This window comes from Nannobrachium achirus (assembly GCF_963921795.1).
Source record: "Nannobrachium achirus genome assembly, chromosome: 7".
In the NCBI taxonomy this organism is placed as follows: domain Eukaryota; kingdom Metazoa; phylum Chordata; class Actinopteri; order Myctophiformes; family Myctophidae; genus Nannobrachium; species Nannobrachium achirus.
The window spans coordinates 17,406,107-17,468,007 of record NC_137816.1 but is presented as its reverse complement, the minus strand read 5'-3'; the positions used below and the strand labels follow the sequence as shown (position 1 = coordinate 17,468,007).

Below are 61,901 nucleotides of genomic sequence, written 5' to 3'. Positions count from 1 at the left end.
TACATTTGGAAAATAATCATACTTCTCATGTTCACTGGCAATGACTTGAGAACTACATGTGAACGCTAGTCAAGAGTGGGCATTCTCACCAGTGTGAGTCGGAGTGTAGCTGTCTGTTATTAGCTAGTAGTAATTACCTAGGTATTCCGAGGGCGTAGGGCTAGGCTATCATTGACAAACATTAGAGAGATAAATGTAATAATATATCAGTCATTAGCATTTGGTTCTAACGTAAAACATAAATATTGAATTACATTGCCACAACATTTTTTATACATTTTTAATAAATAAAACCCTCATATAAATTACCATCATTTGACCATTATGGAAAATATACACTGAATGTAGTTCCGTTAGATCATTCTGTCCACCTGTATTTTGTTCAAAGTGTGCATTGTGAACTTGTGAGCAGATCAGCTATTATCACTATTTTGAGAGAGAGAGAGAGAGAGAGAGAGAGAGAGATCAGGTCTATTGTCTGGATTTACATTTGCTTTTGACTGGCCTTATAAAGCAATGGTTTATGGAGACATTGATGCTACTAAGCACAGGAATTACAGGTTGGTGGAATGATGAAGCATCTGTATTTGCATAAAGATGCTTCATAAATGTACTACAATCTTTGAGTCTGAGTTTTGACTCAGCCATCATGCAAGTGCATGCATGCATGAGAGAGAGAGAGACAGACAGACAGACAGAGAGAGGGGGTGGGGGTGGGAAGATAAAGCAGCATATCTTATTCTTTGTTCTTAATTGGCTAAATTTGGTATCCTGACCTGAACATATATTTTTCTAAGAGATGGCGAGACAGTGAGACCCACATTACTGAAAATGTAATTTAATAACATCTTGTCATGCTGCAAATGGTTGTTCCTGTCTTATGAATGAAAAGAGTGATTGGCGATAGGACTCATTCAAACTCTCACAAAAGGTCCTGAAGTCCTACCCGTCCAACAATAAGTTTGTACTTTTACTCAAGTAAATTTTGAATACCAGACTTTGTTATAACTGAGTATTTCTACATGATATTGATGCTTTCACTAAAGTAAAACATTTGAGTAGTTCTTCCATCACTCCGTAAGTGCAATGAATATTTGCCAAACAGGAGGATAAGTGATAAAGGAACTAGACTGCCAGGTCAGAGAACAAGGATATACTACAAAGTTAGGATAACAAGTAAGCAACTTAACATTCAGCACACATGCTCCCAGGAATGGGTTGTAAAATGAACTGGGACGGACAGCTTTTTGCTTGTGCCCCACATACCAGCAACAGTAGAATTTGCAGCATGATTTCACATATTTATCAGTCTTTTTGGTTCCATTTGTACACTGTTACAAATGGATACATTAAAATTGAGTATTTTCTGTGTATGTAACTCCAAAATAGATTCAGTTACCAAGGCTGCATCAGTAACAAGAACAACAACATATTATATCTAGACTGAGTTCATGTTAAGATATCTTTATTTGAGATCAGCATAACTGAACACTAAATCACGGTATGTTAAGATTAATAATTTAAAGCATAGTTTAACAGACACAGATTAAGATGTTCCTTGCGTCGATCTGAGCTGGGATTCTTTCACTTTGCCAGCACCCATCCCAAACAGAGTAAATTTAGATTCTCTTTTGCTGTGTCCAAGGCCTATTAAAACAGGCCATCACTCTTGTCCCGTTGTAGAGAACCAGCAGAGACAGACCCAGGACACTTTTTGGTTCACCAGCCCAGAACAAAAACATTGTCTCAGACTAAACGTTGTCATGTCTGTGAGGCCAACTCTTCATAACATGACATACAGCAAGAACACAGTATTCACTTTATCATATTACACAATATTCATTTGTTATTATATATCTATATACAGTCCAATAGGGATGGCATTTCAACTCCTCAGAAAGACACTTAAGTACAAGGCAACTTATAATGGATGAAGCTGGCATCATGCAGGATGATATGGATGTCTGAAAAGCTATAGGAATTTTTGGATGTATTTTCCCAGCCCACTGGCCACTGCAACCCATCTGCGGATATTTCTATTTCTCACTCTGTGGGTGTTCTAGACTAGAAGACGACACCGGAACATATTTTCCGCTACGTCTGATATCAACTGGAGGGACAGCAATGCGGTGTCCATAGTATCACTCGACCAAGCTCTGCCATCTATCCATTACTTTTACTGTCTACTGTAGTTACCATGGCAGATTATCTTAGTGACCTCATCAGAATCATTTGGCTGAAAGAGCAAACACTTAACTAGTTCAAAACATAGTCAAATCCTCAGTGTTACTTTAAAGTGTACACATGCAATACAATTGGTTACCTTAGTACGCTGTGTGAGTTACAAATGGATATTAACAGTGAGGATTCTACAGTGTACCTTCTGGGCATTTTAGTGTGGAACATTTTGGGGCATTTCAGAGCTCCCCTCTCCTTGTATTCCTTCTTGTCACCTTTGTTTTCTCAACAGATGCTAATTTCCTATGCAGATATACAGTATGTTGGTTATTTGCTCACCAGTTTTTGTCATTTAGATTAGTTTTCCCTTCCGTTAAGAATGCCATTTAGACAGAATGTTGTTTGGACAGGTGCTAGGCTCCCTCTTATCCTAGTTTATCTGAGACACTACATTATTCTCTTTGCACTCTACTTGTGTGACCATTTACCCTGTTTGTTGACTAGGGTTAATGCTTACTCTGCTTATTCCGATCTCGCACTTGTAAGTCACTCTGGATACGAGTTTAAATCTTAAATTGAACATAATAACCATGTTAGTCGGGAGGAGAGTGTGGTGGAAAGTATCAGGTCTGCGGTCAATTTATACACGATTTATAGTATTGCACTTTATCAGTTGGGCACACATCCACTTCCTGTATCTGTTGGTAACAGTCCTCATGGCTTTAATTAACTGGCTGTTTATGACAGCATTAAAAAAAAATCTACAATCTAATCCACAAAGTATATACACAGTATGTTAAGACAGTATGTTCACTGTACTCATCAGCCAGTCAACTACCTAGAAAACCTAACAGTCAATATTAATAATCCATTCAGTTCCTTTAGCCTTGGCAGCAACCATCTTAATTTTATACCAGTGCTTTTAGACCGTGAAAGGGTTCCAACCAAATGGACCCTTACAGATCTGCAACTCGTGAGTGTACAATTAGAAGGGTTCCATTAGGTACACTCTCAGAGTTATGGGGATCATTCAAACGTAAAGGTTTGAGAACCACTGATTTAGACTAACTGGTTGACTGACTGATGACAAACGTGAAATCTGTAATGAAACAAGGCCGACAGCCAGTAAACAGTACAGTACGTCCATCAACCAATGTTGTCTTTCAGTTGTCGCTTGCATTCAGCTTAGCTTTGAGACGGTTGATTTTGATGGGCAGCAGACTGACCATTTCCTGGCTCAGCTCCAGCTCCGTTTCCACGGCAGCAGCTGCCTCCGGGTGGAGCTCACAGTACTCCACCACGTTCCTGGACAAGAGGTCAAAGAATGCAAATGAAGCGACCTGTCAAAGTAGTGCCGTTGTACATACACACACAGTAGTTAAGCAACCTGTCAAAGTAGTTCAGTTGTACATATACACACAGTAGTTAAAGGAACACAAGGGATGACCCCCTTTTCTTTGACGTAAACTACTCATGAGCTCATTCTCACTCTACAGTACTTAAAGTCGGGTCCAGGGTACCCCCAGGGTCCAGGGGGTCCCCAGCAATATGAATTAACATATCATAGAAAGTTTAACCACTTTACCATCATAGACACGGGTTACTTGAAAATAGACGATTTATTCCCTATTTTGTTTGAATATATTTGTAATCAAAATCTTGTATGGGGCTGCCTGGCACAACATATTTTCAGATGGGGGCCAAATACATATTAATTAGGGGGTCCTTGACATGAAACCGTTTGAGAAGCACTGTTCTACAGAACCAGACCGCTGGGAGATTCCCGTCCCAGGGTTGATATCACAGTGAGTGGAATTTGGCAGCTTGCTTTGTCGTCATTTACTAAACATGGATATTTGTAGACCATTCATTCACAGTCTCAGGGGGCCGTAGTTGAATGGGTAGAGAGAGGCCGCCTGGGAACGGTAAGGTCACTGGTTTGCACCCCTGCCTGCTCAGACAATGTGTCAAAAGGCTCTCTGAGAGGGTTAAGACACTTAACCCCTGACAGTTCCCCCGGGAGCTGAATTAATAGCATCCATTGCTCCTAATAGTTAGGATGGGTAATGCAGAGGACATATTTTTATGTACAAACGTACAGTACCACTAACTCAACTATATTATAATTATCATAATAACACTACATGAGTCTCCTTTAGCTGTAGTCGCCGTCTTTGTGAGAACTACTGATTTAGAACACATTGGTAGAAATCAACCTCAGGTCCTCATGAGTTAAATGATTCATTTTACTCCAGCATACATGGTTCCCACACATTTTTACCAATTAATTTCCAAAACTTTTCCAGAATATTTAACCCAATTTCCAGGACTATATAACAAGAATTCAGCTCAATAACAAGTCGCTTACTCCTACGCGCAATGCCCAAAGACAGGTAGTCTTTGCCAGTGGTTCTCAACCTTTTCAGGCCGTGACCCCCGAAATAATCATATTTTAACTGGGGACCCGGCACCCTGACAAGCACTAAGAGTTGAGGAATTTTGTATAACACGGTTCTATTGTGAAAATAGCAGATCTATGCGTTGTGAGGCGTTGTGAGCATGTAGATCGGCTATTTTCAAAATTTCTGCCTCTAATATTTGACAATTTGGCCAATGTTTAATTTGTCATTTCAGAGGTATTAACAAAATCAATAACCAAAGACAATGCATAGCTATTGAGGGTATGCGCGTGACATCACTGTTGCTGGAAGTCATGTGGGAACGCCTACTGAGTGGCAAAAAACACATTTCTGCCATTGACAGCCCACACATCCAAACAGAAAAGTCCTATCTGATTGTATTAAACAAAGTTAAACTCACCAACATTGCTGCTACTGAAAGCTTAATTATCCTCTTTCTATCTGCAACATTTTTGTTTCATAAAAATCCACCATAGGCATGTTATGAGCTATGTTCTGTCATGTTCTGTGCAGGGTATTATTTTGGTCAGAGTTTGGAAGCGTTCATTTTCAACAACACAACATCCTACTGCCTCCTACATTTAGTGCATTATGTGCAATTTAGAAACAGGTATGCAGGGCCTTTGAGTGATTTGGCATTTCCAATTCCAAACTCCAATGCTCCATGCTGCTCAATGTTTTGCCTAGATTAGGGGGGCGGGTCCCAGTGGACGTGCATACCCTCTATTTCTTCCAGGACCTTCCAGGACCCTTGATCAATTCCAAAACTTTTCCAGTACTGGATTTCTTTTTCTTTTAATTTCAAAATATTTCCAGGAATTTCATGACCGTGGGAGCCCTGAGCATAATATGGTGTAAATGCATGTCCCTGCATACTTGTAGTTGTCCAGGGACAGATTGAGGTTGTCCAGCTGAGTGGTGAGAACAGGACTGATCAGCCTGCTGTAGAGTCTGGCCACCCTGAAGCGAGCCACCAGAGCCGGCCGGAGAACCTCCTCCTCCAGCTTCTCGGGGAACTTCCCCTCTGGGGAACGCAGAGAGTCCAGGAACATCTGGAAGAACCTGGAGGGGGAGAGGCATTTCATAACCCTACCCGCCACAAAATACATTGTACAGTATATTAACTCGTTCTATAATGCCAATCACTTCTTTCCACGTCTTTTTAAAAGGTGTGTAATAAAAAAGGCCATCGATTCTGAAATTTTGTTGGATCGACAGTTATTTTGTTTACGTCTGTAAGCTCAAGATTCAAGGTTGTGCTTTATTGTAACATTTTGTGTACAGTTACTTGTTTCAGTTTCGGCTTCCTTCAGACAATGCAGCAGCATAGGTAGTAATAATAACAATAATAATAATACCGGTAATAATAATAATTTAAAAAGAAAAAGAAAGAAAGAGAAGAGCTGATGGGCATGGACGCCTCCATTATCCATGCATGCTTCAGTCATTTTTGGGTAAGGTGACTCTTTTCCTTAAATAAATTATTTGCAGCAGCCATTACATTGCAATGTGGCAAACCATGATTGTGCCTCAAAACAAGGTGTTGGAAAAGTGTGACATCTAGTGGCTGAATGTTGTCTATTGCCTCCTTTAAAAATGTATAAACACACACACACACACACACACACACACACACACACACACACACACACAGGCACTAACTTGGTAGATGAAGAACAGAGGTGGTTGAATTTCTTAACGGTGTGGTTTTCCAGAGCCTGTGTGTCATCCTGTCTGTTGGCTAGTGTCAGCTTCAGATCCATCATCTCGTTGTAAGTCTCAGCCAACTCGAACATCAACTGTCTGCGGATCATCAGATAGTACTGGGAATTCAGGTCTAGAGATCCATAGACGAGATGGAAAAAAGAGTAGCATTGCTTAGGATTTAGCACATAAACGAATACAAAATAAAATGCTCTAAAGAAAATACACCCACATCTTACTTAATCTTAATACATTATATTGTGTTCTAACATGCTTCTTCCCATCTCTCCTACTTGATTCTAATCTATTCTTCAGTCTCCTGTAGACTAACCTATATATTCAGTGAGGGGGCCATGATCTTTCAATAATTTTATTCATTAACCTTTTTTTAAAAATTATATAAAAATAAAATACAATAAAAATATTAAATCAAATCATTATATATTTTTTTTAATCGAAAGAACACAGCCCCCTCACATATTAGGAGTCACCAGAATCAAGGACAGGCATTTTTGATGAATCTACGGTTTTAAGTTACTATATACACGGAAGTGGTTTACTGGTCCCACCAAAAAATCTCCCATTCATTTTCCCCATAGACTTTTACAAATATATTTATAACAATTATGTTAAGCCTAGAACCAAGCCATCCAGGATGGCAGTGAATCATGACCATAAAACCTTTGATCCTATATGAAAACATATTTTAATATTTAATTATTTGATATACTACATCTAATAAATACCTTTTGTTTAGTGATTTTCAAAACAAAGTTTTCATTTTCACCAGTAAACCACGCCCACTGCGATGCTCTATGGGTTTGTATAGGAAGGGGGCGTGTCTGATAAAATGAACATCAAATATCTAAATACTAAAAACTATCTGGGTTGTTCACTAAAGCCTGAGTAGACGATAAAATGACCAAATTCTTTTTTAAAGTGAAATATCCCTTTAAACCTAATGTGACTCTGTACCGTTGCAGATTGGTTCCATCATGTCGACTCGGCGTTTGTGCATCTTGCAGCGTCGTTCCAGATCTTCCTCAAAGAAAGCCAGGGCCCTGAACAGAGCACTGTGGTCCCGTAAGATCTCAACGTGGTCTGTAACATAGCCGTCCATCTCAAAGTACTCCTTAGCCTGGACGGGTCCAAAGAAACTCATTAAATACTGTACAAATCTTTCTCATTTAGTTTTTTCTCACAATTTAGACTTTGACAATTCCCTTCTGTGTACTGTGGTCCCTGTTGCTGCCAACCCTCACGGAGGGGTGTAGACCACCGTTTCCCAAACAGTGGGTAAGGCCCATTTGTGGGTCACGGACACATTCTGTATGGGTCACGAGCAAATAAATATCCCTTTATTTTTTGTTTCCCACATTTTATTTCTAGATAAAATAAAATACTGCATTGCAAACCAATGCTAAGATTTTAGGGCAATCCTAATATGATTTGTTTTCAAAGCAGTAGGCATAGGTTTGTTGTTAGTGTTAGTGTTGTTAGGGTTTCAACAACTGGGGATAATGCCCAAAGACGAGGCAGAAAGGCTGGCAAAGTATTGCGCTGTCTCTGCTGTCATATATGGCGGAGCATATACAGTATGTCCCATGGAGTGCTGAGTGACACACGTGTTGTATCATGAGGACATAATCTACTGTATGACTTTGTGAATGTAACAAATGTAAACTGTGCTAAAATATATGTGTCCCTGTATGCTTTCACTGTGTGTGGACATAAATAAATTGTTAAACTGTGTGCGTGTGTGTGTGTTATTATACCTGTGTGACATAGTTTTGTCCCACTAGAAACACAGCTCTGGCCTCAGTGAAGTCCAACGGGAACAGGTATTGCACCTGGAACATAGAAACTACTTTTAGGGCTATGTAAACCAGGAACTGTAGTTTGGCGCCCCCTGAAGGCACTGATTTCACTGATTGTTAGCTACAGTACTTCACTCAGAGCTGAACTCTGAACAATATTATGATAGATTTGGGATTTCAGTAATACAACTGTAAATATTTTCAAAACTAAAATGAATTAAAGTACTTGTTGTAAAAATAGAAATACTAATGTACTAGTTGCAACCGTTAGGTCACATTTACTATGAAAACCTCTAGCTTAGGGCCATATTTAGAAGCTGTTTGTGACCTGACAGTCGCTTCTCGCCGTTACGGCGTGTTACTTGTAATAGTAATAATAGTGTATAGACCTTCTCTTCCAGGCTGGCAATGGAGTCAAAGGTGTCTTCAGAGCCAAACACCAGAGAGCTCTTCTTCCCTTTCTCCTCCTCCTCCTCCTGTCTCCTCACTCTCTTCAACTCCTCCTGGCGATCTACATCCAGGTCCCCGATGTTGTCCTGACAGCGCACATGCACACAATTTGTTTAGAGTTGTAGGCCAAACATGCACTCCCCATAACCACTTTTAAACACACACGCACAGACCCATACACATGATTCCATTCATTACCTCTAGTAGCTTCTTGGTGTCTTGCAGCAGGTTGAGACAATATTTGATCCAACAGCGAGCTATCTCTGCCCTCTTCTGTCTAAGCTGGTCTCTGCGTTCACTCTTTGCCTCACCTATGGGACAGTGTAAAGAAAAGGAAAGAGCACAGATACGTTCTAAACAGGTGCAAAGTTGTACATACAGTACCCTTCAATCTGCAGCATTTGATACTGTCAACCTAGCTTCTCCTGGACACATTTTTTGCCCTTGATATCACTGGAATGGCAATCAACGTGGTAACTCCTCCTACCTGACTGGTCAGACATACCCGTTTATTTTGGGAGGTTTCATAATCCTGTCCAAACTTGAGTCCCCTTGAGGTCAGCATTTGATGACCTCCTTTTTTCACTTCACACCAGACCCCATGACCATGTAATATCTGCTGCTCAAGTGTTCTCCTATCACTGTATTTCTCCTTCTCTCTCTCTGCCACACAGGTTGAAGGGTGCAGTGCTGCATGACTGGCTGACATCTCACAGTCTTCCCATCACCTCAAGATCAACATAGACAGAGCTTCTCTTCCTAGGAAGTCTTTCCCTTGCACGATCTTTCCGCCCGGTACCATTGACAACAGCCTGGTGACTCTGCTTAAACTGCCAATAACCTGGGATTGGTCCTGGACAGTCAGCTGTCCTTCAAAGCACACATTGCAGCGATTACTCGCTCCAGTAAGTTTGCACATCTAGAAGATCAGACTCTTCAGCTCCCAAGCTTCATTCATCCCCAGGCTCAACAACTGCAACCCCCACCTTGCTGTAATTCTTCTTATTGCTCACTCAATGTCTTTACTCATGGGAGAACGCTCCATGATGTGTCTCCCATAACGAGACATTAAGAGCCCCCACACACTAAATGCGATATTGCATAAGATCAGAACTCGTGGCCGGGGGTTGATTGGTGATCATTTCAAACGACAGCGATCCTCTGTCTTGAATTCGGGCCCGGTATATCCCGCTGTGCCAAGTGAAATATCTGAGACCATTACAAACGAGCCCGACGTCTGGCGACACTGGCCTCTTGGCGATCTCGGGGGGAATCTTTTTATTCCTCAAGAGGAATATAATCAAGAGTTGTTGTTTTTTTATCTTTCTCCTCTCACTTGTTCAAACTTCGAGTGAGTAAAACTCGAGTAACCAGGGTTCTGCCTCCATGTTCTATTATCAAACCTCTAGAATTGATTCAGAATGTTCATGTCTCTCCACTTCTGCGCTCACTCTACTGGCTCACAGTTGGTGCTTGCATGCAAATTCAGAACACTGGTTATTATGACCTACAATTTGACAAGGGACATGGAAACCCCCAACCCTACAGAAGCTGATCCAAGCATACACTCCGGTTTTCCATCAGCAAACACAGGATGTCTGTCCCTCCCTTCCTTACAACACCCTGGCCTGTGCTCTCAAGCGACCTGAGTCTTTTCCCTCCAGGCTCCCAAGCTGTGAAATGAACTCCTCTCTCCTTCAGTAAAGGACTGCAGACTCACCATGTTCCACAGCTGTTCAACAAATGCAGCTCTGTGAAGCAAGCTAGTTGAACTAATCTATAACCACAGCACATATTTGATTTAAACAAATATAGGAATATACTTACTCTCCTCTGCTGCAGCCTCAGAGGGAACCTCCCCTTCCAAACCTGCTATGACAGTGGCTGCTGCAAGGCAATGTCTACCTTCCATGTAGCGGCCCTGAGAAACGCGCACGCACACACACACAAAAGCACAAAGTGACATTCTGTCACACCACTGAAAGCTACGACAGCCCAGTTCCTGTATGATTATTCTCATTGCAGCTAGAAACATTGAACCTCTCTGGAAAACTACACCTCAAAGTTGAATTGCGAGAATTTGTGGAAATTGATCTTTTGGTTAAGTTCTCACTCTGATATATATTTGAGTTACTTATATTTACAATATTGACATAAAAGGCGTGATCAAAATGCAAACACATGTGTCACCAATAATAAATATTTATTTATATTTGACATTTTCCTGGGCCCTTAGGGACTGTCAGACAGACACATTTGGGGTTACAGAAAGTTTACAGGAAAAAGACCACTGAACTCAATGGACTTTTGGTATTACAGAAAAGTTAAATGAAAACAAGTTGACTTTAGGTGACATAAAGGTTCTCTGACCTAAAACAATAGTCTGGTTGCCTATAGCAACCACGACAATAATCTCAGTGATGTTAGTTATTTAAAGCTTCCCTTTGAGATATTCATTTCACTGTAATAGACCAAGCTAGAATGGGTAAATTGTAGTGAAAACGAAGTCAAGGAGATAATGGGGGAACATCCATTTATGCTCAGTGCTCATTCCAAACACATAATTGTGTCACCAAAATTGCCTTACCTTGGTAATGTAGTACTGTGATAATGTAGCAGCATTAAGAGCCCATTCCATTGGGTTGTACTGGTTTAGTTTTAACTGCCTCTGTAGTGTACTGTGACAGTAAGATGCAGCACGCTCAATCTCGCCTGAGAAGCAAAATAAGCTGTATTTAATGTATTATCATCATCATAATCATTATTGAAAATATTAGTGGAATAATAGCATACTTTTGCAACCAGACATTTCAGAGGGTTAGGGTTAGGATTTTCTGTTCATTTCCATGCAAGCTTTTGTTCTTAAAAGTTTGCACTTGGTGGGCAAAGTAGCACTGTGTGGGTCATAAATAAACCAGAGCGTCTCACTGATAAACCTATGCATTTGGGTGTGAAAATGTCCTACAAGTACCATACTGTTGGTTAAATGGTCATAGTAAATAAGAAAAAGAGTCTGCACACCAAATTTTCTGCTCCCCGTTTCAAGTTTCTTTGGTCACCAAAGTAAACATGAAACTGGGAGCAGAAGATTTGGTGTGCAGACTCTTTTTCTTATTTATTGTATACTACTTTTAGTCCAGCACCCAGCCTACATGGCCTTTCAGCCTCTGTTTACATGTAAATGAACATAGTACACATATTTTACTCAGGTTTTAAAGGCCAGGTCATGTGAATATGTCTATATATGATTTTCAACACTTTAGAATGTTGCAGGTGGTTGAAGAGAAAATGCTGGCAGGTGCAGCTACCATCAAGAGCTGACCTGCACATTACATCAGAGCACTAAGACCTCCAGACAGACTAGTGTAGTATAATTTGCCAACAAAGGCAGCTCTACTCACCAAGATTCTTATAGACCTGAGCCAGGTAGTACAGGGTATGGGTGTAAGCCAACTCAAACCTAGGGAGGGAGACACAGAAAGAGGGGGGGCATGCAGATTACAGAGAATGGGGGAATAAATTGCTGGGGTGATGCTGGAGTGACCAGGATTGTTGAGGATTTTCTGGACATTCATCATGCTACTGCTCTAGGTGTAGAGGTCCTGGAGTTCAACTCTGTCTTGGTGATATGCTGCGACTGTTTTAAACACGCTGATGCAGCTTCTGTACCAGGCAGTGACGCAGCCAGCCTCTCTCAATATGTAATGATGTGTGTGTGTGTGTGTGTGTGTGTGTGTGTGTGTGTGTGTGTGTGTTACCTCTTACTCCTCTCCTGATGTGTCAGAAGATTCTCTTCTGTTGAGAAATACTCTGTCATGTCAGTAGGGGGACTCCCTTCCTGAAATAAATAGTAAAACAGTGTTGTTGTGAGTACAACTCATTCATTCATGTAGCATAGATGCATCTTATAATGTGAGCTCATCATTCTTGTCATTAGTTTTAAGTGAGCCAATCACAGATGATAAGAAAACAGACAGTAAACCAGCCTCACATCCTTCATGTATCGCAGATACATGGACTCTGCTGTTTCCAGAAAGCCTTGAGCTGTGTCTGTCTCATCTCGCCCGGCCCATAGGATGCCTAGTTGGTTCTGATGGAGAACACAGACAGACACTCAGTAAACTGTCTGTAGCATTAGAATGGTCTAAGACTTACAACTTAAAGGGATAATTCACAGAAAAATGCTTACTCACCCCATGGAGACTTGAATTCATGGATTTCTCCATTTCTTTTGGTCACATTCCTAAGCCAATAGTTTGATGACCAGCACCCAAATTATTGGCTTAGGAATGCGACAAAAAACATGAATTCAAGTCTCCATGGGGACCCCATTTTTGAAGCGGTTAAAGCCGCTTCCAAGGAGTGGCTTTGTGTGTCCCCCACGTCCATATATGGTAATTTCAGTCCAGAATGAACATGTTTGATCAGTCCCGTACGTCCAGAATATGTGTGTAGTGTCCGTCCCGGTCTGATGATTGGATAATTAAAAATGTCCAATACTTTGAGGATTGGTCAGAATTCTGAAGCTCTAGAACACATACCGCTTCACTTTGAACCGAATGTATACAGAGTTCATAGCTCTAGAACACATAGAATAAAAGTCCACCGCTTCACTTCGAACCGAGGTTTGATTTTTACACCCATGATGGGTTGGGTAATCAATAGAAAAAAGTCATTTTGGGGGTGAACTATCCCTTTAAGCTAGATGGCTCGTGAACAATAACAGAAAGTCATGTTTGCATAATTACCCTGACGTTAATGAATAAGGACACGTTCTCAGGCGACACAGAGCATTTATCTAGGAGTTTCAAGCAGTTCATCAGATGCTCCTGGCCTGCAGACAGCTCCTCTGTCTCGACGTGGTTGACACCCAGATAATACTCCACGGCTCCCAGCCTGGCGTCCCGCAGTCCAGCCTGCGAGTCACCGGAGCAGCCTCGGGCGAAACCATCCTCCTTCTCCCCGTCGACTGTCTGCTCGGTGGGCGGCCGGGCAGCCGCATCATCTCCGCGGCTTTCATTTTCACCCTCCTCGCTAGCTTGGAAGTCCTTCAGTGAACAGTATATTTCCCTGAGCAGCTCTCTGGCCTTGTACTTGGAGCGGAACGGGTCGTTGGCGGGGTCTTTGAGAGATTCTACCTCGGACAGGTTTTGGGCGGTGGTGAATTTATCACAGAGAGCTCTCCACTCCGAGCTATTGATGGAAGCCATGTTTAGAACAGCGACGGAACGTCAGATTATTGAGAAAGTCGGTACCAGAGTGTTCCACCCGGTTCCACCCGGTCGATTTATGGAACCTCACAGATTCCGTTTCCGGTTTGCGCTACAGTGTTATTTTGTTCCGACCAACAACATCTTATGAATCAGATATACAGGTTTTTTCATGTACTTCTTGAAATACAGCGTTTGGTCTGTTTTATTCCAACTCGTAGGGTTCCCAAACACTGGGTCGAGACCCATTTGTGGGTCGCGGAAGGAATTTCATGAATAAATGAAAGAAAAATCTAAGAAAATCCATTAAAAAAAAGAAAAGCTAGGTCCCGGGCAAAGGTCTGGTTTCTCTTTTGGGTCTCGAGCTAAAAGTTTGGGAACCACTAATGGGGATCCTTTTCAAATAAACATGCTTTCCAGTTTCCACAGTTCTTGCATTGTATTTAATTCTATGAAACTGTGGGTTCGGCAACTTGTGGTCCCCCAGTGACAACAAACTCCTCAAGGCTATGGGAATTTAGAATTGTTTCAATGGTTTTCACCGAGTATCCGAGACCCCACAATTCACAAATCATGTATCAGCTTGTGTTCCTGCTTAATCCTTACAGACATCAGTTCCAATTTTTCGGCTAATTTATTTATTTAAATTTCACCTGTTTATTTACAGTCTATGGTTGGTTTTAGCCTGAATGAGTTCTCTCTCCTGATAAAGGATGAAAATGGTATCAACATGAAAATGTGTTTTCTGAGATGGATAGATGGCGACCCCTGTTGAACAAACACGATATTGCTATGTGAGTATAGACCCATTGAACCATCTCCCTCCCAGTTAGACCGATCTTGAGATGGTGTAAGTTACAATATTAATACTGGCCATTTTTATATTAGCATGGATTGGTTACTTTAATTGGCATTGAAATGTATAATCATGTATGGCATTCTTTTCAGAAACAGATGAGGGAAAAAAATGAATTATTTTGGTGGATCATGTGTTATACCAAAACTGGGAAAAATGAGATGAAAAATGTCACTAGCTCAAGCCGGTCATACACTCATACAAGTCCCTTCAATATCGAGACCACAATTCAAAACTGAACGGAATAGAACATGGCGACCGTGTCCATGTTATATTCGGTTCCATAAAGATGTTGGTACCAGATTACTGACCAGATTTTTGGACATGTGTATGTTTTGTGGATTAAAAGTATATACAAGTGTGCGTGTGTATGTACATTAAATATCTACACATATGCTAAATGCCTAAACTGTAATTTGTAATACTGTAGGTGTGTGTGATCCGCATGAAGAGACTTTGCTGCTCGTTCTCTAGATGGAGGTTTCATGTGAATAGAATAGAAATAAATGTACAAACACAAAAAACTGACATTAAAGTCCTTTAATACCAGTTTAGGACACTAAAGCAGGAGAGGACTATCAATCCATAAATCAGGGAATAAATTAATGAGTATGACACCTTAATAAAGTGAAAAGTATATTAATGACAATCAAAAACAAACCATAGTAAATGTTTTTTTATCAGCAGCAGCCTGCTTAACCCAGGTTACAGTAGCCTTTCGGGAGGAATTCTTCAATACATTTTTATATTTCAAAGACCTGACTAAAAAAAGGAACAGAAAGCCTAGCGATAACTAGTTGTGAATTCAATTGTTTTGTAGTTCCCTTCTTGCTCCAGAGCACACAATCGGAACTCCCAACCTTTGTTTACTACCTGTAAATATACAATAAGTGTTTTATTAATTGTTAAGGATGTCCTCTTTCAATTATCTGTCATGGGTCTACTATACAAGGTATTTGATGGATTGGCTGGCTTAATGTCTAAAATCCAAGTAACGAAATATAATTACGATACATATTGAAATTGGGTTAAAAACAATCCTAAGTGCTACTGAAGATGATTCGTATGGTTAGGCTCGCTTGTTTTGATGTCCAGGTTGAGGTGGATGTTGTTGTAGCCACAGGGTACATCCCACAACAGTACATCAGCTTCCCTGTGATACTAGGATTTCAGCTTCTTCTCCATGCTGAAACAACACAACAGATAAGATTTTACACCATTACATTTCCTCATTTGAATGGCTTTTCTGCTTGCTGCATTGAACAGTATACATAAATACATAGATGGAAAGATAAGAATGTAGAGAGTGAGTGAAAAATCAAACCTTGGTTCGAAGTGAAGCGGTGAACTTTTATTCTATGTGTTCTAGAGTTATGAACTCTGTGATCTACACATTCTTTATATTCTGAATGAATGAATGATTTTATCTGGAGGGCCGAATTGTCATGTGAAGCTTGACCAATCCTCAAAGTATCCAATCATCAGACCGGGACAGACACTACACACATATTCTGGACGTACGTGACAGATAAAACCTGTTCATTCTGGACTGAAATGACCATATATGGACATGGGACACACATTTTGTTTTTGATAAAACCTGTTCATTCTGGACTGAAATGACCATATATGGACATGGGACACACAAAGCCACTCCTTGGAAGCGGCTTTCACCGCTTCACAAACTAGAGAAGATGCAATTGGAAATTGCAAGTGTGGTTACTGACATGACTATATTCTGCAGTAAGCTAACTGTCATGTGAAGCTCGACCAATTGATTCCCTATTGATTATTGATTCCCACTCCCATTGATTCCCATTCCCATTGTTTACATCAATTTCCAATCTCACGATGATGAAAGTTACGTCATTTTTGAGGAGTTACCCTGACATTTCCAATGGCAGCGGAAAAAAAGTCTATAAACAGTTACAGGTTAGTGAGGTTACCCTAGAAGTCTATAAAGTTTCCCTAGAACTATAATGTGTTGCCCTGTCAGTCAACCACACTAATAAGGGTGAAAAACGTATCACACACACTATGGTTGATGGGATATCTGATTCTCTTTGACTTAGAAATTGTGATATACTGCACAAGGGGGGGGGGGGGGGCATGCTCCTTTTTAGGAATGCAGTTGAGCAACTTTGCTTACAGTAAATACAAACAGCAATTTGCACTTTCCGCCATTAGGACTTACTTATATTTGATGAGCCGACTCCCCTGGACGAGCTGTGCTCCCTCATTCGTGAAATGGCAAGCAAATAGCAGCCAGTTGCGGGGCTGCACCTTGTAGGCGAACCGCATGAAGAGCAGCGAATAACAGGTCAGAGCTGTGATGTAGAAGAACAGAATCATGAGGAACTGTCCCTTGGTTATTACTAGGGCTGTCACAATTATTACATAATCGTCTAATCGTGATTATTTGACATAATCGTGATTATTTTTCATAATCGTCATAATCGTTTCCAGTCAAAAATAGTGGAAATAGCAGATCTACAAGCTCAACGCGTCGCATCGCGACGCGTTGTGAGCTTGTAGATCGGCTATTTCCACTATCAATGTTATTTTTTAAGTAGTAAGTTGTCAAATATGTCAGTAATGTATTTGTGTATTTAGGTTATGTGTCATATCTACCATATGCAACTTCAAAGCCTAAAAGCCAAACAGAAATGTAATTATCAACGACAAAAACACAATTAAATCGTTAATCGCCAATTATTTGAGTGACAATTAATCGTCATGTAAAATGTCATATCGTGACAGCCCTACTGCTGTGATGACTGAATTTCCCTCTGGACTATTTGGTCTATCGTGTCCTAGATTCCAAAAACAGAATCTGGTGGTAGAATCTTTCATCGGCTGCCTGCAATTGTGTGTATACAGTACAAGTCAACTTCATCAGGCTCCTACGAAATAGCAAGAGAGTGTGCTCTCCAACAATAACAGACAAGCATACTGGTAGGTCACTATGGATATTGTGTTGAGTCTACCACATAATCGCAACTCCCCGGGTTCAATGTCCTTTCTCGTTTCTCTCTCTGCCCGGAGTTTCCTGCTGACTCTCAAGCAAAAACTGACTTGTGTTTCTTACCATATCTCATATCTTTGTGTACACTGTACCCATGCCATGCCATACCATGCCATTAAATCGTTTGGATACTCCAATCTAGAGCGACTTACAAATGCCATACATCAACAACATTAACGGAACTCAGGGTGGCAAATAGCCTTGAGTTAAAGTATACATTTCTACAATATAATACTAGAAAGTTGAAAAGAGGTGCACTGTATGTGTATTGTGTACCATGTTGCATGTCATGTGAGTGAATGTATGCATCTGTCTTCTCTATTCTGTGTTCATATATGTGGCTCACCAAAGGTCATCCTGCCGCTGATAATTTCAGGGCTCTTCTTCATATCACTGATGGCTGCTATTGGAAGACCCCAGTTAGCTACTGGACCCCAGAAATGCTGTATGCGTGCACAAACACAAACACAAATTATTTATATTGCCTGCATATAGTACAAGTACCATGGTAATTCATTTTGTGAAGTAAATGCATTCAAAGGGGAAAAGAATTCGCCAATCAGGATGGAATATAAAAAAATCAGACGGATCCTTCTAGATCACTTGACTATAGAGATAATGTGTACCAATTTGCGTGATGTTTGGAGAAAAAAGAATTGTAGGAGTAATATGAAAAGTGTTTTTCAAAAATCTGCCTCCCGGTGGCGCTATAATAGGGCAAAGTTAAAAGGGTGGTATTTGTTCCTCAAAGTTTCACCACAATCAGACGCTGCATTCTTGATTTGCATTATTTGGTTCAAAACGGGCCACTCCTGTAAACTTCAGATGTCAATCCTAGCCATAGAATATGAAATATCTGACAAATCCGTCTTGATCACATGACTATAGAGCTCATGTGTACGATTCGCGTGACATTTTGATTAAATCTGAAGGAGTAATATAACAAAAAAGTCAGCCTCCTGGTGGCGATATAAAAGGCAACTGTGAAAAATGTAGAGCAAAGGTTTTTCCTTAGCCTCTAGAGTGTGCATACAAGGTTTTACACAGATCAATGTAGTTAGAATCGGCCTGTTATAGCACCACCATGAGAATGATTTGATCAAATTCAAGTGGCATTTCTTCCTCGGCCTAGTGGGAATGTGCATGCATCATTTCAATCACATGCTGTATACGTGATTTCAGGCATTTTGTTCAAAACAGAGCACTCCTGCAAACTTTGGAAGCAAATTAAAAGCCATATGAAAATCTGAAAGACCTGTGTCGTTTAATGACTATAGAGATACTGTGTACCGATTTGTGTGATGTTAGGACAAAATCTGTACAAGTACTGGCAAAAAATGTGTTTTGCAAAAATCTGCCTCCTGGTGGTGCTATAACAGGCCCATTTGAAAAATTAGGGGCAGAGGTTCGGCTCTGGCATCAAGGGTGTGTGTGTGCACAGTTTCGCTGCCATCAAGCCAACGGTGCCGGAGATTAGCTGATCATAGACGTAAGGACACACGGACGGACAGACGGAAGGACAGGGTGCAAAACAGTCTCAGCCAATGCCTTTCGGCCTGGCGGAGACAATAATCAATCCAGAGGTCACACTGCAGCACAGAGAGAATAGCATAAGCAAGCAGAGAAATATGGGCAGGCAACAAACAAAAAAATAACTGAAAAGCTGAGCACTTACCGTGCTGTGATAGTGGTGTTTTTCCAGGACAATATATGAGAGAAAGTGAGAGATATAGAGAGAAATTAGATAAGTCATAAAATTCCAGTGATTAGACAAGAGCTAAACTGAAATCTCTTCCAATGCGGTTCTGCAGAATCTGCACTATAAAAAGGCAAGGCACAAAAACAGCTAGATTGATTCAATGAATTAAAAGATAATGTGTATAAGGTCACCTGCTAATTATCCGTTCATGGATAAGCACACACAGTTAATAATTTTGTCTGAGAGTTGGAAAAAACATGGTACCAATACTGATAGTTAATATGGAGGAAACTAACTAACTAAAGAGTAAACAAGTGGCATTGTGAAAATACATGATTAGAATGAGAGGTTATTTGGGCATGGACAGGTGTTAACAATGAATTCTCTGACATAGCCAAACTTAAGTTATGCTAATTAGAATATGTTTCCAACTTTGGTTAGCAGAATAACTCCTGTAAATTACTGAAAACCTTCATTTTCTAGTCTGTTCTAAAATGAGTTGTTCCTCAAGGGCAGGCAAACCAAATGCCTCCCCTCCACTGTTACGTGTTACAGTTTACAACCACAGTGGATAGACTTGTAGAGCTGGAACTGGGATGTGCAAGAATACCAATCGTTTCGCCCAATTGGCCGTTCGCCCCGAAAGTCGGATGTTTCAACAAGTCTGTTCTGTTCACCCAGTGCTGCTTGACTTTCTCCCAGATTTTCACCTTTCCGCGGCCCTTTCACCCAGACGGTCCAGTCCTTTCCCCCTCCGTGTGTGTGTGTAGGTGTGTGGAGAGTTTGAAAACATGACCAATGATGAAAAAATCCCTACTGGGTGAAGTAAAACAATGTGCAAACACAGCAGCAAGATTTGTGAGCTGCTGTGATAGGAGAAGGATATCAAATGGAACCCAACCACCTTAAAAACCATTGTATATATCCCTGCTCTGCCTGCATTTAACCTAGATGCATGAAAGCTCTACGGCCAGGCGGGCAAAACCATCTGTTACCCTGGCTACCCCTGTATACACTTATACTCAGCCCCGGTGTCAGGAAACAATGGCTTTAACGAGCTTAAGTTAAGGGGGACATTTTTATGTCCAAAAAAGCAGTAGAAGAATATACGTATATTGGTTTGTTTACTGTTGATGGAGGAAACGATGTTGCATATTAAGATAATCATCCGGGGACCCCCCTGGGGATCCAAGTTCAACCCCCAGTTTGGGAACCCCTGACCTAAGCTTGCTACGTCTAAAAGCATTAACAAAGTGTTCCTCAAAATGAAATAATGAGCAATAATGAATGATAAAGAAATACACTGTATGTAATGTAATAACCCTTTTTCTGTATTTTTATGCTTTTAAATGCCTTGCCTATATTGCCTTAATTCAGGAAGATTTTGTTGGTGACCCTTGATTTGGTATCACGATATTACTGAATGGATACTTTAATTACTCTTATAATGATTAACCCTTTTCAAGGTGAGATACCTACACAATCTGATAGTGCAAGGTTAAAGTACATGAAGACCACCGCAAAACGTTAACAGAAACAGCCTTCACATATAAAACTGCCAATGGCAGTCTAATATATTATTTATTCATTTTATGATAGTTATATTATACCGTATTACTATCATATTTATTTAGAACTGTATCAAAGGTGCTGTAACATCAATGCCGTTATGATGCTCTAGTCTAATAGCCTCGGATCAAGACCATCATACTGTAGATGTATTTTATGGAGTCTGACTTTTTAATTTCGTATATAGGCCTAATCTATACAAATGTTAGAATCGATAAAAACATCTTGTCTTGATCCATAAGGCTATTACGATCCATTCAGTTATAATAACAATAGTAATCTTTATTTGTACATTACTTTTTAAAACAGAGTTACAGATCACAGGCTAATAATATGGAAAAAGCAAGTCCATAAATTATGGTTTATATTAATAAAGACTATATTGTTTTCTTTAATAGACATTAGAGTAGAATTTTAAGCCAACCACCACTGTTAGCTAAAGCTACTTATAGCCACGTTAGCATGAGTTCTTCATATGTGGACTCGTGTAATGTCTTACCTCATCAAATAATCCCTGAAGTCCTTGCTCTTCAGGCCGTCGATAGCTTTCCGTGCAAGAGCCCCGGCCATGTTTTAAGTTGTTGTCTTCCTAAATGAGAAGAACGGTGTTGTCAGTTTACTTTGAGGGACAGCAGATTGTCTCTTCACAGAGGACACCTGACCTCAACACTAGACACTACCCGCTGCTGCTGCTCACAATCATAACATCAAATTTGCACTTTACGACATTGTCGTAATATGCTTTCTTCTTTTGGTTTTCTTCTTGTGTATTGCAAAGGTGCACACTGCCACCTACCGTGCCGGAGTATGTCTACCGATTCATTCATAGAAGAAACATGTCAAAATACAAAAAAAAAATATTATTAATTAAAAAATATTAAAGATATCTACACATACAGAAAAAGAAGCAAGTATGTATGCCTACATGATCAAGGCTAGCTCCGGTGGGAAAGTCATGTTGTCCGGATGTCTCACGCCTGTCGCCCTGACAGCCACAACCCACGACTAATCACAGCCCTGGCCCCGGGCCCTGGGCATTTTTTATAATATGCTTTAAAAATGTCTTGCCATTCACTTCTTTTACCTGACTGAGAGCAGTTTCACTTTCACCATACAGGGAGAGGTTCACCCCAGATGCTCTTCCCACTGAACAGGAGCTGTGTTCAACCAGCAGGGGGCAACAAGGACACACACACACACACACACACACGCACGCACGCACGCACGCGCGCGTGCACGCACACACACACACACACACACACACACACACACACACACACACGCACACACACACACACTAGAATAATTATTTCACTGCCCCTTCCTCCCCCCTCCACACACAATCCTAAGCAGAAATACTACAGCCAAATTTTCATGACTTAGTTACCACATTTTATGTACTAAATGTATTGTATTATTATCATTAAAATGTGTCTGGGTGGGTTATAACATGTTATTCTGTGGTCTGAGAAAATGTGAATAGGCTACATAATATTGATTAGTAAAGTAGTCAATCAATAAGCTCACAGCACGTCACTATGTGCAACGTGTTTATGCTGGCTAAAGTTTATAATAACTAACAGTAATAAAGATTTGCAAACTAAGTATAGCCATCTTCAGTCAAGTTTTACTTGAAGTGTCCCTCTCCAGACAGTAGTACAACATTGTATCAAAGCTTCCTGTAGGCTATACAGTATATTCCTAGGCCTAGTGGTAAAATTCAGTTATCATAAATGTAAAGTATGATTGCAAATCTTGTCTTTATACCGTTGTTTTGTGTCTTTTATTAGTATCAAAGCATCGGTTCAGGCATCGTCACGGCATTCCATCAAATATCTGGCTCCAGGAATTATTATTAATTTCTCCAAGAATTATGTTTTTGCAAATTCAACATAAAAAAGGCGGAACCAGGGCGGGACAAGGCAGATAGAGCCTGCTGGTTGGTCAGTCAGGGACCAAGCAAAAGGCTAACAAATGGGTGAATTGGGTCAATCAGGAGTACTGACTCTCTGTTGACTCTTGAACTAAAAAATCACACTCATGTGAACTGAGCGGTGGTGTGTGTGTGTGTGTGTGTGTGTGTGTGTGTGTGTGCAACAGCGCCCCTCCCTTAACATGTGGTCAGAAAAGGTTACTGCAGGCTACGGACACGGAGACAGAGAGACAGACAGACCCACACACACGGCCACGTATAGGAGCGTTGTGACCACCGCTCAAAAACTAAATAGCTCTGCACTGAACCATGGCCGCCTGTCTCTGTGAAGTGTGAACAGGTCTCTCACACATGCTTCTGCCAGGTTACTAACCAGTAACAGCTTGAGGTCTTAAGAGGTTGTCATTAGCTTCATTCAGCTTAGTGCATCACAATTTGTACTTTTAGAAACTTTTATTTACACAAATATTTGACAGAACTAGCAGGGGATGTTGTGTCAATCTAGTGTGCAGACCGGGATTTCCCGATTCTTCTTTTTTAGCTGGAGGCAACATGTGGCCTATTATGTGCATTGGCTGTGTAACCTAATGCCCAGACCATATGCTGCAAAGCCATATCGGCTACAAAGACTTCTAGAAAAACTTTTCAATTTCTCAGCACCTTAAAATCCCTTCCCAAAACAAACAAGAATCCAAATAAACATATTACATAGTGCCATGGTTTACAGCTTATAATGTACATAAAAAAGAGAGAAAACACAAGTGTGGTACTGTATATATGACACTGCTGCAGCAAAAAGACAAATGGTAGAATTCCCTTATAGGCCTATATCCTACCTTTTGGTTGACATAAAAAAACACATATCCTTCAATTAAAAAATCACCCAAGCTAGCCTGTTCCCTCTGTGTTCCTTGTTTCAAAATAATAGAATACAGAAGCTTGAAATACATCTCCTTAAATCTCTCCTAAGATTATTTCAGGTAATTTCTGTTATAGTTGACAGAACATCATGAGCTACAGTAGATACACAATCACAACACAATGAGTACAGTAGGTCAACACCACAAGGTGGTATACCGTATCTGTATGCTCACTTGCTGATTGAACCGCAGAAAAACCCACTGAGCTCATGTTTTCAAATAAATATGCCATGTTATTACAGCATTGGAATGTATACACAAACATTCCCTATAACCCCTTGGTTTGCTATTTTCAAAATATCCTACAATACACTATTTTGTGTAGTCTGAGTATAGATATCTGTTGTAGGAGGCAAGTGATGGGCAAGCTACTTGGAAAATGTAGTTACCTAAGCTACAAGTTACACTTGATTAAATCCAGCTAAAGCTACAGCGAAGCAATCCCCAAAGAAATGTAGTTACAAGGCCCCCGCAGACGAAAACAGATATTTTTAAGCTACATGGCAAAAGTAGCTAGACACTACTTTTTTTTTTTTTTCAACAGTGATGGGCAAGCTATTTGGAAAATGTAGTAAGCTACATTACTAGTTACTCTGATTAAATATAGCTAAACTACACTAGAAGCTATCCCCAGAGAAATGTAACACATTTCCGTTACGCTACTTAGAAATGTAGTTAAGCTATGTAGCTTAGCTACTTGTAGCTAGCTACTGCCCATCAGTGCTAGGAGGATTGTCCAGATTTGTATGCCACTCGGAAGTTTGAAAACAACCCAAGCTTGAAATAATGGAATATTGTGTTAATTCTTTGTAGACTACCTGACAAACTTGTTTCTAAAATATTTTATGAAGGGCAAGAGCTACAAACTCGACTTTCTTAAATGTTCAGTGCAGTTGTTCACAACCTGCCTTTATTAAAAAAAACTAACAAACAAAAAATATGAAAACATTCAAAGGTCACTTCGTAATGAAAAGAGTTGTTCTTGACCAATTGGGTCAGGAGGGTCATGGCTAACAATGTCATTTGATATTTTCTTCAATCATGTCCACCATTTGGTCGGACCTCTTCATAGTTCTTCACCAGCTGAGAGATCCTGATGACTCTGATGTCGTCTGGTTTCTGGTCATAGTCTGACCACAGATACTCTGGGGACAGTACTTTGGTTGGCTTATTGTACAATAGGTACCTGCACAGAGATGGATGGAGGGATGGATGAATGGCCAGGAAGATAGAGGGACAAACACAGAGATAACAAACAAGCCAACGTTCACATAAAAAGCAGCAAAGGAAATATGAGTATAATATAGTTAGAAACAATGCTGTGATCAATGTTATATTCCTTTAATTTCCAAATCAAACAAAATGATCCTGTAAAAGCCAGTGGATTAGTCATCATTTATTTACCCATTTGAATCCCAGCATTCCAATTCTGGTGGGGACGTTCGTGTAGAAGCCTATCTACAAGCTCATGTGTCGGGTTCAGACGCATTGTGAGCTTGTAGATCGTCTATTTTTGACAAAGATATTTGATGTAGATGGAAAGAAATGGTCCAGGTACAGTTGTTTCCTGTTGAGGTTGGCACATTTCCTGGGGCAAGCTGCCCAGTCACACATGTCACACGTTCTTCTTATTTTTTCACTCTCAAAAAGCGCCTGCAATGTAGTGCATTTGAAACTACATTGCAGTGCACATCATGGGGTGATCACTGCTTGCCTCCTGTGAATTTATTTTCTGTTTATTTCGTTGCTGAGTGAGGTCAGCAGACAAAGTGACGTGAGTGAGATGAAAAAAAACCTGATGTGTCAATCTCAACAGGAAACATCTGTACATTTGAAACTCAAGTCAGATCTGTGTCTAGAGGGCTTTAGTGGTTAAATGAACTCCACCAAGCAAGGGAGTTCAAGGGGCCAAGGATAGGTTCTAAAATTACCCACATGCAGCAGTGGTGCCACAGAGAACTAACTGTAAACAATTCTCTGAGATTATAAAAGCATGCGTAATTGGTGTGCTGCCATCTCTCTTAAAAATGTAGACAGACAACAAAGCAAGACACAAAGAACTGAATGAGATAGTTATCCTACTTGTTGAGATGACTCTCCTCCTGCCAGGCAGCCTCGATATTCTTCTTGGCATCTATCTCTGATTGCTCATAACAGTACCTGAGAATAGAATGAAAAGAACGCTGAAAAACATTCTCAGGGTAAAAGCACTGCCACTTAGCTTACAAGATAAAACAAAATACCATCTACTCTACAGTATCTGACAGTGTCTGTCCGTCAGCCCCATGTCCGTCTGTCTGTCTGTCTGTCAGTCTTACTGTCTGTCTGCCAGATTTCCCACAAGGATAGTAGCAGTAGCCAATAGTAAACCTAACAGAAGGTTTTTGTCAAACGGCCCTCTGTGCATCCGTCAGTGGTGAGGTGTGTGCCTAATGTCATCGAGGAGGGTGTGCTTCATCATGTAACAGATGTCATGTGTGACGGTCTGTGACCCATCCCATTGTCCAACCTGTTCAACAGGGCTCCTTTTCACCTTAAATTACACATGCTAAACATAGTATAGAAGTTCCTCTGCTATCACCTCGCCTGCTCTCCTCTCCTCCTCTCACCTCCTCTCTGTCTTTAGAAACCAGAGAAGCTAAACACTCTAGACCCTGGCACTCAGTCATATGTCTACACACTGTATATATTAGTTCAAAATATGGATCATAATAATAATTAATAGATAAGCCCTATAAGTTAGAAAGCCTATCAACGGAATTTTTCACACTTTTGTTTGTGATGCGCATGTGCCCTATAACCAGACACACCGCACATCTCAGAATGTTATCTAAAACCAGACACATCCACATCCCACATCCCACATGCTGATGATGACTTCATCAGCAAGAGAGCAAAACGGCTCTATTGTTTCTTGCTAAAAACAGACTTATCAGGAGGAAAATCTAAATGACATAGACTAGCCTTTGTATTGAATGACTGCATGCAGGTTTGAGAGCAACTGTGGTTCTGCAAGAGACATAGGCTATACAGTATGTAGGCATAAAAAGGGCGCTTTCTCCTATTCCTCCCGTTTTAGGGTCAAATCGGTACATAGACCGTATTAGACACCATATAAAAAAGGTGCTTCTTTCGTGGGTATTTTCTGGGCAAACAACAGTATAAGCAAAAATTGACACTTTGTGGTCTTAAAGAATGACCATAAAGACCATCTGCTGATGTCTGGACTTTCAACAGCTTTCAAACTGGAGTCCCTATTTGTCATATACATGTAGGTGACAATAAAAGAAAGAAGAAAAGAATCGTAATGGATGGATCAGCTATTTTGCGTGACACCGTCATAAGAAAAATATAAAAATGGGTCTTAAAAGGATTGTTTTTTTACAACAAGGGTTCATATTTTAGATAGTCATTAGAGAAAAGAAAAGATGATTGTTAAAGTGGTGGTGACATCCAAAAATAAATTTTGAGTTTTTTATGCTTTTTTTTATGTTTCCTGGCCTCAATTACACCAAAAAAACACCAACTTTTAACTTGCAGTCGTTCCCCTGTTATCTGTGGTTTTTTGACGATTTCTGCATAATGAGTCTCGCGCAGTTCATTGGCTGCTGGACTCATGCGTCGACAGTCTATTCACCCCCCCCCTCCTCCTCCTCCTCCTGGGCTCTACTCTCTCCCTGTCTGTATTTCTCCACAGCCCAAGTTTTGAGGAAGTAATCTCTACATTATATTGTCTTTAATTGTAAATATGGGCATATAAAATACATGTGTCCATTCAAATATCTTATTTACATCAATATCCTTCATATCAACTAGTCCGTTTATGCTTTGGTGAAATAATTAAAATCGTTATTGTATCGCATTGTATTTGCGCACTGCTCCCCGGGTTACAGAGCTCCGTGGAAGCTCACTCCTCCTCTGTGTCCGAGCACAGTGCACTGCTCCCCGGGTACAGCTCAGCTCAGTGGAACGTCCCTCTCTTACCGACACTAGGCTATGTCTTTGCTGTGACCGTGCACAGCGCACACACACCCAATGGCACGGGCCAGCGAGCAGAGAGTAAAACGCTATGATAAACACAAGCAATATGTGGACAATGTGGTTCTCTAAACTGAGGCAAAGGACCGCGAAGGTTTTTCTGCATAGCGGAGCGGAGCTATTGGAACATTACCGCGGCGCGGACGGTCTAAATTGAAAACCGCGAAGGTACATATGTAACCACAAGGCTCCGGTAATGTATCGTCCCCGGGGTAAGAAAAAACACCCGCGCCTCGGGCTCGGCTCGTATTTTGAACACAATTCCCCGCTGAGCCTCTTTAGCTGCCATGGTTCTGTGTGTGTCTGTGTCCTGTGTCTTGTGCGAAAGCAACGAAAATGCGAGCACGCAGCCGATCCACATTGTATCTGCAGCACGCATCTCTCAGTGTGTTGGAGGGGCGGCCGCAGATCTGTAAGTGCGTGCGCGTGCGTATGTGTATGTGTGCGTGCGCGTGCGTATGTGTGTGTGTGCGTGCGTGTGTGTGTGTGTGTGTGTGTGGCCACTGGGTCGGGACCATAGTTTGGGAACCGCTGGCCTATAAGGGCTGAAGTGATTGATTATGTATTAATAATCAAAATCTACAAAGTTACTAGTAACTAAATCCTCCAAATTATTGTAGTGGAGAGATAAAGTGCATTTGCCTCTGAGATGTAGTGGAGTAGAAGTATAAGAATTGAAAATTGGAAATACTCAAGTAAAGTACAAATACTCAAAATTGTACTCAAGTACATGTAGCCTAGTTACTGCACCATACTAATATTTGTTAGAATGAGTGGGAGAGAGAGGCTCCCCTGGTGGTGAATATAGAGTATTTCAGGTGACAGACCTTTTTTCAACAGGGCCCATAAAAGAGAGCGACCACAGCTCCATGGAGTGGATTTTCAAGTTTAAACATTTTAAAACATGTTTTTAGGACCAGGGCAAAGACTTTTATGATTGGTAAAAACAGAATGTCATTTGACCTTTAAAATGTTTTCATTTACTTTCTACCGTTTTAGTGATTTTAACGATTTTGATTTGGATGCAAGTCTCTAAATATGTATTTTTAGACACAATAAGCCCATTCCCAAGATGCACAGCAATCTTTCACAGGCAGATGTGACTTATGGGGGCTGGTGTAAAGAGTAACAAAGAAATTGCCTCCTTATTGTATCTAAAAAGACATATTTAGCCACTTGTACGCATGCCCCCACCCACTGAAATCAAAATACTAAAATCGCTAAAACAATTGAAAGCAGTAAATGAAAACATTTTAACACTCATCTTTTCTTTTCTCTAATTACAATCTTATATATTGACCCTTGTTGTAAAAAAAATAAAACAAGTTGTCCTTTAAGTGGTTAATCACTCCTTTGTCTTGTTTTTGACATTTGACATTTTACTCTTGCCTTCACTCTTATCCCATCAAGACTCCAACGCTTAAATCTATAAGGACACAGATGCTTTCCCCCTATTTTTGATGGGTTATTATTCATTATTTGACTGTAACTGCAATTCTCAGGGGGCTCGCACGGAATGATTCCAGACACTCTTTTGAGGTTGAGGTATAACCAGAAATAGCTCAGAACAATGACAGTACCTGACCAGTTTGTACATGTCCTCCAGGTATCCTCCCCACACTGCTGCAGTGTAGTAGTAATCTCCCTCACCAGCTGGGATGCAGGCCTGAGACTCTGGACGCCGCTCATATGGGAACTTGTCCCTGTGTGTGTTCTAGCATAGAGGAGAGTAGCGGAAACATGGGTGGAAGAGTTAATCCAACTCACTATTTTGATCGATTGTAAAAAAAGAAATGTAACAATCACCACATAAAATAATTGATCCATGACGATCCTATATTGGGCATGTCAAAACGGGCAGAAAGCTTACAAGCTGTGGGCTTGTAGATCTGCTATTGTAACAGTTTTTTTGCATGACACAGTTGTGTGATGAAGTACAAAGTAACGCTTAGTGGCGAATCAATTCATTTTATTATGAAAAAAAAAAACAAATATGATAAAAAATTGTGCTTCTCCATTATTTGATTAATTGAAACAGTCATCGATAGTTAAGAAGGTAATTGATAATTGCAGCCATCGACCATTGAAACACCAATCACACCATGAGAAGATTAGCAACAACTGTGCCTTCAAGAGTTATTCATCGTCAGGACAGTCAGGAACATAGTGTAGGATCTTGTTGTCTCGATATAAAATATGTATTTATGCATTTCTATCTGTGGAAAGTAAATACTACCACATCTACTACTACTACTACTAGTAGTAAGACGCCTAAGGGCAAAACGCCCTAAATGGCGAGGTTGCGCAGTGTGGTTGCCCTAACAGGGCATCATCTGGGAATCAGATGTAGAGGTTAGCTCCATACATTTAGGTGATGATCCAGTCATCTCCATCTGGGAATCAGATGTAGAGGACAGGGCTCTCCATATATGGGCATAAAAGGGACAAGGACGTACCGGTAGTTCATTTGTAAGTGTTGACTCGTGTCACGGCAACCACACTGGTTAAACTGACACAATATGTCCATAATAATAACATGAATAGAGTGAGTAAAACCTTGTAGTAGCCACGGTGAAGCACTGCAGACAGACGACTGAGAGACTCTGCTCCAAAACGGTTGTGGAAGACACTGTCAATATCCATCATGAAGAGGTAGTCTGCCTCACCACGGATCTGCATGGGAACAGAACAGAGATCATAGGTAAGAAGAAACTAAAGGTGTAAGGAAAAGACTTGAGATGAGAGATTATTATCAATGATACACTGTACACACAGTAGAGCCTGACTACAATTCTAACCGAGGTTGAGATGTTTGCTCAAAAAGAGGCAGCTTCTATAAATAAATAAATACGGTAAATAAATGTCAACGGTATATTTCTATTTTTATAAATTATCTCTGAAGCCAGTCCTGACAAATAAACAAGTATTAGTGAGTGAATAAATACATAAATAAACAAAAACAACGAATACACTAATTAAACAGTTAAGATGGGAATTTCAACTGTTTATCCAACTAAACAATGTTGAAAGGTGAAACTACAGTAAGTCCAGTGGACACCGGTCAGCTGATGAATACATTCACTTAATGCACACTTCATGATGATGATGTTGTTGCTGCTGCCGGGCAGAAACCATTTATGTTCAAAACCATTACTTTTGAAAATGGAAAAAAAACTACCTGATACATTAGATAAAATGTAGTTGGAATTATTTAGTCACTCTTTGTCTATAATATTCTCGTTAATATTTTTCATTGGTTCATATCTATCTATAAATGCGAGAAGTCTCTGCGTGTCTGTCTGTCTGTCTGTCTGTGTGTCTGTAATCCGTGTATCTCGAGAACCGTTCGTCCCACCGGCTTCAGATTCGGCACGCGCGTTCCCCGCCGCGGCACGGAGTGCAGTGCCGGGTCTCGACCCGACCCGACGCGCGGTTTTCCCGAACCGGCGCGAAACGTTCGGAATCTCCTTATTTGATTGTTGGTTTATTTGGTTGATTGTTGACATCAGGCTGTTCCGGAGGAAATCGGCGAAAGCTCTGACTCATTGTGACATCACTTCATAAAAGGCTCTGACATCACGTACGCCACATGAGTCAACAAAAAATCTCTGTGAGTGTGTATGTATGTATGTAATCCGCGTATCTCGAGAACCGTTCGAGAACCGTTCGTCCCACGGGCACGCGCGTTCTCCATATATGGGCATAAAATGAATGCCCCCATATATGGGCATAAAATGGATTGCAGACAGACAGATACAGATATCTCCATATATGGACATAAATGGACAGAGGCAAACAGATGGTCAAAGATCTCCATATATGGGCATAAAATGGACGCAGACAGACAGATACAGATATCTCCATATATGGGCATAAATGGACACAGGCAAACAGATGTTCAAAACGGGTCCTATGACAACAGGTATAATGAGGTTTGCATTAAAGGGGGAACCGGCACTGTGTCTGCAACACAGTTGGAGGCACAGACAGATACTCCATATATGGGCATAAAATGGACGCAGATAGACAGATATCTCCATATATGGGCATAAAATGGACCCAGAACTATAACTGCAGTGATCTCCATATATGGACATAAAATGGACAGCGACATACAGACAGACAGATACAGACCAGTAAGACTCCCTAATCGGGAGATAAGCGACCGTAGGTCACTTATCTCCACAAATAGGGCAAAAATGTGTTTTGCCAAAATCTTCCTGATCCATGTTGCTGACATGAGTGTAGACATACTGTGTAGTGATTTTCGTGATTTGAGGGCAAAATCTGTAGGAGCAGTGTCCAAAAATGTGTTTTTAAAAATCGGCCTGGAGGTGGCGCTATATGGGAGAGATTCATGTTGATGGGATGAGTGTAGACATACTGTGTACCGATTTGCGTGATTTTAGGGCAAAAATTGTAGGAGCAGTGTCCAAAAATGTGTTTTGCAAGAATCGGCCTCATGGTGGCGCTAGAAGAGGGCCATGTGAGAAATGAGGGGTGGGGTCTCCGCGCCGGCAAGGCGGACGAATAGGTACCGGCCCCGGCTGTCCCGGTCGCTCCTAGCCGGAGTTACGGCATTTTATGTGAGCTGCAGTGTAGGGGGTCCTCCACTGGGGGCGCCACCACTTTTGCATCCATTCTGGAGCACCAGGAGTGGGTGGTCCCCGGGAATTCCCCGTGAGCAGCCCCGTTGGGGTGGTCATTTGGTCAGTTTAGCACATTTGGTCATTTTTTACATCTGGGGGTCCCCCAGGGACCTGGGGGTCCCTGGAGCTCCGGGGGTCCTTGGAGGTTGTAGTTTGGCAGGTAAGGAACGTGTGTGCAAAATTTGGCATGGATCGGGGCAACGGTTGCAGATGTGATATGAGCAGGGCAAGAGTGTGACGTGTGAGGTGTGACAGACAGACGGAGGGAGTTACACTTTGTGGTGGTTTCTACAGTAAGTAGCGACCTACGGTCGCAATAACTCCATATATGGGCATAAATGGACACAGGCAGACAGATGGTCAAAACGGGTCCTATGAAAACAGGTATAATGGGGTTTGCATTAAAGGGCGGGGCATTCATTCCCTATTTACATTGTTCCGAGTTGGCCAGGTCGCCGACTAGACGCTGGGCCGCCCGACTCACAGATACACTTAAAGGACAACTTTCTTTTTTACAACAAGGGTTCATATTTTAGATTATAGTTAGAGAAATGAAAAGATGAGTGTTAAAATGTTTTCATTTACTGCTTTTTATCGTTTTAGCGATTTTGATTTCAGTGGGTGGAGGCATGCGTACAAGTGGCAAAATATGTTTTTGGAGCTGTGTGAAACACAGGCTCCCTATACGTGGCTGTGTGGGTGTGTCTGTGTGTCTGTGTGTGTGTATGTAGCCTGAACTTCCTAAACTTCGGCACGCCACTAGTCCCACAGTTTTGCCACCAAACACTCGCGCCATATGTCAAATCGACCGGCTTACTCGGGAATCGTGGGCTATTACTTTTCTAAGAGAAAGGTTCTATAGTTTAATTGATTTTAATATATTAGTGAATTAATTTTCCCCATTGACTTAGAATGGGAATCGCAAAAACTCACATTCAATTATTTGTCTCTCGCAAACCACAGGGGCTACAGTTTCAAGACTTGGAGAGGAGGTTCATAATGATTTCAAGGATTAAATAAAAAATAATTGTGTCATTTGGCCTCATGGTGGCGCCATAACACCCCACTTTACGTTTTGGCCTGTAACTCTTGAACGGTAGGTCGGAAAATTAAAAATATTTTTTCCCTGGATTCCTTGGGTCATGACGCATCTCCCCATATAGGCCACGCCCATTTGCGCCATGATAGATTTTCCGCCATCTTGAATTTTCTCCAAAACACACTTTTTGCTCCTTTTCCTACATATTTTCTTCAAATGTCACAAAAATCGGTACACATGATCCACACACACACACACACACACACACACACACACACACACACACACACACACACACACACACACACACACACACACACACACACACACACACACACACACACACACACACACACACACACACACACACACACACACACACACACACACACACACACACACACACACACACACACACACACACACACACAGCTCCACTTCACACGGGTGTGATTTTTTTAGACATAATAAGCAGTCGATTTCTTTAACACTACTAGGCCCCATAAATCCCATTTACCCATGAGAGATTGCGGTGCATCTTGGGAATGGACTTATTGTGTCTAAAAAGACATATTTAACCACTTGTACACATGCCCCCACTGAAATCAAAATCATTAAAATCGCTAAAATGATAGAAAGCTGTAAATGAACACTCATCTTTTCTTTTCTCTAATTACAATCTAAAATAGTTATCCTTTAACCTTTAACTACTTGCACTAAAATAGTGAAAATAGCAGATCTATATCTCACAAAGCGTGTACCGTATTGTGGGCGTGTAGATCGGCTATTTTTGCGTGACACTCTTGTATGACAAAGTAGTTCATCAATTTACGAGAAACTATAAAACATTAAAATATGGAGATACAAGGTTTCTGCCCGACAGCGACAAAGTAATATTATTTGATGTTCCTACCTGTTTATCAATGGTGGTGGTGGCCCATTTCATTCTGCCCAGAACCACGTCCTGCCAGCGGGTGGCACTGGGTATCTTAAGGCATGTAATCTTTCTTCCTTTGCCCAGGGCAATCTGCATAGTAAATAAACAATATTATATGTATATGTATAATACAAGCACGAAAAAAGTCTTTAGACTTTAGCCTTTATTTCAAACATTCCGTTTAACCACTTAAGTCCTATAGCCTATACTTCATTGTGCAACAAACTGTGAAAATAGCCGATCTACAAGCTCACAATGTGTTGCAGTGGGCATGTTGTGAGCTTGTACATCTGCTATTTTTCTTGATTTCTTTTTTTACATTTTGAAAATGACATGGGTGAAAGTGGTTTAAACAAAGGCCATAACTATATTCTCTGACTGTCTCATTACTTTTATAACATTTATAACACTGTTGTGTTTCAGGTCTCTTTTATTCAGTTTCAATTTCATGTCTGTTTCAAAATGCTTGCTAAGAATAATATATGTTGTTACAAAACCAAATCATATTGTAGTAACACTCATGATAGTAAAGCACCTGCACCACTCACCTCAGGAACCTCATCTTCATGGTCCGTGAAGATGTAATAAGTAACTCGGAAGTCAACAAGGAAGTACTTTTCTCCAGATTCCAGGAAAGCCTTCAGAAAGCGTGTGTACCTGATCACATTATGCAAACAGGGGATCAGATCAGTATATTATGCGAAAACTGAAAACAAAGAAAGACATGTTAGATAGATAAATTAATATATCCATCGTGGCTGTCGGGTTTATTTTTTAATGTTCTAAAATAGTGAATATGGTGAGATCTGCTATTTTCACTTATTTTGTGTGACACTCTTGCATGACAAACTAGAGCATTAAATCACAGGAAAAACGTATATAGAATAGAGAGAAACGTGGTTTCTGCCTGACAACAGCGATACACACATACACATACACATACACATACAGTACATTGATAAACAGACGTGTGAGGTACCCACTTCCCAACAGCAAACACTACTACAGCAATTCTGGGGTCCATCGGCTTGTAGATGGAATCTATAACCACAGGGTCAAAGGTGCCCTCCCAAACTAGAGGAGCATTCCAGGGGGTGATAGAGTTAATGTCAGTCCGTCTGGGGAGAAGAGAGAGCCGTTAAACCTCTACCACACAACAGGAAGCCAAAACGCGTAGGAAAATTTGTTTGATTAAACATTGTGCAACAGCCGGATGCAAAATTCCTATGAAATGTTGCTTGGCCAGTTCCGGAAGACAGTCTTACAACGTAGACATGATGACGCACAGTTGCAAATTACACAAGACTGATAACAGCAGCATCACGCTGCCACGGAGGCCAAGTCAGAGCTTTTCTTTTTTTACATGTTATTTGCACATGGATGTAGGGCAGATGAGTGCTTCCCCTCCAACACACACACACCCATACCGGGGTTCCTCCACACCTTGCTCATACAGTCCATCCACACATATACAGTATATATGATGAGACAATAGCAAATTATAAATAAATAGCATAATACAGCTAGCAGTAAAAAGAAAAATAAATAAATTATAAATGTATTAAATACATTTTCACATACAGTATAATGACTACATTTGACCAAATTGATTTCAGCATGAAAGTGCATAAACGTATGGAAAGTACATTTTTATAGATTTTGCCTCCGTATTTGGAAACAGCCAATTTAAAAATAATCCAGAACTTTTCGTATTGTTTAATATATTGCAATAAGAGTGTGCGGTTGTCACCAAATACCAAGGCACACCTGGACAGCAGTGTGCCTCGGGAAACTGGCATTCTGGCATATTGTCCATGTATGTTCACTGAGGGGGTGACAGGGTGGTTTGGTGCTTTGCCAACAAAATTGTTACTGAGCTGCAATAGCACTGAAAGAATATCCCTTTTGAATTTCCTTACAAAGAAAAACTGTATCCATTTGTTACATTGATTTGGCAATTAAGCTTTTTTGCTTCCAATTTTAAAACAAATGTATTACATTAAATGACTAACTCCACTATTTATTTGTCATCATCTATTTCTAATTGTTCTATCTGATGATTTGTTTTATTTAGTTATTTACATTTAATGTGATGTCTTTACAAGGCTCTATAGGTCCCCTAATGTGTAGAATGTTCTCTAAAATGCACATTTATTTAATTTGCATATATTATGTCAACTAAATTAATTATATATTTGCCAACCGCTTTACAAATCCTGCTCTTCTTTGTTGAATTTAAACAAATGAGTCAGCTGCACCAGTAAAGGTGAGAAGGACATGAACCACATGAACCTAGCATCCCTCTTCTGGGCATGTCATAAATGGCAAACATGCTGTGGAAATGGGCAAACATTCTGCGAACATTTGGCAAAAGTAGGCAAACATTCAGTGGGGCTAGTTGGTTACAGGGAATTATTTTAAGAATCCAGTGAACAAGTGTATTATTTTGGCCACAGGACAATGCATGGAGGGTAGCACATCGCAAGTGTACAGTATCTCTACAAAAATCATAATTTCTGGACTGGGAAGTATAATTAGAATAACTTACCCTTGCTGTGTACTTGGCTGATTATATTTAATTCTAAGAGAAACAAAAATAAGAAACCAAGCTCAGTGTTTGTTGCGGTATATCAGAAAATACATTAAAGAAAATACAACATTAGGCCAGTTCACTCACTACAGTAAATATATCACACACACAGACGCACACACACACACACACACACACACACACACACACACACACACACACACACACACACACACACACACACACACACACACACACACACACACACACACACACACACACACACACACACACACACACACACACACACACACACACACACACACACACACACACACACACACACACACACACACACACACACACACACACACACACACACACACACACACACACACACACACACAGCTCTGTCTCTCTCTTGCTGGATCTGCAATAGGTAAAACTAAAATGTGTTCTTACTTCTCTGGCATTAGTAGCTCTCCAATTTTCCAGCTGCCTTCCTTTGGGCAGTTTTGGACGACCACACTTTTGGATATTTCCATTTCTTTCGACTCCGGCCTATCCACAACTCTGGGCTCTGCTGCAGCACTGCTGCTGCCAACAAGCTCATTGCAAAGCCTTCATGTGAAATAGTAAAAGACATGATTGAAACGTGCTCTTCAAATAGTCAAAAAACTAAAAAGCTTGGTTAAGTCAATTCTTGGATTTTCTTCCATAACCAAGACCATAACTCAGGGGTCTTCCAACGTTTTCAGGCCAGGGACCCCCACAACCTTTTCATAGATTCCACATAGTTTTAATCGTTTGACAACACAATCATCAGTGTATTTTGGATTCATGTGAATTTGTGCTTTCAGATATTTAACCACGTGAACAACAGTCAATACTTAATAAACTTGACCTTTCACCCTGTACTTAGTCTGCTCTTTTTCCCCTCTACACCACACCTCTTTGCCGAAAATAGCCGATCTACAAGCTTCACAAAGATCTGCTATTTTTGGCTAAAGTCCTCACAATATGCTTGCTAAGGTGGTTAATATAAATAATCAAACTAAGATCTGGAGGACCCCCTGTAGTAACTCTGACGACCCCCTAGGGGTCCCGGACCCCCTGTTGAAGACCCTTGCCATAACTAATACTATACACTTTCATTGCCTTGTGTTAATGTTCATCAGTTTATTCAGAGTTGATTAACTACATTTGTGTAATGATTTAAAACATCATAAAGATTGGCTCTTTTACAAAAAAAGAACAGTAAAATATTTCTTGGAACAACACTATGGAAATGCGTCTGCTATTGTGTAAGAATCATTCATGAAACCATAGAAGCAAATCTTACCTTAGGTCATATCCTGAGTAGAAATAGACAACCCTATAAAGACAGACAGGTCAAGAGGTTAACCAGAGAAATAAAACATTGAGTCAGGGTTTTCTCTATAGCCTACATCCAGTTGGCTGTCACAATTATTATACTGTATAATAATGCCCTAAATGGCAATTATTTGAGATAATTGTTGCATAATCGTTATAACTGTTTACATGTTGACAAATATTAGGCTAATATATTTTCAAATGTAAAATAAACAGCGGAAATAGCAGATCTACAAGCCCACAACACGCCCATTGATTGTACATTGACTATTTCCACTACTTATTTTTATTTAATTTTTTAAGTATAAAGTTGGCAATGTGAGTCATTTATTTGTAATTTATTTGTCACATTTGTCCTGCATCAACTAAATTAATTTACACGCTTGGTTTGAAAGCAATGGCTGGTGGAAAGGTGCACACCTGTTAATGGCAGTTAGATACTTTTGCCATAAAAGTTTATTGCTATTTGTCAGAGAGTGAGCATGTTGAACTGCCTTAAAGGAAAACACCAATGTTTGGTTCCATTGACGTTATAATTTGCCCCCAAAAAAACCTGACTGTGTGCCACAAATATATTTCTTCTCACTCAAATGATGGGTTAGTTGTGCTAAGAAGTGTCATCTCCAGTTCAATTCACCTGTCCAATCTGTGTCTGTCATATAGGTGTGGTTTTGCCACTCTTAAGGTAAGACACAAAGGCACCGATGGCACCTACTGGGTAAGTACTCAAATGTTTTAATACAGGCCTTAACTTGTGACAGAGTAGCTTGCTTTTATTCTGTGGTATTGCTAATTTTCTTAAAGGAGTAGTTCACCACTTTTCAACCTTTCTTCATAGGTCCTCACTAATGTTCATAATAAAATAGCAAAACATTTTTCTATTCAGTCTGGGTCTCATAGGAGAGCTGTCAAATCCTTCCTACCGGTGACATCATCGTTTGACAAAAGAAATAATAATTATATTTTTGAAAAAGAAAATTTAGATTTTTATTATCACGAGAACAATGGCTTCCACTTTAACATTGCAACTTTTTCAGGAATAGAAAGCCTGCAGTTTCTATTAGCTTGCATTTCCCATTGATGATGTCACCGGTAGGAAGGATTTGACCCAACCACAGCTCTCCTATAAGACCCAAACTGAGTAGAAAAGAAATGTGATATTTTATCATGAACATTAGTGAGGACCTATTATATGAAGATAGGTTGAAAAGTGGTGGAGTGCCCCTTTAAGTAAAAAATAATTGTAGTTCTTCCACCACTGATGATATCCTTCATTAGACCAGATGATGCAGTCCCACACATCAGTTTCTGTTTGTGTAAACCATATTCTACAGAGGAGGAGAGATGACCTGGACCGGTTTGTTTAGTTATGATGTGACGTGACCATTGACCACATCCTCATCTAGTGCTGTGGTTCTAAATCTTTGCAGGCCATGCACCCCAAAATAGTCATATTTCAACTGGAGACTCCCTCACCCTGAAAGCATTTGGCACGATAAGCACAAGGCATTACATTTTGTGTAATTTTGTAGATCGTCTATTTTCTAAAATGTTACCTCTTTCCTATATTATTTGACAATTTGGCCAATTTTTGACCAGTTTTTATAGCCTAGAGCCCTAGATATATATCAAAGAAGTACTGCAGGTAACAAATTATGACCCAATAACCTATAACTTGTTGCCTTGCAATGAAATGCCTTGTGCAGCAACATTCTCTTAAGATAAATCTATTCTGAATGCACCAGTGTTTCTTACTGTATCATCCAAATTTGCTCTTAACACATGCATGTGCTGAACTTGATCATACATTGGAGGAATGTTTTTGTGCTGTGAGCAAAAACTTAACTAAATAGATAAAAACAAGTCTGTAAGAAGAATTTCTGCTTTGACTACTATTTAATGCAATTACATCTAAAATTAACATGTTTGTTTTGATATTTCACTAAGAGGCTGCAATTTCGGAAGCTTGTATACAATAATTTCACCCTCTTTTGTATATACAAACTTGTGATGTGACAATAAACTGAAGCTGATTTTGATGTTGACCAGTACTGACATTGATTACAGGGGAATTAAAATCGCAGCAGTGGCAAAACATTAACATTTGTTATGCTGTAAAGTGTAAATGCCGTGTCAGTGAGAAGAGGGACGCAGTGACGTAAAGTAAAGAGGAAGCTGAAATGGAGCAATATAATCTCTACTCTTTTTGGATGAGTGGACCCACGGTATTTCCTTAGCCCACAAATGTAATAATTCAATCATTATACAGCATATACTCTAAAGGATACAACAATCCAAATAAGATTATTTTATAGTCATGCATTTCTTCACATTCTTCAACTTTAAAAGATATATTTCCCTGCAATGGAAAAAAGCAACTGTTTATGGTGAGAAACACTGGTCACCACATTATCTCTTACCTAAGGGACTTACTTCCTTAGGCTATGTTTCTTATTGCACAAGGCCCAGCCCAGCTACTTATCTTACATGATAGCATATGCAAGCAATGGTAATTGTGAGCTATTTTCAGTGTGTGACACTGGTGTGCAACTAAGTTTAAATCTAGCTGTGATGTTAAATATTCATATTATTATTTTTAAAAGCCTTCTTATACTGTACTAATACAGTGTAAGGCTATGATGTTGTAGGGAGGTGGTGGAGCCCTTGAGGAGTGTTTGAATTAAGCTAGTGATCCAGAGCACAACAAAAGGCTGAGATAGACTGATCTAATTATAGGCTAATCTGGTTTCCAGTTGTTTGTTTGAAAACAGGTATTCATCCAAAAGCAACAGTATGGTTCAGAACACAGCTATAACCTAGCCATCACACTGAGTGAAGAATAAAAGCAGGACAAACTGCAATTTGATAGAGCCATGATTTCTTCATTTCCATTTAGCAAGAAAAGCCCCAAGGGGTTTTGAAATAGAATATGTTGTTTTGTCTTTTGCGGTTTTGTCTTTTACGGTATGTAAACCACCAGATTTCCAGGGGATCATGTGATCTTATCCCCTAACTGTCTCTTTCATGTACGACTACCCTTCAGATATGAGTGGATAAATACTGTCCTTATGCAGGTGTTGATGAATAGTCCAGTACACAGCAACATAGTGTGAGCCGGCCTAAATGCATTTGTGTTCACTACGTTCACAGTTTACTTGAAAGCAGTTAAAGAAATGAATAACGTGAAGAGATTAGATAAGCTAAACGGTTTGTTTGTTTTTGTTTACAAGCCAGCACCACATCATATTGAATAAAGGCTTAATAAGAATGTAATAAAGATAAGAACATTAACAGTTGATAGAATTAAGCAATTGTTAAAAGTCTTACCCCAGGAGGGTGAGTACCAAAGCAGCAGACAATGCAAGGGCGTGAGTCTTGGTGATCGATCGAAACATATCAACGCTCAGTCAGCTCTATCTGATAAATATCTGGCTGATGTATATTGAACTGTATGCAGTTACCACACATCAATTATCCTCTGTAGACAAAGTAGAACCACATCAAGGCAATCCAAATACATCCAGTTCTTGGCACGACTGTTAGGCTACATGCAGCAGGAGAGCTGAAATAATTATGAAGAGGAAACTATAGTCGGGTTTACCTGATGTCTTATAAGTACTGGGAGGGAGGAGCAAATGGTGTGTGTGTGTGTGAGTAAGTAGAAGACAGGGATAAAGGGAAAAGGTGTGTTGGGTCGGGGGAAGGGTGTAAAGAAGCATGGGATAGAGCAACAAGGAAGTGGTCAAACCGGTAAGGCTAGAACTGAAAGCAACCAAAAATACAGACAAGTTATAGCTCATCTGGGTCCTCATACCAGTCTGTCTGACCTGATATAGCCTACCATCAGTTGTGTGTAGCCTAAAGTCAAATACGGACAAACCTATACAATTGCTTTTTTTCCCCCCTCTCCTTTTTTAACAGACTACTCTCTCCATTATTTACAGAATTATTCACTCGCTGTTAAGATTATACTGATATTAATATGCTTGACCCATTCTGGTCCTGTCGTCATAATTATGTCCAACACTGTATGTATATATAATATTATATTATAAACTTGTAATAAACATCAGAACTTGTCGTGTGATAGGCCTGGTGCCTGGTGTTATCTTATTCTCTGAGCGCGTCACTCAACTGAACCAACCATTTGCTAATGTTTGCAAAGCACAATGTAGCTATGTTTGGAAAAGTAAATAAAATAAAAATGCATTCATTCATCCATCACTCACCACCCTTGATTAGATGGAGACTCTTATGACCACATGGATGGTCAACTCCACAACATTCAATTAACTGCAATTCATTTTAGATCATAAAATGATGCTAAAATGAGGTTATACAGTAGAGTACACCATTATGGTAAATGCTCATAAATAGAATGATAAATATAACTAAAAGTCCAGTAGGGCCAAAATATGCATGGAAGAAGAACAGACACGTGGTTCATTAATCATTAGTCAACCATTCTAATCATTAATAAGGATTAGTCCACAGACCAGGCTAAACTCCTGGCAGGGGAGCAAATAGGAGTCAAGACAATATTGTAGTTTGTAGCGAAGCACAATAACACTCATATCAGTGGTACGGTAGTTCTGCCAGGAGCACAGGGCAGAGATCATAGTTATACTGTAGCTGCTCCAAGGACAAACTGAACCATAACAAGAATCTAGACTATAACATTAACAATAGCTATCAGGCCTAGTGGATATATCTGGGCTCTTACAAGCCCTAAGGGGCGAGGTCGCTTCTCGCCCTTAGGGCGTCTTACTAGTAGCCTAGAATGTAATACCTGTGGAAAAAGGAAAGGATGAGAAAGTGTGCATACAGAAGAAGACCATGGTCAACTGAAGAACCGTTTAAAGATAGTTTGGAAGAATTATGGAATAGTTTAAACTTAAAGGAGCTATAGTCAACTTGTTCTTGAAAAACGGATGCTAAAATAAAAATAATGTTTCGAAAATATTTTAGAAAAAAAATAAGCTTCATATATGTGTTTCAATGAAAAAATGACCACACAAAGCATAAAATAATGATAAAATAATCATTTTGGCCATTGTCGGACCGACACTTTGTTTACATTCTAGTCTATTCTTTGATAGTGTTAACCCTAACCCTAACCTCAGTTTAGTAAAACTATGCCTAAACCGTGAGCAGTGGTGCTTTGGGATTTTTTTCCCCGGGCGGACGGTCATTTATTGCATTTATTGCACGCGCGTGCACGCACCTCTAGAGGCTATTTAGATAGAAAGGATGTCAGCAGATCTAATGGTGGGAAAACAATAGTCTTCTAGTCTTAATTACATTTGCATTGTTACTTTTTATGTTCTACTTTCTTTTAATTCATTTAGAAAATACAGCACTGCAGTAGGCTAGAGAAACAAAGTTTGCCTTGAACGAATCTCAAACACTAAATACCACAGTAATATGGAGCCATGCATTGAGGACACACACACATCGACACATGCACATGCAGTCACAGCTGGAAACCTAGGTGTTAAAGTAGGCTATATCCATATGAATAGAGGCTTGAGGACGCCCACACTAGAAACCTGTTAGTTATGCAAAGTAGTAGCCACTGATTAAATTATTGCTTGTAGTTATTGCGGATTCGCGGGGTGGGGGGTTGTCGCGGCTCTCGCAGGGGGGTATGCACGCGTTTACACGTTCGTGCACCGTTCGGTGCCGTCCGTGCGCGTGCATGTGGGGAAATATTTCCGGCCACACGGCGTCCGGTCGCGTCCGGACCCCAAATCGCTACTGACCGTGAGGTCACTTCCGGCCGCTTGTGGAGGTTCCGGTCACTTGTAGAGTTGTGGAGGTGTCATGGCGGTGACCATGGGGCTGCAGCTGGGTAGTCTTGTGAGGTCACTTCCTGCCACTTGTGGAGGTTTCGGCTCTGTGTGGAGCTGTGAGGTCCTGCATGTGGCTGTAGCTGGGTAGTCTTGCAGAAACGCGACCTACAAACATGCACAGACGAACAGCGCTTTTGCGCATTTATTGTAGGATTATCAATCAATATTGATGGACAATTATTTGAGGCCGGGGCTATACTTGCAATATCCTCTTCATGGCCCATCAGTGGCCCCCTGGCCCACAGTTTGGGAATGGCTGCCTCTGATGAGTTAGTCGCCTATAGTGAACATGGAATCCTTAGTCTTTGCACCTAATAAAAAGGGATTCAACTGTCCCAGCTGCTCTAAGTGCAGTGTTTCACAAACAGTGGGTTGGGACCCATGGGTCGCAGACCCATTTTCATAGGTCACAAATATTTATTTGGTATTTCCTACAATTTCTTTTTCAATATGTAAAAAGATTTTCAGAATTCTTTAAACACATTGTTTGCTTGTAGATCAGCTATTTTCACAATTAAATAGGGCTTATATTAAGTGGTTAAATCATGGATTCTTTTTGTACGTTTGGGTCCCGGAGAAACAGCGTCTCAGCTGAAAAGGTTTGTGAACCAACGCTCCAGACCAGTGAATACTTCTGTGTCCTGCTCCTGTGACGCAGCAGACCTAACTTATACTCATCTGCAAAGTGGTTAGAAAAGTGGGACTTCCGCCGTGTAAATTTCCCCGGAAGTTGTTCACGCAAAAAAAAGGTCTACTTCTCCCGTTCCTTCAGTCGCGCTTGCCTCGCAATAAACAATATCCAAATAAAACATGCATTCTGACACCGACGAAACCTATTAAGAGCGAGAAGAGCTACAATCCATTTTGGTTTGTTTCGCTGGGGGATGTAAACGAACCTGTACCGCATGACGTACATTCCCTTAAACCAGTGGTTCTCAACCTGTGGGTCAGGACCCCCAGAGGGGTCCCCAAATTATTTTGGGGGGTCCCCAGATGATTAACTTAATGTGCAACATTGTTTTCTCACTCAACAGTAAACAAACAAAAAATGCAGTTTAAGTACTAGAGGGTATCTGCACATTTTAAAAGTGACAATTTAAGGACTTTTTAATACCTCTAAAATGACAAATTAAACATTGGCCAAATTGTGAAATATTAGAGGCAGAAATTGTGAAAATAGACGATCTACATGCTCACAACGCCTTGCGTTGCGAGGCGTTGTGAGCATGTAGATCGTCTATTTTCACAATAGAACCGTGTTCTATATATGATTATTTTGGGGGTCACGGCCTGAAAAGGTTGAGAACCACTGCCTTAAACGCAGCACTTGTGCCAAATTCGAGCACTTCCGTTTAGACATGATCACCCAAAAGCATCAAAAGTAGCAGATCTACTTTTGCTATTTTTTAATTTGAATCTTTGAAAAGTAACAGTTTTGGGATATACACTATGATGTTTCCACCCCGACAGAGACGATATGCAATGGAATTCCCTGTCTTCTTGAGGCGTTTTATTTTGTCAGGTTATAAGGAAACGAAAAGATTTAATTGAATATCAGCGATATGTACAAGGCAAAAAACGGACGATTATTTCATTAGATTTGCAAAATATTTCAATTTTCAATAGGATGAGTGTTAGATCTACTTTTTAATCATTAGTACATTAGATTATGATTTTCTGTAAGATTTTGTATAGACGATCTATTCAACTGTTATTCTACGACTATGTCTTTTTGTCTTGTCTTTGCTCAAGGCCGATGAATGTACAGGGGCTGCACTGCCTATTACGTGATACATTGTAACATCTGATATCATGCTAGGATATAATGCCCTGCCACTCCATTGTTTGTTAGAGAAACTTTTTATCATCCAGGAGAAATAGCTATCTGCCTGCATACTGCTCTATGTTTTCTCTCTGTCTTTGGGTTGACGCCAAGGTAGAGATGCCTTTTAGAACCTAATTTAACAGATCTGTATTAAAAATAAGGTTGACTTCATTCATGGAATGTGTAAAATGAGGTGAATTTAAAGGGGAAAGACCACCCATTTTCAATATTGAACTATGTCATTAATATAACTTAGAGAAGTGGTGTGGACATAGAAAAAAAGTTCCCCTCCTTCTGTGTTGCCTAGAACTGGAAGATTGATTTTGGGGTTTGTATTGTAAAGTACAACGGTGTGATGTCATCAAGTTGTACTTTACAATACAAACCCCAAAATCAATCCTCCAGTTCCACACAACTCCTCTAAGGTATATTAATGACATAGTTCAATATTGAAAATGGGTAGTCATCCCCTTCAAGCAATTATGAATAGCTGTGCACAACCATGACTGGAACAAATTAAAATTAAACAGATTATTTGATAGCTGACCACTTTAACCCTGACATGGGATTGCAATGGAAGTACGGAAACAGACTTTCTCACAAAGGTCCACAATGAATTGGCGTGGTGTGAACAAAGACATGCTAACTGTGATTATTTACCCATTGCAGCACCTTAACCCTAACCCTGTACATAACAGCTGGTGTAACATTTCAAAGGTTTGTTTGTGCCCAATAGCTGTGCACAACCATGAATTAAAATGAAACAGATTATTTGATTACTAAAATTGCATTCAATACATTTTCTGTTGATCGATTCAATCGTTTCCCCCACACCTACATGATATCACGCCAGTGAACTGCTACTGTTACAAAATAACCTGAATCTTGAACATGTGGTTACTGGCAAACAAAGGTTTGAAAACCTCAGTCTCTAGGCTACCACAGAATCAAAGAGTTTTCATACAGATCATCTGACAACTCTCTGTTCCTGCAGGGAGCTCTCATACCTGTCTGACCTGCTATTGTCTGATATGCTCATTAATATGTTGCAGGAGATTTGTGGTATGTGATAACCTGTAACACGTACGGTATGTGAGTCAACTCAATGGTATGACACTATGACAACAGTGGAAAAGAGAAAAAACATGGCATGTCATCTGTTAAGAAGAAGTACCAAGGCAAAGGAGGGCAAAACCAGGACAAGTAAAGCAACATTTTCGTCAGTTGAGTGTCCAATTGTAACACGTAGGTCGGGAATGGCTTATTGTCACTATTATATCAGCCGGTAACATGCGGGAGTCTGCCCCCGTTACAATGCGCTAGACCCCTGGGAGATGGATTGCTGAGGTGGATCGCCACACCTACCATCAGGTCCCAGTACTTGCCGCACCCAAGCCGTGCTACTCATACGCTGAGTTGGCGGTGCCCGGGAGCAAACCCATGACCTTGTGGTCCAAAGACAAGAGCTCTACCGACTGAGCTAACCAGACGCACCCGTTGCTATTGTTACAAGTTGTAACAATAACAACTAAATTATAATAACACTCAACAAGCATAATCCATGGAAAACCCTTGTTCCACCACCTCATCCTCAGACGACCTCCTCACCTCTGATCAAAGTTAAGCACCTTTGCTTCACACTGTTCAAACACTGCATTTCTTTCGATCCTGCCATGCCCTTCATTTACATTCATCGTGTACTTTACCCATTGTGCCAACTACATACTTTCTCATCAAGTAGCCTACTTGTTCACCTTAATGGAAACCACAACTATTGAAGCTATGCTGACAAACACAAAACTAGTTTAGCCAGAACTTATCATATCATATTTTTTCCTCCATAACTCAGTGCTATTGAAAACCCTTTAAATCTATTTGTAAAGCTTGTAGCTGGTTATTGCCTGACAGCAGAGATATGAAGTATAATATCTATATCTATCTATCTATCTATCTATCTATCTATCTATCTATCTATCTATATATATATATATATATATATATATATTAGGGCTGGGATGCGATTAAAAATTTTAATCTAATTAATTACAGGCTCTGTGATTAATTAATCGCAATTAATCGCATTTTAATCGCACATCGATATTTGACCTGAGAAGCATTTTTTTTCAAGTAAAACACATTTTGTTGTACGTGTGAATCAACGAGTGAGTTTTTTAAATCTAAATTTCGCATCCACTGGGCCAAGCAAAGCGCTCTGATCGGCTAATTCTCCCTTTGCGTTTGTTGTCTCTTCTTGGTTGGTGCATCGCTATGATCGGTATGCCCGAAACTGAAGGTTCTGTGGTGCAAAAACTAATAGTCAGGTTGGTTATGTAATTTTGTCGGATTCTTTTGAGGATTTGAAAACCTATACATTTTTGGAAAGGTTATTGTCTAAGGAATCAGAAAATCAATGTTCCCATTTGCCCAGATGTGTTTATGGCGGCCATATTGGAATTTACAAAATGGCCACCATAAAATTGTGTGTGTAATATCTTGGCCTCTAAATAAGCTGTAACATTTTAACTGCTAAACCTTCATTTTCAGGGTCAAGGAATCCAATAGTGGTAGTTATAAAGCTCAAATAATTACAACATTAACCCTTAGATGCATGACTGGGTCCAAAACGGCCTGGTGTGGTTGTTTTCTTGCAATGTTAGTGTCATTTTGTTGGATTTGCATAACTATACATTTTTGGAAAGGATATTATCTAAGGAATCAGAAAATCAATGTTTCCATTTGCCCAGATGTGTTTATGGCAGCCATATTGGAATTTACAAAATGGCCGCTGTAAAATGTATGTTTTGTCATATATTGGCTTCTAAATAAGATGGAACATTAATTTTAATGGCTAAACCTATATTTTCAGGGTCAAGGAAACCAATGGTCCAAGTTATCATTAAATCTTTTTGTATCATCCCATTGAAATACACAATCCACCATATGGGTAAAAACACAGCACAGGCAATCAGTCAGATACCAACTCAGAGTTCTTTTATATTTAACTGTGGACTTTAATTGTTTGTGTAACCATCTTAAACATCCTGACATGTGTAATCATAGACAGTCTTTATGCAACATCATAATCATTATCCTCACTATCGTGCATCACAGCTTGGGAATCATCATCGTCTTGGAACTGGCTGCTGCACTGACACATGTCAGTACAGGCTTAGCTTTGCAGGAACATCTGCCAGAAGAACAGTCCGATTTACACTTGCATTGGACCAACCTCAAGCAGGGCCGGTTCTAGGATTCTGGTGGCCCTAAGCTAGATTTATTTTGGTGGCCCCCCAAAACCAGCGATGAAAGTGGCTTGAAGTTCTTGCCGGAACTCCCGGAGATGAAAGCTGAATAAAAATCATGAAATATGAAAATGAATGATAGTGAGCCACAGATAAGCCCTAATCATTTTGATAGTTTAATCTGTTAAAAAGCCTGTCAAAAGAACCTAGAGTAGCAACTTAAGTTCACACTTTTGAGTGTTACTTGCATAATATCCTATGTAAACCACACTTCACACCCAAATATATCTAAGAAACAGTAACATTTCCTCCTTCTGCTGCGTGTTTTTAAAAGTACTGCATAGCGAGTAGCCTACTGAAAACTTAATTTGATATTTTCGTGCCCTCTGGATTTAACATGAAACATGGAGACTGCATGCTCAACTAAAACGTTTTCAGACAGATGAGAAAACAAAGTGACCTAACCTACAGACATTGTATTGAATGAGAGCAGGGTGGAGAGCAACTGTGGTTCAACAAGACCGACATTGATTATTTTTTATTATGCATTGTAATGATGTATTTACATGTTTTATAGGATATTTTTGTATGTATCTTATATGGACCCCAGGAAAATTTGCTGTCGCTCTGACGTCAGCTAATGGGGATCCATTAAATCCCCTACAATATGTGCACCTGCTGTTGGAGGCAATGAATGCATGCTACACATGTCACAGGTTAAACTGCATGCTAGACAGGGACTAGGAAGTCAGTCGCTGCCAAAGAAATTAGTGCTGAATTGTCAGATGTCATGAAAGTTGTGAAGAAGCTGTGAAGAACACGCTGCTCTACTTGACCATTCTGAGGCTTGATGGATTTTACATTGTCACACATTTTTAAGTTATGTATCTAGTCAGGAGTTTTTACTTCTCCAAATTAACTGCACAGAACTGGCTGACAATTTCAACGACGATGTCTGGGTTGTGAGTTGCACAGAATGTTAAAGACCCAATGAAATGACTATTTGGGGTATTTTATTTTGAAGTTTCAGTTTGAAAAGGAAGCCTGTGTGTTTCTGAACCTATCCGAGGGGACCAGCCCTTCAGGCGATGGGATTTAAAATCTGAATAATGGGAGTAATGGGAGCCAGCAATGGGAAACAAATCAAAGGTTAATTTATATTCAAAAACTCTATCTATGTCATCACTTTTTGAATTTCTGTTCACAGGAAGTAATTACGAATGGCCTATTTAGGGACCTTTGATATAAATATACACAAAAATTGTTTATTTTCTATTTCTTTGGCATCTAGTGTTAGGTATGGCCATATTATCACTACAGATATGCTCTAAAAGTGTGAAAAACATGTTTTTGATTTCACCCCGTCTTTAAGGTTCTATGCAAGGCTACAATGCAAGCACCATTCATGTTTCTGTATGACAGAATGGAAAACATTCTAAGACATAAGAATATAAAGTATGGGGTCCCTGCTTCATCTCTCTATCAGCTGGGCAAAGAATTGGCCTTGGCGAATATGGGTCTGGCCCCACTCATTATTGTGAAACCATTTCCTCTCTCCCAAAATTTGGGGGAACCAATCAGGGCCCAGCATGGGTCTGGTCTAACCAAAAATGTAACCTGCTAAATGTGAGGTTTCTCTTCAAATTAATTTTAAAAAGTCTTATTTACATGCAGAGTTAAGCTCTGGCGTTTAAGTGAAATGTAGCCTGATATTTATGAAATGCTTTTGTGGCTTTATCACATTTAAAAAAAAAAAGAAAAGTAATTTCAGGGCTGGTCTAAAGCTGTGCTTTCCGAAATGACTGCCCCTCTGCTATGCTGGGACACAATTGTGTCCAGAGCCATTTTTTTTAACCCACCCCTTGGAAATTCTGCTCGCGAGTCCAGACTAAGGGTCGTTTCACACTCTAATAAGGAACCTAACTAATTTCGGTTCGGGAGGGCTCCCCGACCCGAAATTATTTAGGTTCGGGGGGAGTTCATCCATACTTTCTTAACGGCTAGTGCCGAAGTCGCTTGTAAATATTGGAGGTCCGTGGCATGACAACGTTTGTGGCCGATGAATAAGCATTGCAGGGCGGATACATATTTGACTTGCCCTCGCGCTGCACGCTGAATGACTGGAGGTCCAGTGAGTAGCAGCTCCAGTAGGCAGCAGCACCAGCGGGGTCTCTTCTCTCTCTCTCTCACTCACTCACAAACGCTCGATCGAGCTCTGTCAAAAACATTTAATTTACAAGCTCACATTATAGACGTGCCGCCTCCCTTGCTGCATGCATGTCATCACACAGTCACAACTTGTCGTGGAAAACCTATCAACACGGAACACTAGCAATTAGCAAAGTTGTGTTTAAGCACTTCTTTTGTCTTTAAAACGGTCGGCGACGCGTTGGCGATACACGCAGCAAAGCTGTGTGTGTGTGTGTGTGTGTGTGTGTGTGTGTGTGTGTGTGTGTGTGTGTGTCTCGCGCGCGCCTCCCAGCGAGAACCTGACAATGTATCCGCTCTGCGACGATCAATACACGGCCAGACAAGCACTGGAAGTCGGCGCGCCTCCCTCCCAAACGACCGCTGTACCGAGCATATGAACTTGGAGCCGGGATGAATGAATGAGAAGACACCGCTGAGTACCGAAATTAAGTCGGGAGGTCACAAAATTTCTCCAGCACCGTGGAGCCGAATTTAGTCGGTTGACGCCCCCCCCCCCCGAACCGGGGGATGCGAACCATATTTGGGTTCGCCTAGTGCCGAACCGAAATTAGTTAGGCTCCTTATAACGGTATGAATCGACCCTAATATCCAATACGCAGTAAGGAATTAGCGATACGCAGTGAGGAATTAGTATGAGCAACGCCAGGCTAGTGCATGACATCCATACTGTATATCCAGGCCCGAAACTCTTTAGGGGGGTCAAACTCCCCAAAATCCATAGAAAACTGTATTTTGGCACAGTTATACCTAACACTGCCAGCACAACCATCTTCTGGTGTGGCCCCCCTAGTGGTTGTGGCCCTAAGCGACCGCTTATGCTTATAGCAGAAACCGGTCCTGACCTCAAGGATAGCCTTTGGGGCTGGGAGGACCTTTGTGGTTGTTGGTTTCAGCATGGCAATCGAGTGTTTGAAGTACCCATTTTGCAAGGGATCCAGATGTGGATCCTTCAGAGCAATGGCTGCTTGTGTCCATACCCTTCTTTGGACATGGACTCTCAAGATGTGCTGCTTCAGAACTCCAGGTGTTGGAGGGAGCTTGTCACTTTCTGCCCTATGTTTGCAGAACAGATGCCATCGCAGGTCAGGAATGGTCACGATGTTGTTACCCTTGGGTGAGAAAGCTGCACATACAAAGGACTCCAGTGTTGACAGCATTCCTACTGTCACTTCTGCTTCATCCAAAAGCATCTACAGAGCATTGATAACGTCTTTATCTGTTTTGAGGTAGATCTGCAGCCAGGTTGCCTTGCCTATACAGGAGAACCTCCCTGTGTTGTCGACCCCAGTGAATACATGGAAGGCTGGCAAAGTCTTTGCTCTTTCTTTACATAGAGCTCGCCACAGTGGTTCAATCTGCACAACACCAGAGGCCATAGAAATGGATGTGTTCTTCAGCAAGAGGCCACAGTTTGCTTTGACCTGCACTAAAATGTCCTTATCTGGGTTGGGAAATACAAACTGTGCATTAGGTGGGTTTTGCTGTGAAGCCAGCACAGCCTGGTGGATCAGCAGTGTGTCTGCTTCTTCGTGGTTATTTTCTTCAAAGACCAGGCTCTAAATGTATCTAGAAGCAGATGTGATGATCAGCTTGGAAGATCCCCTGTTGTACTCCACCAACATACACCAACATCAGACACATTATATGTTTGATGTTGGTGTCATCTCTGACTTGATACTTAATAGAAGCTTCTCCTTGTCTTTGTTTATCTCTGGTTGCACTCTTCAGAGAATATTTCGTCATAATCTTGTGTTAGTTGCATCAGTCTGTCATTGAAGAAGCCACTCAGATCCTTGACTGTCACTATAGTCACTACTACTCGCTGTTTTGCTCAGCTTCTGCGCAAGCACCATGCCATCCATTAGTGCTGTCTAATGACTGTAAAATCCTGTATCTGTTGCATCTTGGTGGGTAGAATTTCCAGCTTGAGGTGGCTGGTCTTCATGGGGCATATCTTCTCTTGTCACACAGGGAGGTTCTCCTGTATAGGCAAGACAACCTGGCTACAGGGTCTACCTCAAAACAGATGAAGATGTTGACAATGCTCTGCAGAGAGTCCTTTGTATGTGCATCAACATCAAGACAATCCCTGACATGCCATGGCATCTGTTCTGCAAACATAGGGCAGAAAGTGAGAGAAAGTGAGAATCGATGTCCAAACAAGGGCATGGGTACAAGCAGCCATTGCTCTTAACGATCCACAGCTGGATCCCCTGCAAAATGGGTACGTCAAACACTTGGATGTCATGCTGAAACCAACAACCAGAGAGGTCCTCCCAGCCCCGAAGGCCAACCTTGAGATGGTCCAATACTAGTGTAAATCTGACTGTTCTTCTGGCAGATGTTCCTGCTGACGTGTCAGTGCAGCAGCCAGTTCCAGAACGATGACGATCCCTAATGAAAGTGATGACGATGATGATTATGATGATGCATAGAGACTGTATATGATTAGACTTGTCATGATGCTTAAAATGGTTACACAAACATCCAAAGTTCACAGCTAAAATACATCTCAATACAAAAGTTAGTATCTGACTGACTGCCTGAGCTGTGCCATTTTTACCCATATGGTGGATTATGCATTTCAATGGGACGATTCAAAAAATGAAATGATAACATGAACCATTGGATTCCTTGACCCTGAAAATGTAGGTTTAGCCATTGAAATCAATGTTCCAATTGTTTAGAAGTCAAGATATTACAAAACATTTTACGGCAGCCATTTTGTCAATTCCAATATGGCCACCACAGACATGGGAACATTTCTTTTCTGATTAATTAGACAATATCCTTTCCAAAAATGTATAGTTCCTCAAAATCCTCAAAAAAATCCAAAAAAATGACATAGTGAAACTAATATTGCAAGAAAACAACCACACCAGGCGGTTTTGGACCCAGTCATGCATCTAAGGGTTAATGTTGACACCAGGCGGTTTTGGACCCAGTCATGCATCTAAGGGTTAATGTTGAAATTATTTGAGTTTTATAACTACCACCATTGGATTCCTTGACCCTGAAAATGTAGGTATAGCAGTTAAAATCAATGTTCCAGCTTATTTAGAGGCCGAGATATACAAAACATAATTTTATGGTGGCCATTTTATAAATTCCATTATGGCTGCCATAAACATATCTGGGCAAATGGGAACATTGATTTTCTTATTCCTTAGACAATAACCTTTCCAAAAATGTATACGTTTGCAAATCCTCACAAAAATCCAACAAAAGTATAAATCAAAGCATAAGGGACCTGACTATAAGTGCGATTAAATGAGTTAATTTTTTTAATCGCGTTAATTTTCTGTAATTAATTAATCGCAATTAATCAGTTAAAGTCCCAGCCTTAATATATATATATCAATGAATATTATGAGAAGAATTCTCATAATATCCTGTTTTGTTACTCTCCAGCACTCAGAGCCATACAGCAGGACAGCCTTAACATTGCTGTTGTAGATCCTGATCTTGCACCTTTTGCTTTGTTGAGACGCATCTTGATGTCTTTTTGCATCCCACTTTCACTACCTATAAGGCTTCCAAGGTATGTGAAGTCTTCCACAAATTCCAACGTCTCTCCATTGATGGTGATTGGAGGTGCTGTTGGGGTATTGATGCACATCACCTGGGTCTTTTTCTGGTTGATGTACAAACCAGTTCGCTTTGCATAATTGCTTATCCGGTCAGACTTTTCCTGGAGTTGGATACGAGTGGATGACATGACTGCCAGGTCGTCTGCAAAGTCAAGGTCTTCCATAAAAGAGTACAGGGTCCATTGGATTCCACGGGACGGTCTGATGTTGTTTGACGCAACAGCCAGTCGATGGTAATTAGGAGCAGAATAGGGGAGAGAATGCAGCCCAATTGTCTTACTCCAGATTTAATGGGAAACAACTGTTTCAGGGTGTTTTCAAGGATGACACTGCATTTGAAATGTTCATAGAATATCCCGATGATGTTGACCATTTTGGAAGGTATTCCATGTGCCCTTAGGATCTTCCATATGCTTTTGAGATGAACACTATCAAATGCCTTCTTAAAGTCGATGAGGTTAACAAACAAGGGGGCATTCCACTCAAGTTCAATGATGTTAACTAAGGTAAAGATCTGGTCAATACAACCTCGACCTTTGCGAAACCCTGCCTGTTCCTCTCTTAGCTTGCTAACATGGCACTATCAAATCTCTTTCCTTGTTTGCCTTGTTTATCCTTTAATTGTTTAGTGTAGGTGTTCCTTGGACTGCTTAGCTGTTTGGTGATCCTATACACTATACTGAGTTGACCTTTAGCTGCAGCCATCCCTGCATTGCTTGCCAGGTTCTCCACAAAGGCTCACTTATCCCTTCGGGCATTCTTCTTGACCTCTAAGTCTTTCACCTTGTACTCTTTCTTTGCACGTTCAGTTAGCCTGGCCAACTTTGAACTCCTTAATATATTTTGTCACTTTTCATGCACTTGATATTAAATAAAAAAGAGCCTTTAAGGACTATTCCGTGAGTGCTGGTGTTCTCTTTGAGATTGTTCTTGTAAAGTTACGTTTCCTGTGCACCCGGTAAGAAGCTTAGTACTGTTGAAACGAGTTGGAGTTGTGCGTGCACCTCTGCTTCAAACAACTTTGAACTCCTCTCATCGATTTTCGTCCACGTCTCAGGTGTTATCCATTGTTTGTCTCCTTTCTTTCTAAAGCCTATGACACTCTCTGCTGTTACCTTGTACACTTTTTCTTCTACCATTTTCTTCTCCATCTTCACCTTCCAGTGCACTGAAGTGGTTTCTAAGCTCGATGGTGAAATCCTTTTGGACTTTTGGTGCAAGAAGCTTGTTGATGTCAAACACTTTGCGTTGCTGTTTGATGTTAGGTGTTGCTCTGAGTTTTAGCCGAATCTTGGCTATCACCAGGTGGTGGTCACAGCCTACATCCGCCCCCCGGTGGACTTTGACATCCAGAAGAGAGCGTTTCCATTTCTTGTTGATAATTACGTGGTCCATCTGGTTGACAGTATACCCATCTGGGGATCTCCAGCTTAGTTTGTGGATGTCTCTGTGGGGGAAGATGGGTCTACCTATTTTGTTGTTAATGCAGATGTCAACAAGCCTCTCTCCATTGTCTTAAAGTAGTTCACCCCAAAAATGCCTTTTTTTCTATTTATTACTCACGCAATGGAGACTTGAGTTCAATAATATTTTTTTGTATTTGTCGCATTCCTAAGACAAAAAAAATATTATACTGAATGTACCCCCATTGATTCCGGATGGGGACCCGAATGCATTTGGGTCCCCATCTAGAATCAATGGGGGTAAATTAATTGTAATCAAATTAGTGTCAAAAATCGCAAAATGCGACAAAAAAGATTATTGAACTCAAGTCTCCATTGCGTGAGTAATCAATAGAAGAAAAAAAATGTTTTGGGGTGAACTACTCCTTTAATGGTTCCATAGCCATGCCGCTCCATTGCCTCACAAAGGTCCACAATTAATTGGCTTCCTGAATAATACAGTGGCAGTGTGAACAAAAACATTGATTATACCCAAGGCAGCACCTACGGCCACGTAACACCTGGTGTAACATTTCAAAGATTTCTTTGTGCTTGTGATCATATGGCTGTAAATGGTTCCTAATGTCATGGTCTCACCCTCAGCTTACATTGGAGAGCCAACATTCTATCGTCAAGTATCAAGTTTCACGTTTTCAAGTCAAATGCTAACAATACAGACACGTGGCAGTTATGGCAAACTGCCAATAATGATGGAAGCATCCAATGATTTGGACTTTGAGCTTTCTAAAAAGATAAAGATAAAAGATAAAATATGTAAAGATATTGAAAGTAAATAATAGAATAACAATAAGTACTACATAATAGCTAATAATAACAATTGTGTCAGTCGTATGTATGGTTCCAGTCATGTGTTTGTCACTTTCATGCACTACTTCTATGTTGAAGTTAATTGTTACCTTCCATGTCAATAAGGCAAGAAAGGCTCTATAGTATCTGTACATTCAGCCCAGACAGGCACAAGAAGACAATTCACGTGTACTATAATTGATGGCCTGCATGTGATACACACATTACATTATGTACATATACAAACATTCCACACACTTTACCCAACACCACGCATCCTTACGAACACAAACACACACATGCACGCACGCACGCACGCACGCACGCACACACAAAAGCAAATGCATAGACCAGGTCATAATTATGCAGGTCATAGAAGAGATGGCTCCTGTCCGGCCCGCTCCCCAGAAGGATGTCATGATTGACTCCTGTTCCGAGCACCGAGAGAGAGGATGTCAAAAGCCATGGAGCCAATGTACTCTGTTTTTAACCAATATATTGACTTGAAGAATATTATCTGCCTGGACCTTTCAACTTTATGTGTCACAGTATTTGTACATTTATCACATAATAGCATTGTCGGCATCATGCATGGTCTGGTGATTTGAAGACAACAGTCTCCATGCAAGCACACAGTGACCGAGCCGCACTTTGTTTATTTCCGTTTGTACAGAGCAGATCCGGACCAGAACCAGAGTTCAGACCATCTTCTTACAAAGAGGAGATATGAACAATCAACAAGAACTGATTTTCAACAGATCAACAAGAACTTCAGAGAAGAATGGACAGAGGACAGCAGCAAGTTAGCTTGCTGCAACAAACATCTGCAGCTAGGGTGCCACCTGCACCAAACTTGGCTTGACTTGAGGAATATTATCTGCCTGGACCTTTCAACTTTTCCCACTGTATTTGTACATTTACCACAGCTCTCTATATATTTTACATGTGTTCTCTACTTTTGAAGTATTGAAGTGGAAACGATCAAGCAACAATGTGTAGTTTGTCTTAAGGTGACTCCACACCAAAGAGACTACAAGAAACTCTTTCCAATTTCTGGCAGACTGGCAGTCGGTGGCATTTAGTGGCACTAACTAAGCACAAACTCTAGTCGGCAGAAATAACACTATACAAGTTTCTAATTAATCGTTGCATGCAAAAAATAGTGTTTATTGTCATGATTCCTCACCAGCCGGGGTGGCTTTGTCAGAGGCTTAAAAGACGTTTAAATAAATACTTTATGAAATCTCTATGGATGAAATGCATGGGGGAAAACGCTTCCGACACCGGAGTGAGGGCGGGCGGGGCTTAAACTGCGATGCTCTATTAGGAGATAAGCGACCGCCAGGTCGCATAATGTTGTCTGCGATAGCAACCTCATGGTGGCGTTAGAAGAGGGGAATGTGAGAAATCAGGGGCGGAGGTTGTGGTTTGCCAGCCAAGGAGCGTGTGTGCAAAGTTTGTAGTGTATAGTACGTGAATGAGACCCAAACTTTCAGCAGCTGTCAAAAATTCCCCTAGGGATTTTGCAAATGGAATCATGGATTTTCTGATTTGTTCTACTCTGAAGTTTCCAAAAAATATATTTTTCATAATCCCCTGAAAATTTGAACGAAATTACACAAGCGACTGGACTAATATATGTACTTTTTAAAGCAAAGATTTTTAACTAAATTCGTTGCTTCTGGGGGTCCCTGGAACAAATAGTTTGAAATGGGGGATGGGTCCGGTCCACGGCTAAATAGAAAATATTTTGGGGGTCTTTGACATGAAAAGGTTTGAGCACCACTGATTAGAAACATAAATGAGGTTTTCAGAAAGCTGTTAGGATTTAGAAGACATTTGTAATATCGGCCTCAGGTCTTAATGGGTTAAAGAATTACATACAGTATAATCATGACACAGGGAAGTAAAAAAGATAAATAAAATAAACTTGGCATGGTAAAATAGGTTCACCTGAGTACACCCACACCCAGCATTTAAGCAATTATAAAGAGCAAAATACAACTTGCAGTGATGCTGGCATGTTAATCTAACAATCCTACTTGCCAAACCGGAAACCTGACTGTCACAGGGCAACCCATACCCGTGCCTTCGTCAGGTTATGACCTGACGAAGATGTATTGACATCGAAATGTTGTCACTCTTGCCTGCACCCTGTAACCAATAAATACGGCAGTCTGTGTTTGCTCCAGTACATTCCTTCTGCACATTCAAGTCCCGTTCCTGAGATGCACCGGACCAGCCTGAACCAGGCTAGAGGGGCGGTGGACACACTTCATGCTATACATTTTAATCACTCATTGAGGGGCCTCTAAACAACAACAAAAAAACATCTACATCTATTAGAATTAGAGAACACCTCCAAAAGTGTGTTCTCTTCTCCTGCTCACAAATGCAAAAAGTTAAACGTTTGTTGTAGCAATGCTCTTTCCTGCTGCAGCTTCCTCATGTCCTGCTGGCTGCAACCCAAGGCGGAAATAGAAAGACATGACATCTCCGGTTCACATCCTATATCTGTGTGAAGTGGGCGGATGCCTTTTTAGGAGACGGGAAGCAGGTTGGAGTCTATTCATTCCAATGGGAGAGTGAACATGAACACAGCTTTCTGGCCCATTCTATAGCCTCAAGAAAACTGAAGTATATACTGGACCCTATCGTCACAAGCCACACACGGCTAGGGTAGGGGTCTGGCTGCCGCGGACTGACAGCGTTTCGCGGGTTCCGGGGTTCGACTCCTGATCCTGACGACCTTTGCTGCGTGTCATTCCCTTTCTCCCCCAGACTACTGTAATCTATCAATAAAAGGCAAAAAAAAAAGCAAAAAAAGAAAAGCCCTAACTGGGGGCCCTAACTGGGCCGGCCCAAGGCCCCGTCTGGCCTTACTAGCATACATATTACGCCCTACCCGGCCCAAAAACTTCAATATTAATTCCATTATTATATTCCATGCCCTGTTAGGGCAACCACACTAATACGATCCCTTATGCCCATATATGGAGATCCCTGATGTCATCAATATTAAACCCATATCTGGGAATGCATATATCAAACGTAAAACATCTATGATGTCAGACGTCAGTCATCTCCATATTTGGGAAAATATGGACACATTTTGTCCAACTTAATCAACCAACCAGGTCTGTGCATTTTTTGGGTCAAATTTGATCCCATACCAAAGTGCCAGCGCTCGTCCAGCAGTCTGCTGTCACCCAGGCGGATGCATGCACGCACCCATGTGAACGACCTCGCCCTTTAGGGGATTAATATGTATGGATATATACGTATATGGATTAATATACATATATTATATTATATATGTACTAGCCTATGTCTAATCAAGTTTATAATTGAATTGTGTGTATAAGTTATCCTTAAAGGAGCTATAGTCAACTTTTTCATTGTAGGGCCGACACTTTGTTTACATCCTAGTCTATAGACTAGAATGTAAACAAAGTGTCGGTCTGACAATGGCCAAAATGATTATTTTATCATTATTTTACGCTTTTTGTGGTCATTTTTGAATAGAAACAAATACATGAAGCTTATTTTTTTATAAAATATTTTCGAAACATTATTTTTATTTTAGCATCCGTTTTTCAAGAAAAGGTTGACTATAGCTCCTTTAACATTATGTCATGGTTAGGTGATACATCCTAGTACATCCTAGTAGCCTGTGTGCAAGGGGCTGTTAAGTATGACATAATTTTGTAGGCAGAGGAGAATTTCTGCCCCCAGTTTCCGTGAATCTTTTTACTATTTTTACTATTTACACATTTTTCTTCTCTTTGTTGTTGAAAGGAAAGTGTTAGAATTATACTTTAGTCGTTATTTTTGTCTCGGATCTGTTGAAATAGCGAGGGACAGAAAATGCTCTGGGGGCAGATTTCTCCTCTGCCTACAAAATGATGTCACCGCTTAAAAGCCCCATAGTTAAAGGCAGTAACAAACAAGCTTGGTTGTGGAGCCTGATGGCTACTGGCACAAAGGACTAGCCCACTAGTAGCCCAGGCACTTTGTGATGTGCAATATTTTCTAGCTCATCAGAGAGGGGGGTAGGAGCCCCACAACCCTGTACAGTGTATCTTACCTTTGTTGTTCAACAGCTGGACTGATGCCAACGAAAAATGCCTTAAGTTGAAGGACCGCCTTGACATACTGGACTGCTCAGTGTGAAGCATAGGATTTGATTGTAGCGTGTCATTGTCTGGAAGTGAAATAGTTGTCAAATTACATATATATTCCAAACTTGAGCATATGCAGAGAAGTAACGCTTATGGGCCGATGCATACTCCACTTTTAGAGACAAATTTATTTCGGTTCACTAAATCTCGGCAGCACCGAACAGCTAAATTAATGACGGTACCCACTCCCCCGAACCTCTGAATGATGTCATATTGTAGTTTTGGACAGAGCCGAACCGTAATCAATTCAGTTTTAAAAGTGGATATGCATCGGCTGTCACGATCTGAGTCAGAGATGCAGGACCCAAGTGCAGTACGAAACAGAGGTTGAGGCAGACACAGGGCAGCTCCAATGCAAGGTGGTTTATTCACCAAAAAACAGATTAACAGGAACACAAAATAG

General features: G+C 40.6%; 3 protein-coding genes across 3 annotated transcripts; all 3 read right to left on the bottom strand.

Moving 5' to 3' along the window:
- Positions 1 to 1,511: 1,511 nt before the first annotated feature.
- kifbp (kinesin family binding protein) lies at positions 1,512 to 13,814 on the bottom strand. Its single transcript, XM_080729273.1, has 13 exons — positions 13,318 to 13,814; positions 12,561 to 12,659; positions 12,328 to 12,407; positions 11,971 to 12,029; positions 11,157 to 11,281; positions 10,397 to 10,490; positions 8,768 to 8,880; positions 8,509 to 8,655; positions 8,078 to 8,152; positions 7,278 to 7,440; positions 6,261 to 6,435; positions 5,475 to 5,660; positions 1,512 to 3,483 (listed from the first exon to the last, which is right to left on the bottom strand). Exons 1-13 carry the CDS (start codon positions 13,777 to 13,779, stop codon positions 3,342 to 3,344), a joined length of 1,920 nt encoding a protein of 639 aa, XP_080585399.1. The 5' UTR covers positions 13,780 to 13,814; the 3' UTR covers positions 1,512 to 3,341.
- Positions 13,815 to 16,825: 3,011 nt separating this feature from the next.
- Positions 16,826 to 21,611, bottom strand: mpc1 (mitochondrial pyruvate carrier 1; the record flags this gene model as incomplete). Its single annotated transcript, XM_080729297.1, has 4 exons — positions 21,428 to 21,611; positions 19,336 to 19,339; positions 18,007 to 18,103; positions 16,826 to 16,962 (listed from the first exon to the last, which is right to left on the bottom strand). The coding sequence occupies exons 1-4, from the start codon at positions 21,496 to 21,498 to the stop codon at positions 16,826 to 16,828; spliced, it is 309 nt and encodes a 102-aa protein (XP_080585423.1). The 5' UTR covers positions 21,499 to 21,611.
- A 3,205-nt stretch (positions 21,612 to 24,816) lies between these two features.
- Positions 24,817 to 37,461, bottom strand: LOC308288607 (globoside alpha-1,3-N-acetylgalactosaminyltransferase 1-like; the record flags this gene model as incomplete). Its single annotated transcript, XM_080730078.1, has 9 exons — positions 37,437 to 37,461; positions 36,993 to 37,025; positions 35,428 to 35,562; positions 34,993 to 35,101; positions 34,421 to 34,534; positions 30,376 to 30,492; positions 29,400 to 29,533; positions 25,864 to 25,941; positions 24,817 to 24,967 (listed from the first exon to the last, which is right to left on the bottom strand). Exons 1-9 carry the CDS (start codon positions 37,445 to 37,447, stop codon positions 24,817 to 24,819), a joined length of 882 nt encoding a protein of 293 aa, XP_080586204.1. The 5' UTR covers positions 37,448 to 37,461.
- Positions 37,462 to 61,901: the final 24,440 nt, after the last annotated feature.

What these genes read in the sequence shown, in the direction of transcription:
- kifbp (XM_080729273.1), bottom strand. Translation starts at nt 13,779, where the DNA reads ATGGCTTCCATCAATAGCTCGGAGTGGAGAGCTCTCTGTGATAAATTC. An exon ending in ATCTGCGATACATGAAGGAT is followed by an intron (nt 12,408 to 12,560) that starts GTGAGGCTGGTT and finishes TATTTATTTCAG; the next exon opens with GAAGGGAGTCCCCCTACTGA. An exon ending in TGAGGCTGCAGCAGAGGAGA is followed by an intron (nt 8,881 to 10,396) that starts GTAAGTATATTC and finishes ACTGTCCCATAG; the next exon opens with GTGAGGCAAAGAGTGAACGC.